This window comes from Eumetopias jubatus, unplaced genomic scaffold (genome assembly GCF_037043125.1).
Source record: "Eumetopias jubatus isolate StellerSeaLion01/CBP00866 unplaced genomic scaffold, mEumJub1_p1.0 scaffold_11, whole genome shotgun sequence".
Lineage (NCBI taxonomy): Eukaryota > Metazoa > Chordata > Mammalia > Carnivora > Otariidae > Eumetopias > Eumetopias jubatus.
In genome coordinates this window covers 117473786-117545874 of record NW_028274817.1, presented here as the reverse complement: position 1 = coordinate 117545874, position 72089 = coordinate 117473786, and the positions used below count along the sequence as shown (strand labels likewise).

The window sequence follows — 72089 nt, the reverse complement described above, 5'->3', positions numbered from 1 at the left end:
CTTTTCATGTTTGTATTGAAAAAGTAGCCAATCGCCCCAAAAGGTCAGTTGGGCTATTCGTTTTCTGGCTTCTTTAACACAATTCCTTGTTATTAGCTATGTGTTTTCAATCACCTGGCGTGCATTTAAGCGGATTATTCTAACATAAAAGGCATTTCACTTTTTGAAGATATTAGAAGGCACATTTGTCTCTTGGTGGTACTGTTGGTATTCAGGCTACTGTTTGCACTGTGGGCCACTGTTTTATGTGCTGTTTCATATTCATCTGCCTCTGAATGGTTGGCTGCTCGGGAGAGACTGAGAGTGTTGATCTCCATCATTCAGATCTCAGAACTTAAGGCTTTTCCGTTTTGTTTGGGTTTGAAATATTAAGGTGACCAAGCGAGAACATAAATGAAAAGCTTATTTAAAAAATAGTCTCCTTCGCTAAAAATACCCAGAATCTTTCCATGCTTTTAAAAAAATTTTTATGAGAGAGAGAGAGAGAGAGAGAGAGAGCGCCCGCGCGTGCATGAGGTTTGAAGGGGGGCGGGGCAGAGGCAGAGGGACAAGCAGACTCCCCACTGAGCAGGGAGCCCAAAGCCAGGCTCAGTCCCAGGACCCTGGGATCATGACCTGAGCCGACGGCAGACGCTTCACCGACTGAGCCCCCCAGGTGCCCCCATTCCATGCTTTGGTAACTCTTTAGTGAAGCTGTTTTGTATTTTTTAGCAGAAATGCAGAAGTATTAGCCAGGGCCTACCTAGTTCAGTGCCCTTGTAATTGCTGGCTGAGTTTTCTTAAGCAATAAAAGCAACCTAAATGGTCAATTTGTACATATTTCATTTTGCCTTAGTCTAAGAACTCATCTGTGCCCAAATAAATCTAGAAAGCCGAGCCAGAGAATAGGGTAGGCTAAGGGTTTTACTATTACCGTTCTGCAGGGTGAAAGCAGTACCTTTGTCCATCCTTGGACCTGAAAAAGGTTTTCGTGTTTTTTTTTTAAAGATTTTGTTTATTTATTTGAGAGAGAGGATGAGAGCCTGAGAGGGGGGAGGGTCAGAGGGAGAAGCAGACTCCCTGCTGAGCAGGGAGCCTGATGTGGGACTCGATCCTGGGACTCCGGGATCATGACCTGAGCCGAAGGCAGTCGCTTAACCAACTGAGCCACCCAGGCGCCCCTGAAAAAGGTTTTTTTGATCAGGGGTCCCCTTACCCCCGTGCTCAGTCCCCAGATCAGTGATGTGTTCACTGGATATTCGCTGCCTTCCGAGCTGGTGACAGGCTGGTCTGTTTGCTCCCGGCTTTCTCTTGGCTCCCCCTCCTCCCACGTAGTATGGCTACTTGTCAGGAAGGAAACACAGAGAGGACCCTAAAGACCTAAAGACCCTAAACTTACAGCGTTTTCCTTAAATGACTTTAATGCTGCTTATTTCACAATAAATTGAGAAGATCTCCCAGAAAGTTTACTGCTTCCTTTTGGAGGTATCAGCTCAGGCTTTTCCCTTGCATTTTCCAGAAAATTCCATCTTCAAAGAGTTGAACACCCTTGCCCCATCCGTATAACAGGTTCAGGTTCCGGGTCTGCCTGACCCCCTCTGGCTTTCGTGCTGCTTTTGATACTCAAATGACTTGTTCTACTGCAGGAAGACCTTCACTTACTGCCTCAAATTGGATTTGTAAGGGCTGTATTTATTGAAGAGGAGGAACTTGTCTGTTTTTCCCTTTTGCTCTGCCATGAAGCTAAGATTAATGGCCCCATATAAATTGCTGGTCTGCTCCTTTATCTGCAATACGTGAAAAGTTCTGACCCCATAATACAGGTAATGAAAGTCAGCGGTGGCAAATAAATCAGCTTCAAGTGGGTCAGTTCATTAGAATGGCTTGCTTTGTTGCGTTTGTCTTGAACCCCTGGAATCTCGGCTCCACCCCTTCTCGTTCGGAGACACCGCTGTCCCGGCCCCCACCTTCCTCAGGGCAAGCTGCTGTTCCTGGGGCGGGGGGCCGGTAAGCTCTTTTCCCGTTAGTGGCAGGCTTTTCCTTCGGCCTGCTCTCCTTCTCACAAGCCTCTCGGCCTGTCAGGGGAGACTCGTCTTCCTCTCGCTGCCCTGAGGCCTAGAGGAAGGGCTGACCCCTTTTTCTTGGGGCCACTCCTTCAGCCTCTATGCTGCTTTCCAACATGGCAGCCGCGAGCCACACTGTAGCTGCTGGGCACTTGAAATGTGGCCGCTCGGAGCTGAGATGTGCAGGAGGTGCAAAACTCACACCAAATTCCGAAGACTTCATACAAAATAAATAAGTAAATGAAAGAATATCAAAAACCTCAATAATTTTTACACATTATACATTGAAATGACAATATTTTGCATCTGTTGGCTTCAATAAAACGTATTATTAAAACTAACCTCGGGGCGCCTGGGTGGCTCAGTCGTTGAGCGTCTGCCTTCGGCTCGGGTCATGGTCCCGGGGTCCTGGGATCGAGCCCCGCATCGGGCTCCCTGCTCGGCGGGAAGCCTGCTTCTCCCTCTCCCGCTCCCCCTGCTTGTGTTCCCTCTCTCGCTGTGTCTCTCTCTGTCAAATAAATAAATAAAATCTTAAAAAAAAAAAAACTAACCTCGTGATCTTTTTACTTTTTTTTTTAACGTGGCCACCAGAAATGTAAAATTCCATACGTGGCTTGCATTTATGGTTCCTGTTCCATTCCCACTGGACCGTGCCGGCCCCCCCACTTGCTGTTTCTCTGCCTTTGCAGGTCACCCCGTGTGGCGCCATGGCCTCTTTCCACCTGTCGCGGCTCCCTGGACACTCCTCGGTCGTCCTCTGGGCTGGGATTCCCACTCTTCTCCATCCAACTCTTCTCATTCTAACTCTGGGCCAAGACAATTGTAACCGTAGCTACATGAAGCCAGCAAGTATTCGTTCGGCACTTACTGTTGTCAGGGGCTTTGAGGCTCTGGATCTATATATTTCCTTACAGGGTAAGAAACAGATTGCAAAGAACGTATCATCTATTGAGAGGGAAGGGATTATAAACCAACAGGACAAAATGAGAAGGGTTCTGGAACAGGTCTACGTATAAAGCACTATTGGAAGCAACAGGAGTGCGGTTAACTCCGCCTGTGGTTATCCAAGGGAGCCCCAGGAGGAGGCCACGGGGGAAGCACCCACGGGAGACAGAGGTGGAAAGTGCCTCGCAGGACCAGATGCCAGAGCTCCAAGAGGACAGGGTGGCAAGGCTGCAGAGGGGTGGGGAGCGGACGAGCCAGCGCTCTGGCCGGGGCACTGGGTGGTCAGGCTGCAGAAGAGCAGATGATGGTGAGAGAGGAGGCTGGGCTGATAGGGCCCCGGCAGGCGGGGTGGGGGGTGGGGGTGGGGGTGGGGTGGATACGGCTGCAGTCCTGCTGGCTCCAGAAGCCGGAGAGGAGGATTTGGGTGGCGAAGCTGGAGCAGGGCAGGACACGGCACAGAGGCCCTTACAGGACAGGGGCGGGGTGCTGAGCTGGATCAGTGCTGAACCCGGTCATGCGTCTTTGTGAGCGCCCACCGGGCACTGGCAGGGGGAAGGGGCCGGAGAACTCGCTCGTGGGTCCCGGCTTCTACAAAGGTCTGCAAGTCTGCCCTTTGACCCGAGAGCGGCTTTTGCGCTCAGAAGTTTAGCAGAAACAATGACCTTGTTCACCAGCCTCCAAGGGGGCCGGCTTGCCGAGGCAAAATGCCGGAGGTTTATTACAAGTGAAAACTCATTCTCCAGTAAACGCCTTACTTGTCAGAACCTTCTCTCCACCTCTCCGTGACAGGAAATCCAGGGTAATGAGCAGTTATGGAGCCCATGTATTTTCTTGGTTCTTGAAACCCAGAGACCACACGTTGGAGGACCCTCTCAGCTCAGGGATGTTGCAGACCTTTGCCGGCGGGCCCCCCAAGACTGGATTTCAGGCAGCAGGTAGCTCCGCGTCCGTGTGCCCAGGACTAACACACCCACGCCTGTTGGCTTTCACCGCTATGTGCGGACAGGGTGCTCGGAGGGGAGAAAGGCCTTGCTCCAAAAAAAAAAACCAAAAAACAAAAAGTCAACACCGGGGTGAAGTTTATTTTATAATGAAAATTAAGGCAGAATCTCTCCACCAAGCCAAGGCCAGAGCATTGCTTAGAGATTTTCAGCTCACAAGATTACCTGCGGACCTTAAAAAAACACCACCACAGCAAAGAGCTGCATCCCTGGAGAGTCTGACGTCATTGGCCTGATCTGGGCTTTTTTTTTTCTTTGAGCACTCCCAGGTGATTCCAATCTGCAGCCAAGGTTGAAAACCTGAAAACGACTGAGTTAGATTTTAGAAGTCTATCTTTTAAAATTTTATTTATTTATTTATTTTGCACTTTAGTTGGCTCTGATGTTCTGCCTGAAGTGGGAGGAGGGGAAATTGAGGTGGTTGATTCAAGGCTTAGGAAACCAAATGGACCAGTCCAAAGTGGCGGAGAAAGTCCAAGGTGTGTCTGGGTCGGAGAAATAAATCAGGACTGCCGCTGGAAACCTCACCTGGAGCGGGCTCCTCACTTACTGGACTTCTTTATTGCTCAGCAAAAGCCACGGCAGTTGTCCTGAAAGAGCCAGAAAGATGCAGTTGCAGATCAGCTTCTCTACGGCCGGTGGTGTTCCAGTAGATCACCCGGAGGGGCTCGAGAAAACACTGATCGCTGTATCCCACCCCCAGAATTGCAGGTTCTCTAGGTGGGGCGAAGCCAGAAAATCTGGATTTCCAACAAGATCCCAGGTGATGCAGCTGGTCCCCAGAAGGCAGGGAAAAAGAGAATTATTTCAAATGAAGATTCAGCAGAAATCGGCAGGCATTTGCACCGAGCGCCCACCGTGTGCTGGCAACTTGACTGTCCAGAGACAGAGACCCAGAGTCCCTGGAGAGGACTTCCAGTTTCTTCTTGGAGATGGACAGGGCTAGAAAAAGCATGGCTCACACCTTTGCAATATCGAAAACACAGACAAACTGCAAGTTCAAACTTTCCTTGAATCTCTCTGACATCTGAGGCTGCAGGCCAACCGACCAGCCCAGAATGGAAGAACAGACAGACACCCGCAACAAGAGACGGGACATAAGCCCTTACTTGCTTGGGGCAGATGCTATAAGAATTTGCTAGAATTTTTTTTTTAAGTTTGTTTTTAAAATTATTTTTTGTGGAGGTCCTCTGTGGGTTTTGGGCCACAGTTTGAAATTCATTTTGAGACAAGGTCCCCAGTTCTGCCACTTCTGGTTTCCCCAGCCAGGCCATAGGGTAGGAGTGACGGAGTAGGAAAAGCCCCCAAACCTTCCGTTGTATAGGGTCCTTCAAGCCAGGAATGAAACTGGATGAGTTTGAACAGTTGAAGGAAGCCCCTAGTTTGGGGTGCTTAGAAGAGCCAGCTGGAGGAAGCCCAGTCTACAAATGGTGTTTGTGCCGACAAGCTACGCAGGTATGGATCAACAAGGATTCTTTTTACTGGCAATGTCTACCGTCGGTGGGGCTTGCCCCTTTGCAGATGGGGTGGGCGGGACATCCCTAGAGCTTTTCGCTCCTGACAGTGTTTGCTTTCTAGCAACATTCCATGCATGGCCTCGAAGTAAATTCAACCTGCGTCCTTACAATGAAAGAAGTTGAGTAAGGGCAATCTCTTAAAAATTGCCAATTGCTGGGCAACTCCTGTAACTTTTTCTATATATAAAAGTTTTCGCCTTGGATGTCTGAGAGAAATCTGGAATGTTATTGGAAGCTCTGAAATCTGAAAATATTTTTACTGGACTTTCTGAATTCTTTAAAATAAAGCCCATGGAAGTATATCATTTTTCTTTCCTGGGGACTTTTGGATAACATAAAAGAATTTCATGGGAAAAAATGTTCCTCTTCCGGAAGGTGCTAGGAACCAAGATTTGCTGCTTCTCAACGAGAGGCCAATAGAAGTCGGACTAACTGGAGAAGGGAAGGGTAATTCTTCATCCCCTTTATGTTCCTTATTCATTGTATCTTATTCTTCATAGCTTTCAGGATTTCTCTGTCTCTCTGTAGCCCATACTCCCTGGAAAGATGCCCGATTCAGTTCTTCCTCTCGGAATTTGTGTGGACAATTTTTACTTCCTGTGAATCCTTTACTGCCTAAACCATCCTTTCCCCACCACACAGCTTGGCCCACATACCAGGAACCCGGGGTGGGGGGAGATGTAAGCCCTAAATTAAGAAATGTTCTCTCTTTAGTTGTCAACATAAAATGAACTTTCTAGAATTCCCAGGAATTCATCGGTAATCTATGGTGAATTCTTGGTATTTCCTGGAATCATTCACTTGCACTCATCCTCCCTTCAAGCTAATTCCATCATTTGGAGAGGAATCAAACCCATTTCCCAAATATCTGGAGTTGTGAGTCTTCTATATGCTATGCTCAAACGGAAATATTGACTAGCTGTCCCATACATGGTCCCTGGTCTCGCCAGCCTTGCTTCTGGATCTGCCAAAGGAGTCTCCCACCTAGAGTCTTTAAACTGGACAGTTGTGACCCTGATTCCCAGTTCCGTATTCTGGGCTCTACATAAACTGCCCGACATACAGATTCACATTTGATTTGAGAACTCTTTTGGAACTGGCCAACTTCTCCCCACCAGCAATTAACCCAGGTACAAATCGGATGTCCTGAGCTGGCATCGACCTCAAGTTAACCCTTTGCGTCTACTCTCACCTTAACTAGCTGGTACTGAGTTGGTACGCAAGATTGAGGTGCTGTGAAATAGGCCTGGGCCGAAAGCACCTGGAATAATTCCTCCCCCCAACATTTCCCTGGCAGTTGGCTTACCATTTGGGTTGAAGGAGATGATCTTTGTGAGTGACCAACCAAAGCTGAGCATGATATATGATTTCTTTCACTTGGACATTCACATGGATTTTCTAAAAGTCCTTAAATACCCCCAGAATGAAAAGCCTCATGTCCCAGGAGAATAAATATATCTACCCCCCCCCGCCCCGACACAATCACACACACTCACACTCACACAAGACACAGAAGAGTATCACCGCAAGGGAAAGGGATTACGTTAATGAAAGGCTAAACCAAGGATCGGTGTCCATTCGCTCATTCTTGTTAGGATTAAACTGAAAGCCGTTTATCTGCCACTAGTCACTCAGGGATAGATCTTGGCTTTACTTCTGAAAGAGATTCTTGGCACAGTTTCATTGTTAGGGATACAGGATCCAAGACAAAAAAAAGAAATTGTCCTGAAGGAGTACACAAGAGTTATGGTCCTCAGATCTTTATCTGTCTTGATGTTTGGAAACTTGCTTTGAGAGCAGTAACATGGGGCTGGAGTAGAAGGACGGGCAGGATGGGGAAGCCGAGAGAGCTGCCGGGAAGCCGAGAGAGCCGCCGGGAAGCTGGGGGCTAGCAGCTCCTCTCTTTTTCTGAGCAGGGGAATACAATTAGACAAGAGTTATAAATACACGAGTGTAAAACCACAGTGTGTCCGAGTAGAGTAGGGCAGTGCTGAGTCCCTATCACTTGTGTGTGAGGGACAATTGAAATTCGTTCATGGAAAGTTCATGAAGACGAATAAAGTTACTGCATTCAGCATGGCGTTGGTCCCTAACATGGGCTTCCCCAAGTTGTATCAGGTCTCCGTCTCCGTCGATTTCCACTGAACCAGGAGAGCGAATGCCAACTTCTCTTGATCTCTGCTTTTCAACATTCAGCCGAGGTGCGCTTCGTGGTGACGACAGCTCGGAACCAAAGGCCCCAAGGACAACCTTGCAGGCCTGAGTGGCGCATCCACCTGGATTCATCTTTATGTGGACTCAAAAGAGCCTTCAGGTCAATTTTTTCCACCACCCGATGCATAAAATGCTCAGATTGCATTAAAATCAGTTCGATCGTTTATCAAAATTATTGAGTCCATAATATATACCAGACACCATCGTGGGCACTGGGCACAATGCAGCAAATAAAATAGGACAGAGATCCCTGCTCGCCTGAAATTTATATTCCAGTGGTGATATAGGGAAAGATGAAAGAAGGGAGGAGGGTGGGGAATGCCAGTGGTCACGCAATAGGGCGATTTTATCGCGGTCGGTCCCCAGCGGCGATGTTTGCGGAGATGTTTGACAGAAGAGCTGAAGGAGAAGAAGGGAGACAAGTGGATGTGTGGGGCAGCAGATTGCTGAAAAAGGAAGTAGTGCGTGTGAAGGCCATGCAGTAGAAGGCTGCCTGGGGCACGGAGGCGGGGGTGGGGTGGGGTGGGGGCTGCAGGGAGTAAGGGAGGAGGCCAAGTAGCATGAGAAATAATAATTAATATTTCAAAAAAGTCTTCTTTCTCAATGTGATTCTTTTATTTTTTATTTTTTATTTTTATTTTTTTTAAAGATTTTATTTATTTATTTGAGAGAGAGAGAATGAGAGACAGAGAGCACGAGAGGGAAGAGGGTCGGAGGGAGAGCCGACTCCCTGCTGAGCAGGGAGCCCGATGCGGGACTCGATCCCGGGACTCCAGGATCATGACCTGAGCCGAAGGCAGTCGCTTAACCAACTGAGCCACCCAGGCACCCCTCTCAATGTGATTCTTAACCAAATTACTTTTCTGATTTTTCCTTGTCCATCCAGACAAGATAAATGACTTGAGGTGTCAGCTGTATTATCACTAGCAATATTAGAAATTATAATAAGGGTGTGCTATCTGATCTACCTTCCAGTATCACATTGATTATTATCTTAATCACGATAATCTCCACTGTGACCACCAGTAACGCAGTGGCTCCTAGGTTTACATCGTTCCATTTGACCCTGCAGTAATGCCTGGATAACTATTATTTCCCATTTTGCAGATAGAGAAGTTTTTCAGAAACATTAGGTGACTTGCCTAAAATCGCTCAGCTAGTAAATGCTGGCGGAGTGTGGACTAGAAATTCAGTATTATTTTTGCTCAGTACTACGTACTGCTTCAATACCCGCAGCCTTCAGTATATACCTGCTCAGGGTATCTTTACCCTCTTTAATTGTTCCTTTCAGGAGGAAAGGTTTGTAGCTGGAAAAGATTGGTTTACCAAATAAGGAAAAAGTAAACTAAACGACAACATTTATTTCAGTGTTCTATATCATAGTGAAAAATGAGAAACAACCTGAAAGTCCAATAATGAGAAATGGATAAGTATGGTAGGCCGAATAATGGCCACTCTAGGAGATCTGCGTCCTGATTCCGGACACCTGTGAATATGTCTCCTCACGCAGCAGAGGGGAGCAGGGCTGGGCTGGATTAAGGCCACAGGTGGAATTAAGATTACTAATGCAGGAGATTATTGAGCAGCCGCTGCAATCATGAGTGTCCTTAAAAGTAGAAGTGGAAGAAAGGCACAGAGAGAGGCCATGTTGTTGGCTTTGTAGATGGAGGAAGGGCCACAAGGTGAGGAATCCAGGTGGCTTTTAGAAGCTGCAGAGGGCAAGGAAATATTCTTTCTGGAACCTCCAGAAGGAACACAGCCTTGCAGACTCCTGGGCTTCAGCCTGGTGAGACCCATGTCAGACTGCTGAGTTGTCAGATAATAAATCCATGTGTTTTTTGGGGTTTTTTAAAAAAGATTTTATTTATTTACTTGAGAGAGAGAGAGAGCACGAGCAGGGGGGCAGAGGGCGAGGGAGAAGCAGACTCCCCGCTGAGCGGGGAGCCTGACACGGGGCTCGATCCCAGGACCCTGGGATCATGACCTGAGCCGAAGGCAGACGCTTAACCGACTGAGCCACCGAGGCGCCCCAAATCCATGTGGTTTAAGCTGTTCCATTTATGCTAATTTGTTACAGCAGGAGTAGAAAACTAATATAGTAAGTCAATAAGGACTGTGTACTTAAGGGTCTGCCATGCACCCATTTCAATATGTATGAGGTCCAGGTGGTAACACGGAAAATTTTTAGGATCTACATTTAAAAAGCATTACACAGACGTGTACACACAGGGTGGTTAAAATTATGCTTGAAAAACAAAGAGACAAAAACTAGTTCGGTGGATGTAAAATCTGGGAGAAAATTGGCAAAAATGTGAAAAATGGGTCTACCGTGAGTGGCGAAGTGATGCCGATTCAGTTTTCTTTCAAATTTTATATGTTTTTCAAATTTCCTTTACGGGCCTGTACAGAGAAAATACGAGAATGAAGTTTTAGGTTGATTTATGAAGTAAAAATCCCATTCAGAGAACTGTAATGATACACGTTGCCCAGACAGAACACTATCAATCATTACATCTGTGGGAAAATAGCAGTGTTCTTTCCTATTTTATCTAGGAAGCCATATGGAGAAACAGTTGTCGTTTTAGCAGCTGGTACCAGAATTTCTAGGTAGGGAGAGACCTGCCTTAATTGAGAAGTTGAAAAAAAGCTTTATCAAGGTCGTGGGCGAGAAGGCAGCCCTCAGGCCTGTGTGTCAGGCTAATGCTCGCGTTGCATAGTAGAGAGGGAGCTGGAGAAGCAGGGGACCGAGGCTGTTTGGGAATGGGGTCAGAAGAAGGTGGGGTTGGAAGAAGATCTTTGAAGGAAAACACACACTCGCAGCGTGTTTTCAAAGGAATTCAGTGTGTTGTAGATCAGGTAGCTCCTCGTCACCGCAAATCTTCAGCCAAACTGTAACTTATCCACATTGGATTGGATTTCAGGGGGAAACGCTAATAAGATGCATGTGGCCCATGTAGATGGGGAGAGAGAGCTGAGATCTGAATCACATGTCCCTTCAAAATTTGGTCGGACATCCGTTGGAGGTGTGCCTACCCAGTGCCTTCAACTTGGCTCAGTCACCAGTGCCCCTGAGGTGGATGTCCCCTGCCCTGCTCACCATCTCCCCTTCCTGGGGTAACTCCTGGGCCTCGCATCCTGCATGGTGCATGACAAAGTAGCAAATGTTTACGGAGCTATTTCACTACCTTGAGATGCATTTCCATCTTAGAAGCCAGACCTTGGATTCCCTGCGATTTGTGCCAGCTTGTTGCAAAGCAGCCTCTAACCAGATCCCCTAAGAGCCTATGGAAAGCTCCCCACTGCTGTTCCCCAGGCGCCCAGCAGCTCTTCATTCTCCAGCATGAGGTGGTTTCAGAGCCAGGAACCTGCAGTTATTCCGAGGAGTCATGGCACTTGGGCTGTCTTCAAAAGCCCGGAGGATGCTAGGAGGGGGAGGTTGTTAGAGAACCCATTGAGGGTGCTATAGCCCCCAGGGTACTCTTGAGAGCTGAACAAACTTAACTCCCCTAGGTACTCCAGAAACAGTTCGAAACTCCTGAGGTGCCCCTGATTGAAAACAAGGAGCCTTCCCTAGAGAGCCTTTGGGTCAAATCCATCTTTGTTCACAGTGGTCTCTCCAGAGTGGCAGTGGCTTCTTAGGTTTGCTCCAGTCCTGTTTGGAGGGCTCAATGCACCAGAACTGCCGTGAGATCAGATGGTATCCCAGAGGTCTAGTGTCTGCAGTGGGTGGCCAAATCTGTTGCCAAAAATGTGGGGAAGTACGAATGACGATACCAGTGTGTGCGTGCGTGCGTGTGTGTGTAGTCATGAGCACACACGTGTATACACTTATGCCCACTTATACATGTATACACATGTCTACACTTGTACCTACGGGCAGATAGGAGTGTATGTTACAAATTCAGGATTAAGTATGAAAAGTAAAATACATATTTAGAATAAGAAAAAAGATGACAACAAATGACAAATATAAAAAAAAAGCTCGCAAATACCAAAAGCATCACAAAATCTGGAAAAATAACATATGTTAATTAACTCCCTGGAACACCTGTATATTTTTTCCTATATTTTTTAGCTGCATTTTCTTTGATTAGCTCTTCAAATGACAAAGCATTTTTTTTTTTAAGATTTTATTTGAGAGAGAGAGCATGCACGTGCGCGCACACACACACACACACTCGTAGGGGAAAAGGGCAGAAGGAGAGGGAGAAGCAGATCCACTAAGCAGGGAGCCCAATGCGGGGCTTGATGTGGGGCTCGATCCCAGGACCCCGAGATCATGACCTGAGCTGAAGGTAGATGCTTAACCGACTGAGCCACCCAGGCGCCCCGTCAATGCTTTTGTAATGTTTTCTGTAACAGGACTTAAAAGGCTTTCCTCCATCTAGCATGATTGATTTTTTAAAAATTATCAATAGCACAGAAATTGATTTCAGCGTCCCCATTCATTTTCAAGTCGAAATGACATTCATTGCCAAAAATCTCACATAAATTTTTAGAATCTGTTGCCAAGCTTGGAAGGCCTATCAAATTTCTTGCATGTATGAGCTCTCAGATTTCAGGGCATTTCAAGTTTCCTCACACAGTAACTAACCTTAAACATTCTTTGAACTGATAACCCTCATTAAACGATGTGACACCACTGATAACCTCGTTTAGTGGTATACTCTTTTTGTGTTAATCATTGTCGGTATCAGTATTTCTTATCAAATTGGCAAGAAATTTAATTTTCTTCATCTGTGTTTATATGATTCACTTTTTTTCATGAACTGAATTAGCAAACAATCCAGGTGCCTATTCATTGCTCCTATTCAAAATTTATTTCTTCTTCTTCATGTATTATTGATTTTGTTATGATCTAAAAGGATCCTTTAATTGTAATTCCTTTCTCAGTATCAGTGTAATTTCTGTTGATTTCAAATATATATCATATGCATGGTATATCTTTCTATTGATTTCATATATATTTTACTTATGTAGTGAAAATATATATGAGATATATACTATATGTAGTGAAATCCATATCCTATGAAATTATATTTCATATATTTGAAAATACATGAAATTTGTTTCATATACACACATGATTTCACTGTATAACGAGTTTATAACTGTATACACACTGAGCTATCACAGTCTGCTCCCAATGGGAGAGAACTTCCATTCTAACTTGAGGTTACTGAAGAACTAAATCTTCTACTTATAATTCAACTCACCTCATGACTGGAAGGTTTTCCACAGACCAGCTTCTGGCTTTCTGTATTTCAAACTTGCTTTCTCCTCCACTACCCCATACTTCTGGTGTTTCTAGGCATGACAGCACACATTAATATTTTTTGCCTCTGGCCCTAAATGTCATGATTCCAGGTGAGTCATGCCGGGAGATGGAAGTATTCCTGAAAGCCATTCCTACATCAGGTTGACTAGAAATAACTTGGGTATAAAATACAAATATTTCCCACTAAACCCACTCTCTCTTAGTTAGATTTCAGAAATGCCATGGCTATCTCCAGTGCCACCCAATACAAGGACAGGGAGTCGTAGTGGAAAGAGATAGTAGACTTAACTAATTGTAGGTAAAACATACTACTTTTGCAAATTTTACAAAAACAGATGAGCATGTGGAGACATTGCCTTGGAGGGGGCCCAGGTGTGCTGTGGAGTCTTTAAGCTTCATTAGTTTCCTGATCAATCCACTTCGGGAAACAAGAGTAGGTAACTGGATGATGCATTCTACTAGAACCTTCTCTATCCTCTGGTGTTGAAGCCACCTATGGTTTTGCATATGCACATATTTTAATTATACACTCACACACCCCATATCTCTTTCACTCATTGTTTCAACATTTCCAGTGGAAACAGCTATGTTAGAACCAGAGTTTAAAGCAATCTATTACAGGGGCGCCACGGTGGCTTATTTGTTTAAGCAGCTGCCTTGGGCTCAGGTCATGATCCCAGGATTCTGGGATCAAGCCCCGCATCAGGCTCCCTGCTTCTTCCTCTCCTTCTGACCCTCCCTCCTGCTCATGTTCTCTTCTCTCTCTCTCTCCCCTAAATAAATAAAATCTTTTAAACAATGTTTAAAGCAATCTAATACAAACAGAAACAATTTTTAACAGTTATTTTTCCCAAATGAAGCAAGAATTGTACTTTCAAGTCGAGAAAGAAATTTTTTTTAAAAGATTTGTTTATTTGACAGAGAGGGAGCACACAAGCAGGTGGAGTAGCAGGTAGAGGGAGAGGGAGAAGCAGGCTCCCCGCTGAGCAAGGAGCCCGATAGATGCGGGGCTTGATCCCAGGACCCCGGGACCATGCCCTGAGCCAAAGGCAGTTGCTTAACCAACTGAGCCACCCAGGCGCCCTGAGAAAGGAATTTTTATGTGATGATTTCGATAAAGGTAATACTTCACCAGGAATATAGGAGACTTTAAAAAAAAATAAAATTATTTCTACGCTACCACAATGATAAAAGTTTCTGCCTATTATGAAAACAAAACTTCAAATAAAGAATAAAACAAGCCACCAGAAAGTTGTTTAAAAGGCTTTATTCTTTTGACTAACAATGCTTGCCATTTGAATAAGATTCATGTTTTCTTTCAAATCTCATCTACAAAGCTTTATAAAATGAATCTAGATTTATTAATCATCTCTATATCTTTCATCAGTAGCCGGAAAAACCTTAATAAAGACTCTACTGACATTAGAAGATCCATTGCAAGAAGAAAGACTCTTTGTGTAGGTTCATACGAGGGGGGGCAGTAAATCTGTGTCCTCCTGGTTCTTAGTGAATTCTTTCTGGTCTGTGCGTGTGCGCGCGCGCGCACGCGCGTGTGTGTGTGTCTTACACACAACCCAACCAAACACTTCCTTTTGCAAATATTATGATTATCATTATCTCTGTTGCACCAGGGGAATTTTCAGCATTCTAAAAATAATTTCAATTCTGTGGAGTCCGAATGTTTTTAGTTACTGCTGCACAAACAGTGGGGTTTCACATCAGATCCATTTTGAAATACTATTAAAGACTCAGAAAATGATAAAAATATGAACAATGCTTTGAAAATTAGGATAACTTAACTTGATTAAAATCAACTTCTACACTAGCCAAAGGATAAAATCCTAGTGTGAATGGTTGAGCTCCAAGGCCTGATAAAAACCTGTTTCCTTTCTCTCTTCCTCATCTTCTGTTTGCTTCCTTTCTCACTGTATTTTTTTCTCTGTACGACTTTAACAGCAGCTAGGACTGGTTTCAGCCCCACGCTTAACCCCTTGTTTGCCAGCCTTCATCAGAAATCCTCAACCTAGGAGTAAGGAGCCAGGAAAGCTCTAGGCAAAAGGTCTACCTTAAGGCAAGTGATTTCCTTCTTGTTTTCTTCCCGAGTCACCTGCTGTTGATTTTAGATTTTTGTACAACTGGATGAACATTTCCTCTCTCAGTTGTACACATTTCATGATAGAGATAAGCAATTTGTTTTATTATCACCTTCAGCCATGCAAAATTAACTTTTTCAGTTTGATTCCTTTTGCTTATAAATACCACAATGAAGACTAGTTACTGAAGTCGAAAAATTGCTCAATTCTTAGAAAAAGCTTGGTAGTAAAAATTACTATTTGTGGAGATTGCCCAAGGAAAGTAAAATCCATTGCTGACTCTAGATATTCATGGGCCCCAGGTTAAGGACCTTTGTGGTAACTGATAGTGTACATTAGTTATTGCTGCATAACAATAGTTCAGGAGCTTGCAACAATTACCTATTTTTTCGTGCATTGGTCTGTGGGTCAGCTACAGCTTGGTGGCACTCATCTGGGATTAGCAGGGCTTGGCTGCAGGCTGCAGGCTGGTTTTAGGCCCGCTCCACGTGTTTCTTCATTTTCCTTGAACCAGAGCTAGTTGAGGCCTATTTTTCTCATGGTGAATCACAGGGGCCTAAGAGGTCAAGCCCAACCGTACATGTACCCTTAAAGTTTTAAAGCTCTCGTCAAGTTTGCAAGCTTTCCACTGGCTACGCCCAAACCCAGGGGGCAGGGACACAGACTCAGCCTCCTCTATTGCAATGCTAGGTCATGTGGCACAGGGGAGAGGGAAGAATTAAAGACAATGACCACTGACTGTTTTTTTCCTCTCTGTGACTTGACTTTCCCATTTGTAAAATAAAACACAACAAAAATGAAAAACTCTACCTCCCAGAGTTGTAAGGATTAACGTACTTAGAACAGTGCCTGGCGCACACATTTAAAAAAACAAAAACTTGGGGCGCCTGGGTGGCTCAGTCATTAAGTGTCTGCCTTTGGCTCGGGTCATGATCCCAGGGTCCTGGGATTGAGCCCCGCATCGGGCTGCCTGCTCAGCTGGGAGCCTGCTTCTCCCTCTCCCGCTCCCCCTGCTTGTGTTCCCTCTCTCGCTGTGTCTCTCGCTGTCAAAAAAATAAATAAAATCTAAAAAAATAATAAGAATAAAAAAATTAAAAAACAAAAACTTAAAAAAAAGATTTATTTATTTATTTTAGAGAGGTTGGGGAGGAGGAGAGGGGCAGAGGGAGAGAAAGAGAGAGAGTCTTAAGCAGACTGCACCGCGCCCAGAGCGGAGCCTGACATGGGACTCGATCTCACAACCCTGAGATCACGACCTGAGCCAAAACCAAGAGTCGGATACTCAACTGACTGCATCATCCAGGTGCCCCACCCCCCAAAACGTGATAAAGTTGGTTACTGCTGTTGTCATGTCCCAGTTGTCCAATAGGAGGGAGAAGTTAATTCTTACGAATAGCCATACTTCTAAACATTATGCAGTCATCAAAAACAGCGATGAAGAGATGCAAGAATTTGGGGAAATGCTTCTTCTGTAATAGTAAGTGAAAAAAGTGGGATGTACAAAAATATGTGGATAATGTCATCCCAACAATGTACAAAATCTGTATGAATCAAAGATTTAAAGGAAATGCACCAATCATTAAATTTGCTGATTCTGGTGCTGATTGTTCTCTCCTTTTTAGTTTTCTATATTTCCCAATTTTCTTTTTTTTTTAGACTTTATTTATTTGACAGAAGAATAGAGCGAGCCAGAGAGCACAAGCAGCGGGGAATGGCAGAGGGAGAGGGAGAAGCAGGCTCCCCGCCGAGCAGGGAGCCCGATGCGGGGCTCGATCCCAGGACCAAGGGGTCATGACCTGAGCCGAAGGCAGATGCTTAACTGACTGAGCCACCCACGCGCCCTTATATCTCCCAATTTTCTATGATAGCATGTATTTTTCTCTAATAACAATAAGTTTGAAAAACATTGTTAAAAACAGAAAGAGGGGGTGCCTAGGTGGCTCAGTCAGTTAAGCTTCCAACTCTTGGTTTCAGCTCAGGTTGTGATCTCAGGGTCTTGAGATCAAACTCCACATGGGGCTCTGCGCTCGGCGAGTCTACTTGGGATTCTTTCCCTCTTCTTCTTCCTCCCCCTCTCCCTCTCCCCTTCCCACCATGCATGCTCTCTCTTTCGCAAGTAAATAAATAAAATCTTTAAAAATAAAATAAATAAAAACAAAGAGACCTAGGGTTTGAGCCATTATATGAGCATCTGATCCCAGCCATTAACTCTTTGTTTTGTGTTTTGGGGTAATTTTTGAGCTCTGTGCCTTTCATCTTTTCACTATGGACCAATACTATTAGCTTGATTGTTCAGTTTTTCAAATATCCAGCTCCTTTCCTTTTACAGCTGGCTTTGGATTGTTTCAAAGGTTAAATGAAGTACTTTCCATGATTGGAAAAATACACAGCAGAGGTTGGGGATGCTGTAAGCTTAGGAATGCAAGGAGATGACACTTCAGGTAATAACACAATTCATCAAAACACCTGACAAGTGCTGGGGGGATATCTATAAAAATTAATAGGTTATCTTTACATTATTTGTTTTAATTATTTGCCTTTTTCTTGAGTCTTCATGAATAATGGTACTGACTGTGAGCCTGACCCTTTTAGAAAAATGCTACACTACTGTAATTATATTTTAGAGATACAATATTATTTGAAAAGTCACCTTGATACTATTCAGACATATTATATTATGTCCGGGACTAAGATCTTCGACGAATGCAAACTTTCCTGACATTACTCATTACATTTGGTGTAGATAGGTTGGCTCTGTGCATATTTTTAGCTCCATTAGATAAATTACATTGGATTGTGTTTTTTATGTTTTTGGATTTCCAGACCTTCAGTATTTTCTGAAATCCAAACTCTGCTTATGTGTTAGCTTGAAAATATGTCTACAAATTCTTTGGTATTGCTTCCTGAAGAGGTTGAGTCTTAATTCCTCTCCCCTTGAGTGTGGGCTCTACTTATGACTCACTTCTAACAAATAGAATGTGACTAAAGTGATGGTATGTGACTTCCAAGACTAGGAGCTAGAAGTATGGCCTCTCCTTGCTCTTTCTTTGATCACTCATTCTCAGGGAAGCCAGCTGCCATGTTGTGAGAACACTCAAATAGCCCTACGGGGAGGCCCACTCAGCAAGGCACAGAGGCCTCCTGCCGTAGAGCCATGGAAGGAGATCCACTGGCCTCAGTCAAGCCTTCAGATGACTGCAGCCTTGCCGATGTCCTAACTACAAAATCTCGAGGGACTGTGAGTCGGAATCACCCAGGTAAGCTGCTCCCAAATTCCTATTCCACAGAAACTGTGAGGTGGTAAATGCCTATTGCTTTGAGACACTGTTTTGGAGTAATTTGTTAGCAGCAACAGATAAATAACACAGCTTACCACATAACTTTACGGCTGGAAAACTCTCCTGAGAGATTTTACATCCACACCGTGTAGTGCCTACCATAAGTAGGGTCTGAACTTCATGGTAGGTTCATAGTGGTGAGGAAAACTAACCCGGGGAATGCCTGGGTGGCTCAGTCGTTAAGCATCTGCCTTCGGCTCAGGTCATGATCCCAGGGTCCTGGGATCGAGTCCCGCATCGGGCTCCCTGCTCGGCGGGAAGTCTGCTTCTCCTTCTCCCACTCCCCCTGCTTGTGTTCCCTCTCTGGTTGTCTTTCTCTCTGTCAAATAAATAAATAAAATCTTAAAAAAATAAAAAGAAAAAAGCCCGGAATCTGCTATGGGGCAGCTTATCTTTGAATTCCACAAACATGGAGTAAAAAAGGAGCCAAACCTTTGTGACGTTGAGGAAGTTACTTCATATCACTTGCAGCATTGTCATTGCTAGTTTTGAAGAGTTAGTAACTTTACTAGGAAAAGCTCTCCACTGTCTTTCTCAAAATTGTTGGTTTGAAAACCTCACAGGGAAATGATGGTGCCATGGTTTAGATTTGACTCAGTACCTCTCATCAGCTGGTTGTAAATATATCTTCTCGCTACGAATCATTTCGAATAATGAATAAGCAAAGTTTTCGCTGTGACGTGCCAACGTACTAGATGCCATCAGCCATTTTGTTGAAAGGTAGAGGACTATTTCTCATGCTGGACCATGTGTGTGATATTTTATTCCAAAGCAATCCTTTCACCATTTAGATAAGTACTTATCCATCATCACATTATTTAATCCAAAATTGCACGGGTTCCTCCTTTCCTCGATTATATTGTAGCTTCAACTCCATCTCATCAATTATATCGATTTCTTAAGCTGTTGAGACAAGGGGATCTGACACATACTCACTTTATCCACCTCTGCTCTAATATTGTGGGAATTATCAAGAGAAAAAGCTCAGAACCTAAAGTTTAGGTCGACCATCAGCAATTTTAAGAACCCAAATCTAGATAATCGGTGCACAAGGTGAAAGAATTAGATGGCAATGAACAAGACTGTCGCTTCTGGCGGAAGGGCAGCTCTCCCTGGCTGCCAGGTCCTTATATGCATAATCGCAGCCCCTGGTTCCCTCTGTTGTTATGGCAACCACCGCTGTATATCACACTAAAACCTGGTATTGAAATGTACTAGAAGCACAAAGCATACATTTTTCCTATTTTTCCCAAGTTCTTTTTTCATGTAGCAATCCAACATGAAACACTTATTGGAGCTTTAAAAATCATAAATCCATCATCTCCCACTCTGAGATTTAGAACTAGCTTCTCTGACTGTAAGAGCAATTCCCCATCAAACGGATCGAATACATTTCAAACCATTAGACTTTCTTTTCAAAGAAACGGGGTGGGGGGAGGGGGGGAGGGATTGCCCTTGGCGATCTTTTGTGAAGCTCATCTACATCACTTGTTCCCTGATGTAAGCAGAATTAGTCTTCAGATTCCAAACTGCCGAGAGAGAGAGAGAGAGAGAGAGAGAGAGAGAGAGAGAGAGAGAGAGAGAGAGAGAGAAAATGAGTGACATTTTTGCTTCTTTTCCACTAGGAACAGGTCAATGTTGAAAATTTCGAGCTGCTCCATTTAATTCACACGGTAAAGTCAGAGGCTTCTTGAATGAAGAGAGCAGCCACTAGCTATGAGACGCACTGTTATTATCAGAATTGCTGGCATTCAAATAATGTGGAGAAAGCTATAGATTATAGTTAGATACAGAGCACTAAAACTGATTAAAAAAAAAAAAAGCTTTCAGTGACCTAATTCAGGAACTACCTAGGATGCCTCCTGGAAAGAATTTTGCATTAAGCATTCAGATCAAGAGAAAGACCCACATCCATTTATCTGACACATTTAATTCACAACATTATTCCTCTTTCTCTAGGGAAAAGATTATATAACCGAAAATATCATAACGAATGGAAGCAGGACACAGAAAAACCCTGTTTTCGAGTACATTGCTGACCTGATGTGCGTTCTTGCAAACATTTCTTAGATGCAAACTTAACAGCTGTTTTCAACATTAATATTATTATAATGCTCATTGCCAAGACTAGACTGTATTGCTAAGAATTTGTGAGGAACTCAAAGATTTGGAGTTTTAAATCTGCTTTTTCAATATTGGAGATAATCCGCTGGTTGCAACATCCTTGCCTTATAATTTTTTTCATGGAAAGGCCACTGCAATCATCTGGACAGTCTCGTCAGAATACAGCTTGAGAGGAAGGAAAGATTTTCTTTTAATAGCTAAACAACCCTAGGATCGCATTTATAAACTTTAGAAATGGAAATAAAAGTAAAGGTTGAATGAATTAAAATGTCCTTGAGCTAGAAAGTAAGATAGGATGGAGGGGAGAATGTCATCCGATTTATTTTGCTTCCACTCAAATACCGTAAGCAAACTCCAGCTACTCAGAGGCCTCATTAAGGCAGTATCCCCAACTAGAGGCGGTAGAGAACGGAACCAGGCCACAGCAATTCCCAGTCGGGCCACTGTCGAGGAAGCTGCTGACCTAGTGAGTTTCTGGAATGGGTATGCGGTGTCATCAGAGAAAATCGCCCTCTGCCTACACACCGGGCATCTGACTTTCCTCACGAGGAGTCACGTCAAGCAAGCTCTTGATTAAGCAGGCTCTGCATTCCTACTTGGTCTATTCAACCAAGGACTGTGCTCTTGGTACCAGGGCACCCAACCGTGATGCCAAATCACCACAGATCAAGGCACGCCCTGGACAGTGTCAACTAGGATATGTTCATCATAGCCAAAAGCTCTGTTCTAAATGCAGAGCAAGTGATAAAAATTAATCAAGATTAATGGGTTGGCTTTAGAAAGGTTTCTTGAGATAACATGCAAGCTTTGGATGCTTTAAATTATACGACATCTTACAAATGAAACATCGCATGTTTTGGTGGCTAAGGGAAAAATCAATAAAGAGATAAAGGCTGCATCTAATCACAGAACCTATGGAATATTTTTCAGATTTTTAAAAATTTCTTCAACAAAAATGCATGGCTCTTCCCCATAGCAGATACTGTGCTGGACATGCATTCAAAATCAAAGAGATATACATCCTAGCCTCATGATTTGCTCTAAAGAAGGTCAAACAACGAGATACGAATGAGCAATACGGGTGATCAGTACCACACAGGAGACCCTCCTCTGGGTGTGCAGAGGTTCTCTGGACCCCTTCGCAGTAAGGGGGCATTGACGCCCCAGCTGTTGGGAATGTTCCCTACTTACTGCTTTCAGCTGACGCCCTCCCCAGCAGGAGAGCGTGCTGGATTAGCCATGTTTTTGCATAGTAAATCTATCCAGGTATAAAAGGATTTCTTCCCTTCTCTGGGATCTCTCAGAATTTTCAGGAGACATAAGCCATTGGGCAGCCATAAGCACAAAGAGAAAATTCAAGGGAAGCAGTGATTAATGTTTAAGAGAGGGAGGTCATAGCAAAGCAGGTTTTCCTTATTTGATGTACCTGATTTTGTGACGTTTGGGGCTTGGGATTGCAAAGGAAACTGTTTAAAGACATGGTGAGTTCAGAAGGAAAATCCAGTGTTGGCCAGAAAGAGATTAAACGCTCAGCTGGGGCGGATAGAGCAAGGCACTCTTATCCCTGTGATGGAGAAAGGTCTTCCTTTCTTCTTCTTCTTCTTCTTTTTTAAGATTTTATTTATTTACTTGTCAGAGAGAGCACGCACAAGCAGGGGGAGTGGGAGAGGGAGAAGCAGGCTTCCCGCCGAGCAGGGAGCCCGATGTGGGGCTCCATCCCAGGACCCTGGGACCATGACCTGAGCCGAAGGCAGACGCTTAAACGACTGAGCCGCCCAGGCGCCCCTCTTTTGGTGTTTTACTGTATTATTGCTTATCCTAGAATTTTGAGATTGAATTTAAAGCTTTCTGGTTTGAGCCCGTTCTGCACTTAAATTCAGGAATGTCCTCTCCGCTTCTTTCTCCACCTCTATCGGCATGTGAAGAGTAAAACCCACAGATAACTCAGTCTTCTGACTGGAGGGAAAAATCATCCAGTTCCTTGCTGGTCGGAGTGTGGTCCTTGGACCAGCGACATCGGCAGTATATGGGGGCTTGTTGGAAATGCACGCTTTCACGCCATACTCTGCACTTGCAGAATCAGAAGGTGCACTGTAACAGGACGCCTGGGAGATTCGTGCACGTGATCAGGTCTGAGAAGCAGTGTTCTGATTCAGGGATCCTCAAAGTTGAATGTTCAGCAGAATCAGAAGAACGAAGGGTGACCTGTTGGACTGCAGATCGCAGGGAGCACCCCCAGACTTTCTGGTTGAGTAGGTCTGAGATGGGGCCCAAGAACGTGCGTGTGCAGCCCATTCCCAGGTGCTGCTGGTGCTGCTAACGAGGGGCCCGTCCTCCGACTAGCACGGCTGTAACTCATTCTCCTCACTGACTGGGGGGACCAGGGTTCCTCTGTGCCGCTCACCAGCTGCGTGACGCCAGGCGCTCTCCTGACCTCTCCAAGCGCAGGTTGCTTTTTGTGTTGCAGGGAGTGATGCTAACTTCATCATGAGAATGTGAAGACCTTTTGAAACACCAAGCACCTGACCCAAGCCCGGCCACAGAATACGCTCTTCAAATTGGGGTCCGCAGACCACCAGCAGCACCAGGGTCCCCTGGGAGCTTGGAAGACCTGCGGTGTCTGGCCCCACCCCAGACCTGTGGCAGCAGACTCTGCAGCGTCACAAGAGTCTCAGGTGAGAATTATGAGTGTTAAAGTCTGAGCGAAGTTCTACAAGCGCGTGGGTCCTCATTTCCCAGTTCCAGCCGAGGGTACTGAGGCTCAGAGAATGGGGGTTTCTAGCCCCAGACCAGGCATCAGAAGCTTGAACCCCCAAATCTCCCCCAGTGTTCCCACTCTGTCCGATTGCAGCCGCACCCCGAGGGTTTGATTCCCCATCTCAGGGGGGAACGCTCACCCTCACCCCGAGCACAGGTTTGCAGCACCCTGGGAGGCACCCAATGCACAGAACACGCATCCACAGCGAACTTGCCTCCTGACCTGGGGCTCCGCCAAGAAATAGATCGAGCCTGAGAGAAGAGAAGGGATTTCTGTACCTGAGGGTTTGCTCGTTGGACTTTTTGATTTTTTTTGTGTTGGATCTTCACACTGAGGTTCTGCTGGAATCCTCGTGGGCAGGAGAGGAATAGGAAAGAGAAGGGATAAAAGCAAAAGCCACGCAGGGTATGAGTCCCGCGGGGAAAGACAGACTCTAGGCTGCCAAGGAGAATGACTTGCTCACAGGGAGAAACTGGGTTCTGTTCGAACACATGGTGTAGCTGAGTTCCCACCACAGAAGTCAGCCCCCTCAGTGTTCTGGCGTGGGATTCTTTGCGAACAAAGTGCTGTTTGGGAATCATTACCATTTGTAGCTCTTTTATTGTATGAACCAAATGAATCCTTCCTGAACATTCTAATGAACACAACAATACAGAAGTGACTTTAGCAGAGTTAGCAAGGTAGCGTTGCTTTTTTTGCATACTGATGAGTACTGACATCTGAAAAGTAATCTGACAGGAAATATAAAATAACCAAATTTATTTGATAATGAATAAAATTCTGGACACTGTCCTTCCCCCGTAAGTGTATGGCTAATTTTGTCATCGAACTTTCTCTTCGACACCTCTTGCGTTGCGAATGAAGGAGTCTGCTTTCATTTCATTAGACCTCATGGACCTGAGGGAGGCTGGATGCACATAAACAAGCCGTCATCCCAAATACCATGGCTACAAGATTCACACTGCCCATTATAGTGGAAATCAATACAGCGGTACTCACTTTATAGCTAGTAGAAGTTCAGAGATGGGAAGTAATTTATCCAAAGTCGTGGCCAGTCCAGGTTGGGGATATGCTTAAAATTTAGATCCCTAGTCTGAAGCCTCTTCATATAAAGCATAGACATAAAAATGGTGAGCTCCAAGTAAGAGCTAGATTTTAAACTTTTGAGTCTTGGTTTCTTTGCCTAAGCTATATTTTCTCCTCCCTGGCCCTTAAGCATTGACATCTCCTGGATATAGCGCCAGGGTTATGTCCATGAAAACAGAAGCGACTTTGGGGAAAATGGATTTCAGCTCGGCCTTAATCAGAAGCCCCCTTGTGAAAATTGGGCCTCCAGTTCAAGACTGAGCAGAGCCCCTTTGGGTGAATCCACAACTCAACTCATTTAATGAATGAGGGTTCTCAGAAATTTGCCTCCTCTCCCTCCAATCCCCAAATACACTCCGGGATTCAGTGCGATGGGAAAATCAAACAGTGACTGCCTCTAAGCAGGAGAGGATAGTGATTTTTGGCCAGGAAGGAAGGAGCAAGGGGGAATTTTCTGGAGGGAAAGTAATGACCATTTTCACCGGGGTTTGGATTAGGTGGTACGGCGCGCATTTGTCCAAACTCACGGAACGATACACTGAAGACTTGTGTGTTTCGTTATATGTGAATTTTAGCTATCCTAAAACCTTGGGTAATGAAACAAACTCCCAGGGAAAATATTTGGGATGGTGACAGGGTTAAGAGCTGGAAGTGTTAAATTTGCATTTTTATCAGCTCTGTCATCATCCTCACCAACCACAAAATACAAAAGTCTTTAGACCACGTCTGTAGGGGGAGGGGTGGGTGGAAGTAAGAAGAAGCCAAAACCTGTATCTAAAGTACACGATGCATATTCCGGGGCAATTGTCCTTCTGCAGGCACTGCCAGGAAACCAGCCCTTTGCCCTGAACTGAGCAGGCTTCCTTTAGCAGCTACTCCTTAGGTAAAAATAATCACTAGGGTTGTTGGGGGGTGTGGAGGGCGGGGAAGCTGAAGGACGGGAACTCGGTTGTGAAGCCCCTGGTGGAGACCCCGCCTAGGGTGGTGGGAATTGGGCATCTCCGATTCTCTGATGTCTTCCCCTAAGTAAGCGTAGAAATGGGTCAAAAACTGGCAGGGAGCAGAGGCCCTGCTTTAGGATAAAATCCATTACATTATGGGTTTGGGAAAAATTAAAAAAGCATGTGGGTAAAGAATAAATGTTACTAAGATTGTATTGTTTGAGGGTCTTCCTGTTCGCACCTTGAGAATCACTCTATTTCCCCAGGTTACCAGTGTGGTGTGCTGCTTTTATTATCATGCAAATTTCAAGCCTAGAAAACACAGAGAATAATATAACAAAGAGTAGTATATCCACGATTCGGTCTCGGAGCACCCGGCTGGCTCAGTCCGTGGCACCTGTGACTCTCGAACTGGGGGTCGTGAGCTCGGGCCCCATGTTGGGCGTGGAGCCTACTTAAAAAAAAAGTATATTTCCATGATCCAGTCTTGTTGGATTACTGTTTTTTTCCTTTTTTAAGATTTTATTTTTAAGTAATCTCTACACCCACCGTGGGGCTCAAAGCTATCACCCCAGAGATCAAGGGTTACCTGCTTCACTGACTGAGCCAGCCAGGCGCCCTGGGATTACTTCTTTTTCGAGAATGCAAGGGTGTTTTACTTTGTGATCAGTGATTATTAATAACTAAAGAGTTCAAATGAATCAGAATTGTCCTTCTATGAACACTTATACCCTCTTGGCTTTTTCCTCCCCTTTACGCTACACGTACTTGGATATAGGCGTTTGGACATGATAACTGGTGATTGGTTGCTGTTCCTGTTTTCCTAAACAGGTACATATAGCTCTCTGAGTAACTGCTCTTAGCTTTTGCTATTTATAATTTATAGAGATTTTTTTATTTTTTTTTTTGCTTAAGGGACTTACTGTTAAAATAATTGAGGCATATCTGCTTTTCCAGCTCTACAGACTCTATAGTCTGGTTGCTTTATAATTATATTTTTTTCAGCTTCATGGAGATTTAATTGACATATAACACTGAGATTAAGGTGTACAACGTGATGATTTAATACACATATATATTGTGACATGATGACCACAGTAATGTTGGTAACACCTCCATGATTACTTTTACAGAAATTTGTTGTTTACTTTTTGTTGTTGTGATGAGAACACTTAAGATCTATTCTCTTAGCAACTTCCAAGTACATAATGCAGTATTCTTAACTAGAGTCGCCATGCTGTGCATGAGATCCTCAGGACTTACTCATCTTATTACTGGAAGTTTGTACCCTTTGACCACCATCTCCCCATTTTCTGTATCCCCTAGCCCCTGGCAACCACCAATGGTGGTACTCTCTTTTTCTTTAAGATTTTTAAAATTTACTTATTTGAAAGAGAGAGAGCACACACAAGCAGGGGGAGTGGGAGAGGGAGAAGCAGACTCCCTGCTGAACAGAGAGCCCAATGCGGGGCTCGATCCCAGGACCCTGGGATCATGACCTGAGCTGAAGGCAGATGCCTAACCAACTGAGCCACCCAGGTGCCCCACCAATCGACACTCTGTTTCTGAGTTCAGCTTTTTTAGATGCCACATATAAGTGAGATCATACAGTATTTGTTTTTCTCTGATATATCTCACTTAACATAATGACCTCAGGGTCCATCAATGTTGTTGCAAGTGGCAGGATTTCCTTCTTTCTCATGACTGAATAATATTCCATTGTGCATTTACTTATGTATATAATATAATAGCCATATAGAAACATCTTCTTTATCCATTCATCCATCCGGAGACACTTCAGTTGTTTCTGTACCTCGGCTATTGTGAATAATGCTGCAATGAACATAGAAGTTCAGATATCTCTTTGAGATCCTGATTTCATTTCCTTTGGATATGTACCCAGAAGTGGAATTGCTGCGTCGTAGGGTAGTTCTATTTTTAATTTTGTGAGAAACCACCATACTGTTTTCCACAGTGGCTGCACCAAGGGATACTCCCACCAACAGTGCATGAGGGTTCCCTTTTCTCCACATCCTCGCCAACTTGTGTTAGCTCTTGTCTTTTTGAGATGAGCCATTCTATCAGGCGTGAGGTGATAGCTCATTGTGGTTTTGATTTGCATTTCCCTGATGATGAGTGAGTGACGTTCAGCATCTTTTCATGCGTCTGTCGGCCGTCTGGATGTCTTCCTTGGAGACATGTCTATTCAGGTCCTCTCTTCATTTTTTTAAGTTGGATTGTTTGGTTTTTGCTATTGAGTTGTATGAGTTCCTTATATATTTTGAATATTAACCTCATGTTATAACACTATCAGCAATTTCAAAATTTTAAAATGGAGATCTTTATTTGTAATGTAAATCAGCCATTCTCCAACATTTAGTCTTAAGAATCTGAGGACTCCAGAGGGCTCATGTTTGTGTGGATTTTTATCAATTGGTGTTACCAGGTTAGAAATAAAAGTGGAGAAAAATTTCTAAATACTTATTTATTAATTTATTTAAAATCACAATAGCAAACCCAATATGTGTTAACATAACACATTTTCATGAAAACAACTATTTTCTTAAATAAAAAATTTATTGGGAAAATGGCATTGTTACACATCTTTGCAGTCTCGTTCATGTCTGCCTTAATAGAAGCTGGATTCTCATATTTGCTTCTGTATTCAGTAGATTTCTTTACAAGATTTTATTTATTTGAGAGAGAGAGAGAGAGAACGAGAGGCGGGGAGGGCCAGAGGGAGAAGCAGACTCCCCGCTGAGCAGGGAGCCCGATGTGGGACTCAGTCCTGGGACTCCGGGATCATGACCTGAGCCGAAGGCAGACACTTAACCAACTGAGCCACCCGGGCGCCCTTGTATTCAGTAGATTCTGAAACATTGTTTTGTTCAGAAAATATAGAGAAAACCCAGCCTCCCAAGGATAAGTATTTGGAAATAGGAGGAGTATACTAACAACTTTTTCAGGTAGTTGTAGATATTCTTCTATGGTACTACACCAAATTGTGACAAGTGGTAGTTTCTTGAAGAAAATATACATTATGAGATTTGAAACCATAGTAATGACGTTTTTGTACTCTGTTACATTAAAATTCATTGGCTTATCTTACATTTTGAATGAATATTTTACCCATGCATGATTTTGTAACATTGTGTGTTGGTCATGAGGGAAATATTGTTTCATTGAGTTATGTAGATCTTCCTTATACAGTATAAAATAAAATCACACTCATTAATACCACTGATCTCCTCAGAGAAGTCTTTAAATGATGGGAAGCTGTCAAGCCCATGGGGGCATATTCAAGTTTTCTAAAATTGTAATTGTCACTTGAAAGCTCAAGTTCAAACTCAAATTTTATTATTGGCAGCAAATACTGTCAATTGTTTTCCTCAAACTGACAAGCCCATTTTGTTCATTTTTGAGAAAATGTCTGCCTAGTCCTCAACTCTGTAAAAACCCCTGGTTGTCAGTTAGCCTTTCGAGTTAAAATGGTATCACGTGAAAACAACAGCTAGTTTACCTGGCAACTCAAATATTGGCACTTGAAACAGTCACTGAGTGCTTTTCTTTTCTTCTGAGATTTTATTTGAGAGAGAGAGCGAGTGAGTACGAGTGGGGTGAGGGGCAGAGGGAGAAGCAGACTCCCTGCTGAGCAGGGAGCCCGACTCGGGGCTCAATCCCAGGACCCCAGGATCATGACTTGAGCCCCCCAGGTGCCCCCAAACAGTCACTGAGGGCTTTTCCTTGAGACAATATATGAACATTGGTAGATGGCAGAAAGGATTTAGACATACTTCTCATTTTGTCACACAGAATTTATGAAGATGTGTACTCAAGAGTTGAAAGATAGTAAAAGTAATAATTTTACTGGCGTTTGTGTTTTCTGCAAGTGCATGGTGGTGGGAACACAATCCCTACTAGTACAGCGTGCACCAATGCCTTCATTCAAGTTCAGGTTCCAGCACCTTTACTCCCCACTGCTTTGTAACACTAGTGCAGATATCAGCATGGTGAGAAAGACAAGTAACATCTTTGAGGCATTAGGAGAATAGTTTTGACTTCACAGAACCCTTGAAAGGGTCTTGGGGACCCCCCAGGTATCTGGCAACCACACTTTGAGATCTAGTTGTAAAGGCTCTCAGTATTTTTTTATCTCCTTTAGGTAAATTTAGTGTCAGAATTTTACCTATTTAGCATTAACAGATGAATTTAGCGTTCTTTTAGTCAGGAATTCCATGTGTATATATACATGCCAGCAATACAATGTGAGCAAAAGCAAAAGTGTATATGCCAGCAATACAATGGTGAGCAAAAGCAAAGTCTCTGCCCATATGGAATTTCTATTCTACTGGGTGAGACAAACTGTAGTCCAATTATCGGGTAACTGTAAATGTAAAATTGTCATAAGTGCCATGAGAACCACAGTAGGGGCAGTTGGCTTAATCTGTGGGTGGGAGGTTAAGATACAGTGTTCCTGAGGACCTAATGTTTGCCTTAAAACCTCGAGGGTCAGTAGGTGTGAGCAGGTAGAGGAGGTGGTGATAGTGTTCCCAGGCAGCGGGACCAGCACGTGCAAAGGTCCTGAGGCAGGAGGGAGCTTGGCATGTGGCAGAAATGGGAAACAGCTCTGAAAAGGAGGGAGGCTGATGGGAGATAATGACAGAATGGGAAGAATAGATGAAAATATATTGTAGTCTCCACTAGCATTTTGGCTTTTATGCAGAGAACAAAGAGGGGCCATTGAAGTGTTTCTAGAAAGGGTGGCTTGATCGAATTGGCAGTATAAAAAGATCACCTGGGCAGCAGTGTTGAGAATCAATGGATGATGTTGGGGGGTTGGGCAGATGAATGCAGGGAACCATTTTTCAGATGGGGAGGCTCAGAAATGTTGATGTTTGCCAAGAATCACACCACTCCCAATCTTTAAAACTAGAATTTCCCACTGTTTTTATTTTTCAGCTCCATTGAGGTATAATCGACAATTAGAATTGTAATATATTTACGCTATTTTTTTCTTCAAGCAACTGAATGATATTTCTGATATAGAGGCTTCTAGGTTTGGGGGGTGGGCGGTCACGGACACCTCCTCTGGGATTCTACTGACAACTAATAACCTTCTCCCTAGCGAGGTTCACATTTGTACACACACACAATTGACACATTTCTAGAGGTTTTCTTTTGAAACCCATTCAGAGACTGCCCAAGACCATTTGAGACCCAAGGTTAACAAGACTTATTCTAGGGCCTTTCAAAGCTATCACTGGTGTTAAGTCTGGTCCCTGGTAGATTTTTTTAAAATAATCATTGAAAACACTAACCACTTTAGAGTTCCAGATTAAAAATGGGTTACTCTTCATAGAATTACCATGTAACCAGCAGTTCCACCCCTAGGTGTGTGTTCAAAAGAATTGAAAACAAGTGTTTAAACAAAAACTTGCACACACACGTCCATAGCAGCACTATTCACAATAGCCAAAAGGTGGAAACAACCCAAATGTCCGGGGCGCCTGGGTGGCTCAGTTGGTTGAGCGACTGCCTTCGGCTCAGGTCATGATCCTGGAGTCCCAGGATTGAGTCCCGCATCGGGCTCCCTGCTCAGCGGGGAGTCTGCTTCTCCCTCTGGCCCTCTTCCCTCTCGTGCTCTCTCTCTCTCATTCTCTCTCTCAAATAAGTAAATAAAATCTTTTAAAAAAATAAAAAAATAAAAAACAACCCAAATGTCCTTCAGTGGATGAATGGACAAATGAATTGTGGTCCTAGGCATACAATGAAAGTATTTGGCAGTAAAAGGGAATGAGGTCCTGCTGTGTGCCACAACATGGATGAACCTTGAAAAGACTATACTAAGTGGGAGAAGCCAGATACAAAAGGCCACACGTTGTATGATTCCATTGATATGACATGTCCAGAATAAGTAAATCCATAGACAGGCAGAAAGTAGATAGTGGGTGTCTGGGACTGGAGAGGGGACAAAGGGAATGGTTGCTTTGTGGGTACAGGGTTTTTGTGGTGATGAAAATGCTCTGGAATGAGATAGAGGTGATGCTTGCACAACATTGTAAATGCCACAAAGTAGACAGTAATAGATGGGCTTTTTAAAGACTTTAAACCCGAAGCACCATTCTTTGTATTTGTTCCTTTTGGCCTCTTTCCTGAGCTGCTCTGGGTCAGCTATTCCTCCCTTGTTGACTACAGCAGTGGTTCTCAAAGGTGGGGGCAGGGAAGGGGAGGTGGATGGTTGGGACTCCCAGGGGACATTCAGCAATGTCTGGAGACAGTTTGGTTGCCAAGACCTAATGCTATCTAGTAGCTAGAGACCAGGGATGTTAAATATCCTACGATGCACGAGACGGCCCTCATAGCAAAGAATTCTCTGACCCCAAATGTCAATAGTGCCAAGGCTGAGAAACTCAGGATTATAGTATTGTTACCGTATAATTGAAAATGCCAATACCTACTTATTATGGGCATTCTTATGGCGACAGCTCCCATTCTCTTGGTCTCTGGGGCTTGTGATGCCAAACGCTGAAAAAGCCCCAAGGAGAGGGTTCTGGAACCCTATAGGGAAATCAAAGACCTCAGCCTTGTTACTTGCGGATCCCACAAAGGCTATATCCCATAAGGTCCTAGGGACGGCATGGAACTAGAAAATGGAAGTTGACCCTTCCATGTCTGGCTGCATGGTATCTGCATGCTGGCCACCTGGCAAGGGTGAGCGGATAAAGAATAAGAATGTTCTTCACAGCATAAGAACCACATGATCTGTAAAGGAAGGAAATGAGCATAGTACCATTTTTCTTTATCTTTTCAATTATTCTAAGAATTGCATTGTCAGTAATTTCATTCTGAACCAAGGTTTATTTATTGATTTTTTTTTTATTAATCTACTTATAGAAGGTTGGTCCTTTTATCTTACAAGGGAAACACTGGATATATGGATCAGTTTCATTCTCTTTAATATTATTTGAATATTGGTAAAAACAAATGCTTTTAAAACAGGCATGATCTTGAATGAAAATCAGATCCTCCATTTTAAAAACCTTGTCACTGCCTTTCTTGAAGGGAGCAAGCCCCTAGTGCATAAAATGGCAACAGATTCTTAAATATTCTCCTTATTATTCTGCAGAGAGATGACATGTTCAGAACACCCTTAACTACACTTACATTACTTTAGAAAATACCTTAGGGAAAACCTTCAGTAATTATTTGCTTGCTGGAAGATTTACTCTCTGAAAAATTATGCTTGGTCTTTCCCTAGCTGCTGAAAAATGTCAGAACTAGGACATATCATGCTGAACACATTGTTTGACGATTTGGCGGTCACACGGGGGAGGGGCTTCATTGTAGTTCCTCTCTAATGGGTTTGGCAAATGCATCTGTACCTGCCCCTGCAGTGGTAAACTCCCCAGCAGTGACCATCCAGAATAAATGGCAAAATCATGTTCGAGGACAGGGAGCAGTTGCTTAAGTGGATTCACTCATACTGAAAATGCCAGGAAGTCAAATTCACATTTTTCTTCATCTAGGGGTCTGGCTAACCCTTTCTAATAACAGTGCACACTTCTATGAGGCCACTGAGGCCAGGACGTCATGTGTTTGTGATTGGAAGACTATTGCTACAAAAGGAAGTGATGTATTTGAAAGAAATTAACAGATACACACGAAGGTGGGTGTGAGTTTCTCAGCTTGGAAACGGATTCTGTCCTCAAATGGTTGCATGGAAACATCTGTTTCAAACCATTCTGAACTAGGAAGAATGTGGGGACCAACTACGGTTTGCCTGGAAAACGCTTACCTCACCCTCTTGACCTAAGGGATGGTGTCTGGACAAGGGAGGAAACAGAAGTGGCCTTGGAATCACATCCTTTTAAAAACAAAACAAAACAAAACAAAACAAAAACCATGTCCTTGTGCTTTTTTGAAGGGTTTCTTCACAGCATAAAGTTCCCCAAATATCCTCTTTGTGTTTATTTTTTTTAACCCCTTACACAGTTTCCCCACAGTTAGTATCTTTCATGACTGTGGCATATTTGTCAAAATGAAGAAACTAAAATTGGTGTAATTTAACCAAGCCCCAGACTTTATTTGAATTTCACGTTTTTCCATACTGTCCTCTTTCTGTTCCAGGATCTCATTCAGGACACTACACTGCGTTTAGTCATCATTTCTCCTACTCTTCCTTCTTGGCTTTTGATGACCCTCTCTTCTTTGCCTGACTATAAGCTTCAATGGGCTCTTAAGAAGCCCTTCTAAACATACCAGGGCCATCTTTTCAATTGTGTCTGTTGTAAGGGAGAGGAAAAAAAAACAAAACTTTTCCTCTACCTTCTCAGTTCTGCAGTTGGGTCCCTGGAAATTAAACTGACAAAAGACAGGTTAACAAGAGAAAAACTGAGTTTATTAACATGAGCTGAGTGTATGTATATATATATGGAAGAAATTCAGTGATAACTTAAAGTGGTGGTTAGAACTTAAGCTGTTATGGCATCTTAACAAGAGTAAGAGATTTGCAGAGAGGTGACAAGACAAAAGGAAAACAGGCTTAGGCTTTTAGGGGTGACAAGCCACAGTAAAGTAAATATATGTGGGGAAACTAATGGAAGATAATGGTTAGCTAGTGAAGTTCGTTATGGGTAGATTCCTCTCATCTCCAGGCTAATAAGAGGCTATGGTTGTCCCTGGTGCTTAGGAGTCTAAGAATTGTCCTCCTCTTCCCGGTATGAGAGAGGGACACCTTTACAAATGGAATTTTATGTTCTGCTTTGAGGCAAATGGGGAGAAGGCAGAGAGCTATTTTTGGCATCTGCTGTTTCTCAGTTTTCTTCAGCTCAAAATCTTATGCCAAAGTAGTTTATTTGGAGCTATCATATTCTGATCCCCTGCACTATAATTCAAAAAACTAATAAACCAAAAACGAACAACAACAAACAATTTTAAAAACCAATCAGAAAAACTTGGGAAAATTTAAAAATTCAGTGAAAAGGCTCTCCTGGTTGCCATTTTACCTACATAAAATCAGTCATCATCCATTTAATGAATTTATTTTCTACGATTTTAGTGCCTGTTCTGGCATAACTCAACATACAGCTGGATCTATTTCATGGGTCAGAACAAGAGGTCATCAGGCAATAGGAAGGACTAGACTAGGCAAGCAAGATATTAGAAACTAGACTTCCGGGCTGGGAAAGGACAGAAATTTGGACCAGACCATGCCTAACTATATGAGGGCAAGTTCAGAGAGCGGGACCATAGAACATCTGGGAGACCCCAGACAGGTAGCGTCAGAAATTGAAGCAAATAGGGGCGCCTGGGTGGCTCAGTTGGTTAAGCGTCTGCCTTCGGCTCAGGTCATGATCCCAGGGTCCTGGGATCGAGCCCTGTGTTGGGCTCCCTGCTCAGTGGGGAGCCTGCTTCTCCCTCTCTCTCTGCCTGCCGCTCTGCCTACTTGTGTTCTCTCTCTCTGTCAAATAAATAAATAAAACCTTAAAAAAAAAAATTGAAGCAAATAGTAGGAGCATGGGGACAAGGGGTTGGGAAAGGTGGACGGGCAGATGGACTGGCAGTGAGTGCCAGACAGGGTTAGGTGATGTGCAGGAGCCAGTCAGCCATGAGCAGGAGGTTGGCCAGAAAGAGCAGAAAGGACATCAGCCTGCCCTCATGCTGCCTGTGAATCAGAGGCCGGATCTTGGTTTGAGATCTCAGAGCTTAGGTTCTGAGTTGTATCTCTGGCAGGGGTTGACCATGCAGGGACTACCCAGAAGCAAGATACCCGGGATACCAAGGTAGAAAGGTGAGCACAGGAACCCCAGCATTAGAATTAGGGCAAGGTAAGAGCAAGGTCAGAACCCAGGTTAACCTGAGATTATATTAACTTCCCTACCAAACAAAAGATACTAAATTCCCCCTGAATAGGAAAAAAAGTTACCGCTAACCCTAACTCAGAGTTTCAGCCTTGGCACCAGTGAGATTTGGGACTGGATAGCTCTTTGATGCCAGGGCTGTCCTGTGACATCACAGAATGTTTAGCAGCATCCCTAGCCTTGACACACTAGATGCCTATGGCACCTCCATCCCCTGCCAAGGTGACAATCAAAAATGTCTCTAAATATTGCCAAACACCCCCTGGGGACAAAATCACTCCTGTTGAGAACTACTGCTCTAAAATGAGGCTGACCCAGTAAGAGGCATTAAATGGCCTCAGTTTTAGTAGAAAAATGCCTGGGGGAAGAAAACCAGGCCAGTTATTACAACCCAGAATAGGAATCAAGGGAAGTGATGCACCTAGTAAGGCAGTGTGGATGCAATGGCTCCTTCATAGAGAGCCACTGCATAGGCAGGTGTTAGAAAATGTTGGTCTTCGGTGGAGGGAGTCCGGGACCATAAATTGCCTTGCTCCATATCCACAATATATATGGTAGAAGTGGGTATGTATTCACTGATTTAGTGGGTCAAATGAAATTGACTTGTGCTTAAAGCAATGTTGGACACACAAAGCCAGAAGAAATGAAAACTGTCTTTGTGTTTTCATACCATGAAAGCCATCCGAGCCTTAAAATGCCTTTGCCCAACGTGGGACATATTTTACTGAATAATGCCCTTTTGTACTCTTACGTTTTTTTCAGTTGAGTCTTATAAAGGCATTGTGTAGAACTTTTTTTATCCCAGAAAATAGTGGTCATTGAAGCATTTTGGTGGACTTGTTACCATTTACATACAGTTCTAGCGTAGATTTCTCTGATTTCCTGTGTGGTATTGATGTTTGGGAATAAACTGCAAAGAGCAATGATTTCCATATACTTTGCTGCTTAAATCCACGTGAATTTCTTAATTTCATGTCACGTTGCACCATTACACTGTGGTTGGCAACTTCCAAAATGGCCCCCACGATCCCCACTTCCTGGTAATTGATGTGGGAAACAAAGGCAGAAGAAAAATCATTACAAAAATTTCCTTACTACCTACAGCTCAGTGACAAGTCCTTGAAACAGGCAGAGTGACATTCCTCTAAGGACTCAGCTGCCTTGCTGTTAATACTTTGCAAAGGGCAAAAAGGCAATCTTAGCTCGACCCCCAGGATTCTGTAAGTCTACTCTAACATACAAAAATTCCTTTGGAAACTTCCTTTATCTCCACCCACCAAGATGCATGTTGACATTCATCCCCCAAGCATATGACCCACTGATACACATCTGAAGGGTCTCATGACTGAGTACTTCCTAAACAGTAATGAATGACCTTTCCCCAACAATAGCTAGCCCCCTCAGGATCCTGGAAATCTTGTTTCCAAAATACCTGGGAGGCTTGTGCTATCCCAAACCCCCACCCAACCTGAAAGTATATAATGAGCCACTGCTCATGACCCCAGGGCAGCTCTTTTCTGCCCACGGGTCCCGTCCCCGGGCTTTAATAAAACCACCTTGTTGCACCAAAGACGTCTCAAGAATTCTTTCTTGGCCATGGGCTTTGAACCCTAACGTCTCTCCAACATCAGTAGTCACACCTTGTGTAGTCCCCTCCCTTTGCGTGATGGCCGGACCTAGTGACTTGCTGTTGGCAAATACAATATGGTGCAAGTGATAGGATATGGCTTCCAAGATCAAGTTCTAAAGATCATCACTTCAGCTTTGCCTTTTCTCTGGCTCCTCTTGCTTGCTGTCTCCTATGGAGAGACCTATGAGACAAAGAACAAAGAAAGACCTCTGGCCAAGGGCACCAGGGTGGCTCAGTCATTAAGCGTCTGCCTTCGGCTCAGGTCATGGTCCCGGGGTCCTGGGATCGAGCCCCGCATCGGGCTCCCTGCTCGGCGGGAAGCCTGCTTCTCCCTCTCCCACTCTCCCTGCTTGTGTTCCCTCTCTTGCTGTCTCTCTCTCTGTTAAAAAAAAAATAATAAAAAATCTTTAAAAAAAAAAAAAAAAAGACCTCCGGCCAAAAGCCAGCAAGGAATTGAGGCCTTCAGTCTCACAGTATGGAAGGAACTGAATCCTGCCCACAAGCACTTGAGCCTTCAAATGACTATAGCTCCTGGCCAGCACCTTGACCACAGCCTGCGAGAGACCCAGCTGAGCCACTCCCAGATTCTTGACCTGCAGAAAGTGTAAAATCATAACTATTGTTATTTTTTCCCCTTTTTATTGTTATGTTAATCACCATACATTACATCATTAGTTTTGGATGTAGTGTTCCATGATTCATTGTTTGTGCATAACACCCAGTGCTCCACGCAGAACGTGCCCTCTTTAATACCCATCACCAGGCCATAACTATTGTTATTTTAACTTGTTACATTTTAGGGTGATTTGCTAGGCAGCCGTAGATGACTAATGCATACACGAAGCTCATTCTGCACTTAGATCGGTGGCCTATTCTCGGATCGTCCAGTGAGGCAACAGAGAGTTATGGAGACAAAACAATGAAACTTGAACTCCAGCTCCTGCTGGGTAGAGAGGGGCCCTGGGGTAGGAGGACAGCTGCTGACCGTGACGCACAGATTTTAAGGCTGCTGAGAAATGAAAGAGAATCTACCTGCAACGTGGAAACAGGAAGTCCACCATTTGTAGCCCTAAGACCGAAAGACCCGAGTGTGTCTAATCTGCCCAACGGGGGGGAAGTGGGAGGAGAGAGCAAAGCGGAGAGCAGCAGCATGAACACCAGGCGCAGCCTGCGCTGCACAGTGGGGAAGGGGCGCATCCGGGCTTTGAGGAGCACCAAGGGGTCCCGGAAGAAAATGACGATGGTGGTTTCAGGGGAAATGTGAAACATGCTTAAAAAGAGATTTCTAAAATGTGATGCTTGATAGGAAGTCAAACATCTCTAACAACCACAACCACAACCCCCACAGAAGAAGAAGCCTCAGCCGCCCAGCCCTCTAGGTGACTAAACTATACTGGGTTTTCCGGACAATTCCATAGGCCCAACAGACAGGAAAGAGCGAGAGAGTCAGGGATGTGAGAGTCCATTCTTTGTAACTGGACAAAAACACTTAAAGACAATAAGAGTACTACTGATCACGGCACGAAGCAGTTTATGGTTTCTTGAAACTTCATGTTTTGCCCCTGAGGAAGCTAAGCCCTCACAACCAAGGTGTGTGACTGGTGGAGCCAGCAGAAACCCAGGTCACTTGATTCCGAAGCGCGACCTTTACCCACGGGTGCTGTTGGCAGCTGTAACAACCGTGCAGCCCAAGGTACGAGCAATCCGAACAGGATGGCCCTTGAGCTGAGCCAGCCTGGGGACCCTTGCTGGGCCATGCTGGCTGGATCGCGGGAGGCTAGCGCAGTGACCAGGGAAGGAGGGGACCCCACGGTTGCTCAGGTCACTGTCGATTGAGTATATGTTTATATACTAACAGGTCCTGCGGGCCTGTCCTTTGGTACTTAAGCATCCCATCAGATGTACCGGTGCAGGTGGGCGGAGAGCAGCTCTGTTCCCAGCCAGTCTGGTCCCGGGCCTCCTTTCTCTAGGGTCCTGTCTCCACTTGTCACACAAAGCCTGGACGTTTATTTCCAGCACAAACTGACTAAAAGTGAGGGAGAAACCAGACTGTCTGTTCCCTCGAGCATTTGTAGACAGACAACTTTTAAATAGAAGCACCCACATGGGATTCTAAAAGCTGTGCTGGCATGGTGAGCTCTGGTCGGAGATCCCTCTAGAAAGAGAAAACTCGAGTGACCGTCTTGTCTCGTGAAAAGGGGTGGGGGGTGGGATTTGGCTGTTTAGGGAAAAGCTGGTCTCTTCATCTCATGTAAAATCACAAGACCATGGTGTAAATTTAAAGTAGTCACAGAGTCGCCCCCCTCCAGCCTGGTTGGTTCATTTATGCTGAGTGCAGATTTGAGGAAGAAAGCCGTATATTTGGCCTTAGGCTGGGGGATGCCACTGACCGTGGAATATAAAGAAGTGCTTCTCTACCCTAGAGTCACCCTCCAAGGATTTTGGTGATCGATCTGCGGTGTGGCCTGGCAACGAGATTAAAATCTCCCCCGATGATTGCCACGTGCAGCCCAGGGTGGGGATCACTGGTCCAGAAGGATGGCAGGACGTTTGCAGGCACCACAGTTTGGATGGAGTTTTGCCACTTACGAGTTGGATCGAGTAAATGACCAGATTAGCCCGGTTCGTTTTCCCAATAAGCCACCCAGGTGTTGGCCCAGCTTTTCCCCTCTGGTGCGTGGAGGGAACTGTGGTCTGGTCTTTGCGACTTGCCTCTCTGTTTTGTTTCCCCTGTTTGCACTTGAAGGGAGAATTAACGCTTTAACAACTTCTTTGTGCTTCTGTTTTATCATCCTCAAAGTAAGAATACTACTCAGGGATCGGTAGCCGCTATTTTTGTCGCGGTCCTGCAGGGACATAGCTAATGAACCAGCCGGGGCGCTGGTGGAGCAGCATTTGGTGGCAAAAACTTGCAGAACCAGGGACAGTAGCAAGGGCGTGAAGCCCATTGCCTGGGGCACTCTAGCATGGCTGTGCCGGACACGGGAGAGAGACCCACACCCTGGGCTAAGCGAGAGGGTTAGGGAAGCCCAGTCCCCTCCGTGTATGAAGGTTCCTAGAGAACTGTAACATGACAGAGCAAAAACCTTCCTGGTTGTAACTGAGCAGACATATGCAAGAACACTTCAACTGTTACAACACTATACAAGGGAAGATGGAGTTATTGTAAGTCTCCTATGTTTTCATGCATACCATAGTCCTACACATCCTTATCATTGTTCCATGTTGGGATTTTCTGGGGCCATTTTCCAGATAGTGCAGTATACCATTTCTCAAACTTTAATGTGCATGCCAACCACCCAGGGCTCCTCTTAAAATGTAGTTTCTGATTCAGTGATCTGGATGGGGCCTGAGATTCTGCATTTCTGTATTTTCAGCATCTCAGTGATGCTGAAGCTCCTTTTATAAAGAAGGTACCGGGCATTGTTCTAGTTGCTCTGTCTCAAGGCACACATTATGGCCATCAAACATTGCCCATTGCCATCTTTCTCTGGTGTATTGGCCTCCGTTTAGAGGGGCCAGACGAAACATGTATGTCCCAAACATACTTAGGTAAAAGTTTACTTCTCGCTTGTCTGAAATTCAAACGTAACGGGGCTTCCAGCTAAATCTGGCTACGCTAAACCCCACTAGCCTCTTCCCACTTGTAATCTGCTGCCTCTAATCTGTTGGGGCAGCAGGAGTCGAAAACAGAGCTTGAAATGAGAGCTGCCAAGTGTAAGAAGCCCTCAATTTTTTCCCCCCGTTTACACTTGCTTCCCCATCGCGTCACACTATCTCCATTCTGACCAAATCTGTTTCCCCAACTCCTCACTCCCGAGTTCTGAGACTCTGACACCCAGTTGCCTCCTCACCATCTCTGCCAGACTGTCTAGTGAGATTTCAAAACTAACATGCTCAAAGCAGGACTTCTTGACCCAGCCCCTCCCCGGCTCTCCCCGGGTTCTACCAGTTTCTCCTCCCATAGCCTGCTTCCCCGTTTGTGGCACCAAGGGCCAGCAACCTAAGAGCCATTTGGGGTGATCTTTTCCACACACACCCCTTTCCAGTCCATCGACGTGGCCCTGGTGGCTCTCTCAGAACATTTCTCCAATCCATCTGTCCCTCTGCTAAAAAATGAAATTTCAGCTGAGTAAATTTCAAAGATCCTATTGACTTTATTCACTGATAGTCACGACTCATTGAATAAGCAGCATCTGTTCCAGCAAATAGAATGGATCTCCGAGAGCTGTGCGGTATGAAAGACGTTTGTAGGCCGAAGGGGGCAGGACAGGGAACTTCCTGGGGAGGAATGGATTGTTTCAGGCAGTCACCTGCCTTTGGTGGCTGGCAGGGGTCCATCAGGCCAGTTACTTCACTAGTGCTGACCAGGTTATTCTAGATTGACTGGCTTAAGATCCCACTCCCGGGACAGGCTGAAACTGTAAGTAAGCCAAGTGATACGTCTCGGTTTGGTGATGTGGGCTTCACACAAGTGACTCCATTTTGGGCCTGTGGCTCCCTTTGGCCACCTGTCATTCCCACTGCTAAAATCCCTGTCTAGGCAGTCACGCCCTCTTGCTTGGACTAGTGCATGGACTTACCTGGTCTAGAATCTCTTCTTGTCCCCTTGCCTCCCACTCCCCACAGAGCAGCAATCAGATATACCCTTCGCCTCCTCCCTCGTCAGCTGGCACACCCAAAACCCCATAGCAGTTCCCAGTTGGGATTATTGACTAGAAGCTGGTCAAGTCTGCAAGAGATTCCGAACTGGGGGTGATTTTGCACCCCCCACCCCGGGGCAATGTTTGGAGACACTCTGGGCTGTTATCACTAGGGGCATCCCTGGTCCCTAGTGGGTGGAGACCAGGGACGCTGCTGGGACAGCCCACGCACGGACGCCAAAGAACGTCCAGTCCCAAATGTCAGTCATGGAGAGGTGGAGAAACGGTGGCCTGAGGTGAGTGGGGTCCCAGTGCTGAAGATGAAAGAATGAAGGACAGTTTCATGCTGACACACAGTGCTGCATTAATGAACACCTTCCTTCTCCAGCTTCCTGCAGCTGCCCCAAGGGGGACCGCTCCTGGCTGGACAGATGCAGCAAAAGACATCAAGACACTGTGCTGAGAGCCTAGTGAGCTCCCACCAGGTAAGCAAGCATTAAGTGGGATGCTTAGAGTTGATATAACATTGAACAAATGAAACCCTAGTAAAGCGTAAAACAACTGAAAACCAGAGCCACGTGTGCTGAAGGGCTGTATTTCCAGAGCTCCCAGGGGATGGCTGATGAAGGCCTTGCGCCAACGGGCCATACCGGCTGCCCAGAGAATTTGCAGAGAGCAAAGGCCTCTGATTTGTTCCCCCAACTGTTAGCTTTAAGTGAATCAACGGTAAGAAAGTTGCCTTTGGTGTCTCTTGACGATTAAAGGATGATGTAGGGAAAAGTGTTTTGATCTCTCACAAAAACCATGAAATTTTTTTTCTTCCATTGAAACATCTTTCCAGTAACATTTCAACAAATTAACAAGGGCAACTTCAAAATGTGTATTTCTTCCACCTTAAAAAAAACGTGACAGCAACTGTTGTTCTTTTCTACTTCATTAAGCTAAACAGACTTGAGATAAGGCCGGCCTTTCCTGCTGCTGAGTAATCCCATGGAGTATGAATAAAGCCACCGAAGAACTAATAGCTGCTAACGATCTCCCTCCACTAGCTTTCCTGTTAGCCATTTTTTCCTCTTAGCCATGTTCCCCCCTGCTGGGCAGGAAGCAGTCTGTGGCGCGGTTTACCAGAGAAGCCCCTCTAATCCCCTGTCACTTGATAGGCAAAACCCAAACCTGTACTTTGTCCAACAGGTCTCAGGAGCCCCACAGTGACAAATAGACGAAGTAACATGGCGGCGGTCCACGGGGATGGGGGGGGTGCAGAGGACTCCCATGAGAGACACAAAATGGTTGCCTTTAGGAATCAGATATTTAGGGGTTTAGGATGGTGAAGGAGTTCTCAACTCTGGCTTTGTGTTAGAATCACCTGGAAAGTTTTTAAAAGTTCCGATGCCTGGGCTGGGCCCCACTCTCAGAGTTGCAGATGCAGTTGGCCTGGGGAAGGCCCAGGGCATTGAGATACTTTGAAAGTTTCCCAAGTGAGTCTAGTGGACACGGAGGGTTGAGAAGTACTGCCCTAGCCCAGGATTTCTCCACCATAGTGCTGGTGGTATTTGGGGCCAGATTGTTCTGTGCTGTGGGGGAGGCTGTCCTGTGTGCTGTGCGGTGTTTAGGAGCATCTCTGGGCTCTACCGATGGGAGGCCAGTAACATCCCCTCCTGCTGTTGTGACAACCAAAAATGTCTCCAGATATTGCCAAATGTCAAATGTCCCCTGAGGGACAAACTTGGCCCCCCCCCCCCACCTCGCCCCAATCCCCTGCATTGAGAATCACTGTCTTGGCCATCGTGTGCAGAACGTAGTTCACTGGTGACCACACCGATGGTATGGTTGGGGGAGTGGGGGTGGAAGTTCAGCTCTCCGAAATAAAGATCTAAGGAATGAAAGAACTGTTCACGGTCCCACCCTCAGCCTCAAGGTGGGATCAGTGGTGCCTTCCATAACTCTACACTGAAATACCTTTCCTCTCGATTACAGACATACACAGACTACATTGGCTCTGTAATAAGTTATGGTCTATATATTGAATATACAAATCCATAGTCAAAATTGTCTGTGTGACATTAAAGATCTATCTCTGAGAGAAAAAGAAGACAATGCATTCCCTCTCTAATCGAGTTGTGTGTTCCCCTAGGTGGCCACCTCCCCTCCATTCCCTGCTGCTCCCGGGATAACTTTCCCGCTTTGGGGACTCCAGCATCGCTGTCACCAGCCACCAGTCACATGTGGCTTGGTAGCTTTCAGCTTCAATTAATGTAAGGGAGATAAAAGTAGAAAGTCAGTTTCTTGGGCACACGAGCCACATTCCAGTTGCTCAGTAGTCAGGCATGGCTAGTGGCTACAGTATTTTAATGCTGCTAGAGAACATTCTCATCATGGCAGGGAGTTCTGTCGGACAGCCCCTGTTTAACCGTAGAGCTTCTGGTGACACTTTCACGCTTACATGTCCCTGCTAGTGCCCCACTGCTTCTTGGACCAGATTAGCTTGGCACTGAGGATGGTTCACGACATAACCGCAGCTGTCCCTTCTAGAGCCCCCTCTGCTCCTCTGTCTCCCGTGTACAGCTCACCACCTGATAGCAGAGACCACCACACTCTTCCACCTCCACAGCTCTCCCTGTGCTGTTTCCTTTGCTGCGAATGCTATTTCTCTAACTTCTTCACTAGGAAAACTCACTTTTGAGCCTCAGATTCAGCTCAAAGTCATCTGCGTACGTGTCTCTTATGCATAAGGCAGAGCTCCTCAAGGTCGAGGAGGGGCTCCCGTCCTCTTTGCATCACCGAAGGCTAGCACTGTGTGGGCACCCACATCTCAGGCAAAAGAATTAATCAACTAGCTAATGAACGAAGGCGGCATGATAGACACATTGAACACCACAGAAATCCAAGAACCCACACTTGGATGAAACTGATGGTGCCTCCTTGGGAGAAGAACATCTGCCTTTTATTTTCCGAGCAGAATGAGCAGATCTGGTGACTCCGGGCTCTTGGCTGGGATAGAAGATAAATGCACTTAAAGCTTGTATCTGATGGGTTGATAGTCTCGGAGAGTAAGAAAGCAAAAAAAAAGGGGAAATTTAGCGCTCTCCTATGAGGATTTCAACTCTTCTATCAGTGAAACAGAAATACCTCAAGAGAAAGAACATTTAAATAGTAAAAAACCAAACCAAAACAAAGGCAACAACAACAGAGAGGGCCAGCTTAACATTACAGCTGCACAGTGCTTCTGCCCTGGACTATTCTTAACTCTCCCTAAAGGATAGTTTGTCTCTAGTGCAGACCCCAGTGTTGTATCTCACACTTCCTTTCTTTTTCCCTCAGCACCTAACACGGTGTCCAGCACACAGCTGCACCTCCTCCAGGAAGCCTTCCTTGACTTCCCCTGACTACCCCTCTTCTGTGAACCGGAAACACCACGTATACTGCTTCATCATGTACTAACTTGTTTTACGTACTGTCTCTTTAATGTCACTATGTTTTTCCTCAGGTCAGAGACTATCTCTTACTCTTCTTTGAGTTTTCATGGCTATTAAGAGTGTCTGACACTGCAATAAATCTTTGATAAATGAATAAACCTTGGCAGTGGACAATCCAGGTTTTAAAGGAGAACGACAGTATTTCTTTGCAATAGTTAACAGTATTAGTAGGAATTTTTAGAATTTGAAAGGAGGAGTGGGGGAAATTTTATGATTGTGAATTTTTTTGGATTTAAAAAAACCTTTGGGTGGCTTAGTCGCTTAAGTGTCCGACTCTTGATCTCAGCTTGGGTCTTGGTCTCAGGGTTGTGAGTTCAGGCCCTGCATTGGGTTCCACGCTGGGCATGGAGCCTACTTAAAAAAATAAGTAAATTTGTTTAAAAAAACAAACAAACAAACCTTTGGCGTTACTTGGTCTGGATAAAGACACAACGATCATTAAATAATTCTAGCAAATAGAGACAATTCTAGAAAAAGAATCCATGCAAGATTCCTTTTAAACCTGTGGATTTCAATCCAATGAATAAATATTGAAGACTTGGGATGAGCAAATAACTCTGCCAAGAGAGAAAAAAGAAAATGCTTCTGCCACTTAACATTTCATAATTCTGTGACCTTATTATTCTGAACGCCTACGGAAGGTATTTTTAAACCTTGGCAGTCACATGGGGTAGATTTACATGAAGAACCAGGCATGATGGAGTCAGACCTTGCTCTCATCAAAGTTTCACTACGAACTGGTGCCAACGGGTCATTTTCAGATTCAGGCCATCGGTTTATGGCTTCACCCCAGAGTGGGCTAGACAATCACATGCCACTTGGCAGTTTTCAAGGTGCACGTTCTTGCTGTTTAATGTTCTGTCCCTTCCTCCGGCAGCCAGATGGTTAATCGCCCTTCCTTAAGCACACGCACATGCACAGAAAAGGTGTGAGGAAGGGCCCTGGGAAGGGGAGCCTCTCACACAGCCCTGCCGAGTCATGGGCTTGTCGACCCAACGATGGTGCCTGAAAGCCTTTTCAGCCACACAAAACCCTGGGTTTCTTCATTAGCATATCAGAGGTGGTGCAGTGGTGGGAAATGCCACGGGCAACAAAGGACACAGCTCAGTGGCATTTTGTCATTGGTGCTTACAGAAGCAGAAAAAATGATCTTCGGGCCAGGGCTGCTGTGATGGACAGATGTTGACATATTTTCTTGGGTGACCAATGTCTGCCCAGCACCCCGCCCTCCACTTGATCTGTACTCAAGGTTGCCCATCCCCCTCCAAGAGCACAGTTCCTGGACCAGTACATGAGGAAGAGCCGTGTCCCGGTCAAAACCTTCCTCTAGCTAAAATGAAGACACAGTTTCAGTTTTAACTTCATTGTGACTGGAAGGGACTTGCCCTTTTTTTCCAGACTTGAGAGACTTAGCGGATACATGATGTGACGATAAATAGGAGAATCCGTTGCCAGTAGCTAATACCGTCACAGAGACTGAATCACTGTTTATGTCACCGAAACTCTTGTCAGGAACCTGCCATCTTATCATTTCATCCTGAAAGGGAGGAAAGGCGTTTAGTGACAAAGTAATTTCACATTCTCAATGTTAAGTGATTTCCGTTCTGTGATCTATACTTTCTAGCCGTGGTTCTCAACCGGGGGGGATTCTGCCCCAAGTGGACACTGGGCAGTGTCTGGAGACATTTCTGGTTGTCACAAATTAGGGCTGTGTGTGCTACTGGCATCTAGTGGGTCAAGGCGAGGGATGCTGCTCGGCATCCAACAATCCACAGGACGGCCCCGCGTGACAAAGACTTCTTTGGTTCAAAATGTCAGTAGTGCAGAGGCTGAGAAGCTCTGCTCTGTGGCCTTCTTTGTGAATATAATTTACAAATTCCCATCAAGACAAATTGCTACTGATGAATGGGCACCTCGAGGGACTTAGGTTCCCATGTTCACTATATTAATTTGGAATATGGAACCGTTTTTGACAAAGAAACAGGACCTACAGGATAATTTCTCATCTTTGGCTGTATCATTGGAAGATTTGATCTAAGCAGTGGGTGTAAAATTTTAGAAAATTGTATATTGAGCACAGAGGGGTGAAAATTTTCCTACGCGCAGTAATTCTGCTTGCTTACAGCCAACAACATGTCTTTACTTCACGCTCGGCTGAGTCTTAAATATACTCCAAATGGCATGAAATGTGATTAAAGAATTCTTCCTCCTCACTTGGAAATATTTATAACCTCTTAGAACATGACACATTGGGGTAAAATATACATTGTTCAAATATGCATGCATTATATATATTTTTATATATATACACACACACATATATAATTAAATCTGTATCTAAAATCACATGTTGTAGTAGGTTTATGTTATTTAATATCATGTTTTCGCAAATCAAAATTTTTTCAGTTCGATATTTAGAAATCAGAATATCAGTAATCTCATATATACACATATACATCCACATATATAAATAGATACAGATGTGTAGAAAATCATAGACAGCTGACCCTTGAACAATGTGGCTATTAGGGGTGTTCACCCCCTGTGCAGTCAAAACTCTGTATATAATTTTTGACTCTCCCAAAACTTTACTACTAATAGCCTACGGTTGACCAGAAGCCTTGTTGATACCATAAACAGTTGATTAACACTTTTTTTGTATAGGTATCATATACCATATTCCTGCAAGAACGTAAGCTAGAGGAAAGAAAGAATGATTAAGAAAATCATAAGGATGAGAAAATACACTTACAGTAGTGTACTGTATTTACTGAGAAAAAAAATCCGCATATAAGTAGACTCATGCAGTTTGAACCTGTGTTGGTCAAGGGCCAACTGTGTTGTTTTCCTTAGATACCAGTTGTTCTACCCAAGTAGCTAAACCACTCCAGATCCCAAACTCTAAGGACTATTGATCAGTAGTTATTATATACATTGCTTTATAAGTTAGCTAAGTACCTTCTTTGTAGTGTCAAGTAGATGTTAGATGCCAGGGGAAAAAAAATGATAGACGATTATAATGAACTTTATAAAGAGAAACATAAAATAGAGACCAAAGTGAATTGCCTTAATCCATCTTCAGTTATCTTATAGTCTGTAGAATATGTGTTTTTTTTCTTCAACGTTTCAAATTAAAATTATTCTATTGTTTAAAAATCACTCAGGCCTGAGACACTGCCCAAATCAGAGTATGTGCTCTGGTGAAGATATTTCATATTTCACCATTTGAAAAAATAGTTTTACTTTCTGTAAAACGCGGTGGTTCATATTAGAATCAATTGAACCTTAAAAGCATACTCAGTTCTTAGGCTTCACTCAGACTGATCGGATTAGAATAACTGAGGATGACATTAAAACAAAATAATACACACACACACACACACACACACACACACACACACACACACACACAAGGCCATTCTACCGTGCCTCCATAGTGGGAAGGCTGGCTGGAAACCCAGTTCTAAAGCACAGACTACCAGAGACCACCAAATTGGCAGGTAAACGGGGCAAATATTGCCCCATAGAGATGGTAACGACATTTCTCTGTCTTAGTCTAGTGGAGGCAGGGAGTGGAAATCGCCCAGGAGAATACATTTGGTATGTTAACAACTTAGCGATGATTCATTCCTTTTTTTTTTTTTTTAAGATTTTATTTATTCATTTGAGAGAGAGCACAAGCAGGGGGAGCAGCAGAGGGAGAGGGAAAAGCAGACTCCCCACTGAGTAGGGCTCGATCCCAGGACCCTGGGATCATGACCTGAGCCGAAGGCAGAGGCTGAATCAACTGAGCCACCCAAGCGCCTGTGATGATTCATTCTTTAAATTGCCATCTTGAATGAGAAGAGCACCTCGGTATAAAGTAAAGAATGCTTGGGGTGCCTGGCTGGCTCAGTTGGTAGAGCGTGCGATTCTTGATCTTGGGTTTGTGGGTTCCAGCCCCATGCGGGGTGTACAGATTGCTTGAAAATAAACAAATAAACAAAAAAGGATTGCTAGAATCCAGGCAGTGTTCTTAAATCTGGCTCTTTCTCCGACTAAGCTATGGGTGAGCTCTGTCAAGTACCTTCATTCTGCCTAGCCTCAGTTTACTCACCTATAGAATGAGAGGGCTTCGTTATGTGATTTCTACTGTTTCATTTAATTTAGAAAGAAAAATAACTATGAGTGCTACTTACGAATTTAGAAAAAAATTAACCAATTTAACATTTTATATTTTTTATAAATTTATAAGGCATTATATGACAAAATAATATACAATTTATCAAGGAATTTGGGGCAATCTGTCAGAAATATATTTCATCCTATCATGAAAATGGGCCTAGTGTTTTGGTTATATGATATTTCTATAGCTCGCTATCTTAGACTGGTGATCAGCAAATTTTTCTGTAAAGGAGCAGATAGTCAATATCTTAGGCTTTGAGGAGCAGGCTCCAGAAAATTTCTGTCGCGTAATCTTTTCTTTTTAGTCATTTAAACATGTGAAAAACAGGTGATGGGCAGGATTTGCTGACCCTTGTTTTAAACAATAAAATTTACATTTGCGTAAAACCCACATTGCTTGCTTTATGACAACAACAACCAACCTACTAGAAGCTCTTGTTACACGTTGTTACATGGAAGCTGAATTTAGACAAAAAAGAAGCGGCTGAAGTTGATCCCTAATGCCTCCTGGGGCCAACCAGCCATCTGCCGGCTGACCGGCTTATCCAGTTTTAGCCCTGAAGTCCCAAGTCCCAGGAACCTGGCATGGTTGGTCACCATCCACATAAAACTCTTGGACAGGTTTATTTCATGGGAAATCTAGGACCAAATTAAAAGGTAAAAAGCTTGAAATGGAAATGCTTTCAGGAGCTTTGATACATAAACAGCAGGCCAAGACCCCAGCTGGAAGACTTTAAAAGGAAAATTACAAGAGACTATTTTGTAGTCCTTTTTTGGATCAAGCTTGATTGAGCCTAAATCTGCCTTCCAGTTACAAGTCCCAACCCAACAGGCTGCAGATGAGGAAAAGGCTTATTCACAGGCGTGGCAGGTGGTTTCGAGTACAAGTTTATACATCCCCTGGAGATGATAAATGCTAGATGTTAGGATGAAACACAGCCCAACCTTATTGCTCAAAGGTGACAGAGTTTATAATTACTTTCTGGGTTAGTCTGAGAAAGACACATGGCATGGACCTAGCTGTAAGCCTAACTATGAATACGAAAAATTACTAGTTGGGATTGCTTTGGAAACAGCCAGGAATAAAAGAGAGAACAATATTGTCAACATGCTTTTATGTGCATTATTATCATTAATTTGAATCTTTAAGACTGCAAACTCGAAACTCAAGGCTATTTTTCTCTTAGGAACTTGCCTTGAAATTAGGTACGCTGACCCTAGGGGAGCTTTGTTGCGACCACATGGCTCTCCATTTGTACTTTATAAAAACATTTTGTTAAGACATAAATATTGAAAAGCAGATCTGAGAGCTTAAAAGAGGACGTCATTGAGTAAAACAAAATCCAGGAGATAATTTAGAATCTTTTGCAATATTTTTTTCATTGTCATCAGTTTGGTCCAGTTCTGATCCTAGTTTGGAGCTGTAGTGGTGTCTTTACGACTCATCCTATTTGGGTCATAAAAGCATCTTTTTTTTTTTTTTCTTGGCATCAAAACCTCTTGCATCTTTTGAAGCTACGGCTATGGGTAGTTCTCTTTAGAATCTACTTTAGCAGAATCAGTGATGCTGGAAAATAATCACACGTTTCTCTTAAATGGATCTTCCTGCCCCTTCCATGGTATTAAATCCAGGGGAAAGAGGGGAGACCCACTTAGGTAGTGACTTGATATCTTGATTCTACAAGAAACCCAGCAATGAGTCTTTCCCTAAGTGGAAACTTTGCTTCGTTGTAAGGAGAGAGGGGTGGGGCGTTAGGGCCACAAACTAGGGAGGTTCAGAGTGGTGCAAGGGATCATGGGGGAGCAAACAAAGAGACCAGGGACCACTTGGGCACACTGAGCGTGGCCATGCAGGGTCTGAGAGGTGGAATTTGAGGGAAGTATTAAAGTAGTACTTCACCAGGGCACCTGGCTGGCTCAGTGGGTGAAGTGTCCAACTCTTGATTTCGGCTCAGGTCATGATCTCAGGGTCGTGGGGTTGAGCCCCTTGTTGAGCCTCTCATGTGGCTCTACACTCAGCGGGGAGTCTGCTTGAGATTCTCTCCCTCTCCCTCTGCCCAACCCCCACCCCACCCCCATGCTCGTTCGCTCGCTCTCTCTCTCAAATAATAATGAATAAATCTTTAAAGTAGTGCTTCACCAACTCTCTGCCAAGGCACGTAAATGCGTATTACAGTACAAAATGTGATACGTGTGTCATAGATTCTGTTACTCACCCACTGCCATTCACTCAACTCCAGAAAACAAGTGGATAGCCACTTCCTATTTTACCTGGTGACAAAGCAGGAAGCTCTTCATCATGTTTCATTGCATTTTAGTATCTAACTTCCAACACCACTGGATGAATGCAAGTTAAGTGTTTCAAGATTAGTTTCTGAGCTACACCTAAGTACAGGAACTGCTTTTTCTCAGTGGCCTACGTAAATAGATGAGGACTTAACCCTGCTCCCTTACAAACTCCTCCACTGAACGATGGCTGACATTGAGCCCCATCCAAACCCAACTTTGAGGCCTGAGCCAAATGCCCCAACTCTCCCTGGCTCCCTGTGCCTTCCACTGACCCCCCCAACCCCCGACTCTAGTCCCTGGCTTCAATATTGTTCACAGGAGAGTCCATTCCCTGGCTCCCTGCTACTCTCTCTCCGGTCAATCCCGCTGCCCTTTGCTCCGAGATCTCCCCAGGCCACGGGCCCCTCTTTTGTGTATTTTCTCCTTAGACTAGTTATTAAACCATAGTCTCTCAGCTCAGGCCCTGCCTTCTGTACTCTGCCCTCTGATGCTGGGGCTGGAACTCTGCAAACCTCATGGCCCCTTTGCCATCTGTCTCCCTGTTCGGCTGTGCCAGGAAGGGTGCTAGCTGGGGAGAGAAGCACGAGGGACAGAGGACGTGACTTCTTCCCATTTGCTTGCTGGTCCTGCCAGGGTCCCCCTGGCCATGCTTCCTTGCCCTGTAGCTGTTGCTTCCAGGAATAGTTGGTTCCAATTTCCAGAATTATTCTCCATCCCCTTAAAGGTACCAACACCAGCCAACTAGCAGCTGCTTCCTCAGAGGTCTGGAGCCTGGCTCTACAGGCCTCTGCTGATAGATTTGGGGTTCTGATAGCCCCAACTTCTCTTTGCGCCTGTAGGCCTGGGAGTGACCATTGCTTCCAGGAGCAGTGACTACTTCTATGTCACTACAGTCTTCCCTCCATGACTTCTCAGTCCTCTAATACCTATTTCACTAAACTCTCTTTTAAAATAGCTGGTGTGTTTCCTCCTTGTTTAATTGCTTCTCTCTTTCTCTCTCTTTTTCCTAAGTTTATTTATTTATTTATTTTTAGTAATCTCTACACCCAGTGTGGGGCTTGAACTCATGACCGTGAGATTAAGAGTCGCGTGTTCTTCTGACTGAGTCATCTTGGCACCCCTTTTCGTTGCTTCTTGACAGAGACTCTTCTCTGTAGGCTTCTAAGGTTCAGATTCCTCAAACATGGCGCGTATCAATAGGAGGGAGCCTAGAGACATCCCTTCCAACTTATCCAGCATTGACTGTCCCCTCACTGGGGTCTATGTGCTTATATAACGTGGTCCTCAAAGGGGGCTCCTCCTTCTCAGATCCACACACCCCACATACACATGCCTGCTGCATGGATTGGCCACACGCCAATGGTTCTGCCCAAAGGTTCTCTTCCATCTTTACTCAGAAAAAAATCAACCTGCCTGCTAGGGAACCACAACAAATAGCCTGGATTCCAGAACTTTCCTATCATTGATTCTATCCGTAGCAGCATAACCTGTATCTTATTCAGGGTCAGTCTGCTTCCCATTCTGACTATCTGGGAGAGTTGGCCCCTCCCCAGAAGGCCACACACTAGGTGATCAGAGGGCTTCTAGACCAGCCCTAAGACTCCTCATTTTAGGTCCTTGAGTCCCTTCTTAGATACACTTACAGTCTATAAAATGGACCTTAATTATCTATCATCTGTTCCAACCTTTCATTTTAAGGAGGACCTACACATTCTATATTTTTTTTTAAATGACAGTTTTGGGCAAAAAAAAAAAAAAAATTGTCCAAATAGGTAATTCACAGAACACTAATATTCCCTTTGCCCGATGCTGTAAAGCAGCCAAGGTATTCAGAGGAAATCTTATAAAACACATTTAGATCATGCACATCTTTAAGCCATGGGGTTACAATCTCAACAAATGCCGGGTTTGGGAACATGTAGATTTTATGGAAGAGCACTAAAGCAATTTTCCTATGATTATTCAGCAGCTGCCACTCCTGAAAATTGTAATTGCAGAGAAATAGAATGTTCTTACATCATGATGAGGGGAGGCAATGTTCTGTGATCTGGAGCATGCAATCCTAGTGAGGAGTACAGCATATAATCTGAATATCTTGAATATAAAATGAAAATATTGCTAGGGCATATGAGGCCAGCCTTCTTCAGTTAGTCAAAATAGTTGACAATGTTTTGGTCCTTCGAACATCAGTGGTCACATGCTGATGTGATCCCATGTAATCCTCTGTGTGTTCTAGTTTTGATATTTGATTATGACATTCCCACCACTATTAAACAACCATGCTTATGTACATTTAAAAAGCACTTTAAACAATGAACTCTTTCTTTTCCTCATAAATGTACAGTAGCAGCCCAAGTTGAAAAACAGGGATGGGTCTCCGCAGTAATGTTTAAATGTCTTCGTTCCATTCATGACGTTAGCGCTATGGTTATCTGTTCGTTTTGTATACGAACATAACAAACTCCCCCAAATCATAGTTTAAACCAGCAAACATCTGTTATCTCACCACGTCTGTGAATCAGGAAGTCAAGAGCACCTTAGCTGGGTGATGGCTCTTGGACGCTCATGAGGTTGCGGTCAGGCTGTTGACCAGGGCTGCAGTCCCCCGAACAGTGGGCTGGGGCTGGAGGATCAGCTTGCAGGCTCCCCCATGTGGTTATCGGCTCGCCTCAGTTCCAGGGGGCTGTTGGCCAGAAGCTTCAGGTCCTCCGTGGGCCCGATCAAAACAGAACAGTCTGTTTCCCTCAGAACACGTAATCTTTGAGACCTTGCTTGCAATTCTCTTAGATATACACCCGGTAGTGGAATTACTGGATCATGTAGTAGTTCTAGATTTAATTTTCGGAGGACTTGTCCTACCCTTTCGTACTGCTTGCACCATTTTACCGTCTTGTCAGCAGGGCACAAGGGTTTCAATTACTCCACATCCTCACTAGTATTTGTTTTTTTTTTTTTTTTTAAAGCCATCATAATGGGTGTGAGGTGGTATCTCCTTATGGTGTTGATGTGCATTTCTCTAATGGGTGAGTGATGTTGAGCATCTTGTCATGTGCTTGTTAGTGATTTGGAGAAATGTCCAAGTCTTTTGGCCATTTTTAAATCACGGTATTCATTTGTTGTTATTCTTACTGAGTTGAAGTCCTATGTTCTAATTATTCACCCCTTTATCAGATAGATAATTTGCAAAGATTTTCTCCCATAGGTTGCCTTTTCACTTTGTTGATTATGCCCTTGGATAGACCAGCTTTGTTCTGTTGGTTGGTTGGCTTGTTGATGTCTGATCTTCTTGATTTGTCACTCTTAGAAAATCCTTTTTGACCAGACTCGGACTTGGAGGTAGAAGCTCTCGGAGAGGACAGCCCCCACCTCTTGGCAATCTGTTCCTGGCGTTTTCCTTTGTCCTCCTTCATTCTCTTAGCCAAAAGTGTGGCATATTCTGCAGCCTCTTCCTTATTTTTCTTAGTGCGCTGTTTCTTCAGAGCGATACACCGTCATTTGCGTTGGTGGACACGTGGAATAACAAGACGCTGAATCTTGGTCACTTTGGTTCTAGGTTTCTTACTGTCTTTGTTTAGGGGCTTTCTCACAACATACTGGTGGACATCACCTGTAGAGAGATCGAAAAGTCTGTGGATTCTGCTGGCTCTTTTGGGCCCTGGGTGATGGGACACAGTAGAATCAGTGAGTCCAGGAATATCCTTGTCGTCTTTTTTCACAATGACCAAGCTGAGAACATTGAGATTGATATCCACAGTGCCACCCTGAGCAGATTTGTGCTTTCTTCCTCCAGTCCTCCTTGGTCTGTAGCGTGAATGCCCCTACTCAGGCACAGGTGGACATGGCCGTGGGTCAAGACACCCCGCTTCCTGGGGAAGCTTTGTTTCTCATTGCCACCACTGATTTGGAGCACGTAACCCTTCTATTCTTCACCCAGAGCAGCAGCAGCAACTTCTGTAGCCATATCCTTCTTCTTTTTTTTAAATTTTTTAAAATTTAAGTTCAGTTAGCCGACATATAGTAGTACATCATTAGTTTTTGATGTAGTGTTCAATGATTCATTAGTTGCGTAACACCCAGCGCTCATCTGCTTCTCATAAAAGGTACGAAGTTTGCATTCATTATTCACTTTACTGAGTTTCTGGCAGCCAGTATCTGGGAAAGAGATGTTCATCTTTATCCTAAAGCTGCCTACTGCCTCCAAGGCACCACAAAAAAAGAGTGATACACAAACACTCTTAAGTTTGGTAGAGTCTCGTTTGTCTATTATTGCTTTTGTTTTCAGTACTTTTGGTGTCATTTCCAAGAAATCATTGTCAAATCCGAAGTCACGAGGTTCTTAGCTTTATGCTTTTGTCAGGGAGGAAGACCGTGTCCTCTGCCATTCAAGGTCCTTCGGCTAAGAGTAGAACTCAGAATCAAATTGACATGAGACAGATTAACAGGAGAAAATCAAATTTAATAGCATAGATACAGGGAATCCACACAACGTGAGATTCTGAATACCATGAGGTGATGCGAAGCTTATATGAGCTAAGGAAAAGTGTTGGGGTCTGCTGACACAAAGGGGAGAAAGCTCATTAGCAAGAAGGTGAAAGGAGATGTTTGGAAAAACAAGATTGTTCTATTATGCAGATGAGTTCCTTCCATAAAAGGGGCCTCTGTTCATACTTCCCTTCTGTTGCAGGCTCTCCTTTCCAATGTAAATGTAGGCAGCCATGGGGAGGCAGAGCACCTTTCCTGCACCCTGCATCCGCTGGCTTTTTATTACTTTTAACTTAAAATGATCTTTATGTCAAAATGGCACATTTTGGGGTGTCTCATCCTGTACCCTTTTATTTTCTTCTGGGAGTTTTACAGTTTTGAGTCTTAAGTTCAGGTCTTTAATCTACTTTTAGTTAATTTTTTTTATATGGTATAAGAGAAAGGTTCAGCTTCACTCTTTTGCATGTGGCTATCCAGTTTTCCCAGCATTTTGGTTGAAAAGAATACCCTTTCCCCATCAAATGGTTTTGGCGCCTATGTTGAAGACCATTTGACCACCTATCTGAGGGTTTATTTGGGGGCTTTCTATCCTATTGCATTGGCTTACAGGTCTGTCTTTATGCCAGTACCACACTCTTTTGATTACTATAGCTTTCAAATATGTTTTGAAATCACAAGGTGTGAGACCTCCAACTTTTTCAAGATTGTTTTGACTGATTGCGGTCCCTTGAGATTTCACATGAATTTTAGGATGGATTTTTTTTTTTTTTTTGGTCTGCAAAAAGTGCAATTGGGATTTCGATAGGGCTTGCACTGAATTTTCAGATTGCTTTGGATAGTATTAACACATTAATACTAAGTTTTTCAATCCATGAACACAGATGTCTTTCCATTTACTTATGTCTTTAATTTCTTACAGCAATGTTTTATAGTTTTCCATGTGTAAGTCTTTCACCTCCTTGGTTAAGTTTATTCCTAAGTATTTTGTTATTTTCAATGCTATTGTAAATATTTTTAGATTTTCTTTTCAGATTGTTAACTGTCAGTGCATCGAAACACAATTGGTTTTAGCGCATTCACTTTGTATCTTGCAACTTTGCTAAATCATTTATTATTTCTAACACTTCTTTGTGGGGTTCTTCAGTGTTTTCCCACATAAGCTCAGGTCCTGCAAACAAAGATAATTTTACTTCTTCCTGTCCAATTTGAATGCCTTTTCTTTCTTTTTCTTACCTAATTTCTCTGGCTGGGACTTCCAATACTATGTTGAGTAAAAGTGGCAAAAGAGAGCGTTCTTATCTTGTTCATGATCTTAGAGGAAATTTTTTCTTTTACTACTGCGTATGGTGTTAGCAATGGAGTTTTCATATGGGGTTTTTATTATGTGGAGGAAGTTTCCTTCTACTCCTGGTATGCTGAGTGTTTTTTTTTTTATCATGAAAGGGCTTTGGGTCTTGTCAAATGCTTTTCCTGCATCGATTGAAATGATCATGTGGTTTTTGTCCCGTATTCTATCAATGTGTTATATTACATTGATGAATTCTCATATGCTGAACCACTCTTATATTCCAGGAATAAATCCCGCTTGGTCATGGTGGGCTCTTGAGTTGGGTTTGCTGGTATTTTGTTGAACATTTTTGAGTATGACACCATCTTAACTAATTACATCTACAAAGATCTTATTTCTAAATAAGGTCACATTTTGAATTACTGTGAGCTGGGACTTCAACATCTCAAACCCCTACAATTTCCACCCAAAATGCCCACATGCTTTATTTATTTTGAGTTCTGCAGTTCCAGAGAATTGCTTTTCATTGTTTACAGAGGCCCTTTGAATGCAAACCATTTGTATCATTCCCTTGATTTCCCTTCCCTCCCCGCCCCCTTGGTGTGGAAACCAGCCACTTTTGTACAGTGAACTCATTTTTAATTCAGGAAAAAAAGAAAATAAATGATTGGTATGTAGGTCAGTTCCTAGTTCTGTCTCAGAAAACAAAGGACCAGGGCTCAACTAGCATAGCATTCAATTATTCCTTCATATGGCCTTTGTACATATGCTCATGTGCATTTCACCTCACTCTTTCCTGTGACCCAGAGATAGTAAATTTCCAAAGATCTGGTCAGGTTAGGTAAAAAGTCCAAATTTATCATATTGTGGATGAATCTTATTTGATGCTTTTGAGACTCTTCTGACCTCACCAAAGCAGATTGCTTTCTCTATAGAGATGTGGATTGTTAAAAATGAACTTCATACGTTTGTTTGTTTTTATGAAATGTGTTTTTCTGCCAGCCGGATGATTACTGTAAGATTTTAAGCATATTGTTGAGACTTTAGTACAAGACCTCTCAAAACACTCAAGGAATACATAGGGTCTTTGGTTGCTTTTGGGTATCTTTCTTTTTAGGAAGTCTCCCTGGTGTCCTGACCTCCTTCCCATGCCACCCTGGAGCTCTGAGCAATTTCCTCCAGCTTCAAGACCATTCTCCTGCACCTCACCAACTGAGAGCCTTCTACTCAAAGCCGCAGCATGTTGGAAATAAATTTTCCACTGTGGGAACATTTTCATTTTTCAGATTAAAATTGCAACACAGTGCTATGGTTAGAAGAGTGGCATTTCTAATTAAGGTGACACGAAGTCACACACATGATACAGATGAATCACTTTATGGTGTTTGCCACACTTGACAGACAGAGCAAGATGCTTCTGAAAAATTAGGCATTGGCTTGTAGCATCTGTCCATGTTAAACTATTCTTAAAAATGCGCATATCCAACCTTCTCTTGGGAGATTAAGGAAGTAAGAGAATGACTTTTATAAAATCGAATATCAGATTTTCTTATGAATCAAGAAGAAGGTTATGCTGTTTCTTTAGAAAGGACTTCTTATATAGAGCATTTTGTCGAGTTGGGTACTGGAGCCAGCTCACACTGGCCCATAAGGTCTAATTCTTAAAAATGCAGGAATTTTGTGAGTTGATTGACATCATGTTGGTAGCTTGAAATCGGCCATGGTGGAAGTATTTACACCATGGAAATCAGCAAATGCTACAAACTAGGGCTTTTGCCAGCACACCATTGATTTTGCCCCATCTTTTTAAATACAAGCAATGAACACTATGCATGAAATGCCTGCCATGTCCTTTTTAAGATGGTGGACCCACCGAAAAACCCAATATATATATATATATATGTATGTGTGTGTATATATGTATTTTAATGGAATGCATAACCTATTTGAGAAAAGAAAACAAAGAGGAAACATTATCCATGGGGATAAATAAAAGGAGTCCAAAGAAGGGAGAGAAAGCGGTGGGCGCACATATGGCAGAAATTTCACAAACATGTCATACTTTGAGCTAGGTCTCGAAGTATAGGTAGGAATGGAAAGTGAGCAGTCAAGCAGAGAGAAGGTCATGAAAAAGAATCAGTAAGCAGACAGAAGGAATCAAATCTGAGTAAGAACAGCAAGCGTGGAAGGAGTGTGCAGTGATATGGGGAGCTCGCAACTGTGTGCGTCACGAAACAGTCTGTAAAGCCTTTCTTACACATCGTCTTGTTCTTTTCTTCAAGCTTGAGAGATGAGGGCAACCGAAGCTCAAAGAATCAATGGGACCCAGCTGGATGAGCCCACGTTTGGAACAAAACAGGAGTCTTCTATCCCTTGCTCAGCTCTCTTCCCACTGTCCCGTGTTGATTCTGCTCATCTACGTCACAAGGCATGTAACACAGAGAAGCAGCCACGAGAAAGGATTCTAGACAAGTAATAACTGCAGTACACCCTGGTTTGCTTTAAATGTGCAGCTATGATGTTCTGGGTGGCTTTGAATGTTAGTAAGGTCTAAGTTCTTCTTTTTCTTTCTTTTTTTTTTTAAGATTTTATTTATTTATTTGTGAGAGAGAGAGCGAGAGAGCACAGAGGGAGCATGAGAGGGAGAAGCAGACTCCCCGCTGAGCAGAGAGCCCAACGTGGGTCTTGATCCCGGGACTCTGGGATCATGACCTGAGCCGAAGGCGGACACTTAACGACTGAACCACCCAGGTGCCCCAGTGAGGTCTAAGTTCTAAGTATAACTGCTTTCAAGAGTTCAGATACAATTTCTGTGCAAGGCATCCAGTATAGCCCATAGCTTCATTGTACTCAACGCTAACTCTGGACAGGAAACAGAATGATAATCAGGGCTCAATTTCTAAGAAAAAGCACAGAACAAGTAAAAAATAGTACTGTCTAAACTATGAGGGTTGGATTCTTGGGTCCCCTGAGAGTCAATTTTTCTAAAAGAAATATTTTTGTTCTTTTCCCCATACCATACACTAACCTTCAAAAGGGATAAACAAGAATTAAACTTTGGAGTTTAAAATTTTCCAGTAAAACCCGAATCCCACAAACAGTGTTGAGCGAAAGAAACCAGACACAAATGTGATACTTGACGATTTCCTTTCTATAAAGTATGAAAAAACAGGAAAAACTAATCTGTGCTGTTAGAGGTCAACCTTGTGATTACTGTTGGTGGGGCGGTGGGGGGGGGCCCAGGGCCAGGAAGGGGTCACAGGATAGCTCCTGGGGTATTGGTGATGTTCAGTTTCTCCCTCTGGGTGCGGTTTACACAGGTATGTTCACTTGGCAAAAATTCATCAAGCTTCCACGTATAACGTGTTCATTTTTCCTTATGTATGTTATACTTTAATAAAAAGGTACTTAAATATTTCCTGCAAAAAATATTAAGTAGGATAGAGCCAGGATTATAATACTTTGAGAGACAAATAATGTTTGATGCTGGAAAAATGCTCAGTGATAAGAGAGTAAAGTACTGTAAGTCTTGCTCCAGCAGATGTTGGGGTAGGGCAGTGTAAGGAGGTTCTGTGGGAAGAGGGCCATGTAAACAGGAGTGATGGGACATTCCAGCCTTCCAGAGGGGCGCCAGAATGTAGCTGAAGGATGCTCGAGAGGATTACAGAAGCAGTAGGAGGCCCAAGATGACATGTGATGTATGATATTGAAATATAACCGATAACATCAGGATCTGGCCCACTCTGGGGCCATTTTCCCATTACTCAGCTGATTGGTTGCCCTTTCATACCTTAATTCAGGAGGAAATTATTTCAGATAAAGATGGCAAAGGCCATACTCACACAGGCAAAGGAAAATGTTCAAGTTTTAGTCACTCAGTGAATAGGATACAATTTAAAAAGCAGGGCGTAGGGCCCCTTGAATCTCACTCTCTGATTGCTCTTCATAACTTGAGCAAATACTCAAGATCGTGGGATTTTTTTTTTTTTTTTTTTTTTTTTTAGCAGAAAGGTTTACGATTTAAGAGACAAACTATCTTATCTCCCTTTTAGATTTTCCAAGCCTATACTTGGCTCAAGTTAGATCATCAGAAAGTTCTATAGCATGTTAGGTTAGTATCTTACCTCTTTGGAGCAGGCGTCTGATTTTTTTTTCTGTGCTTCAGAGCCCATTGGTGGTCTGGTGAAGCCCATAGGACCTTGCCCAGAGTGAGCATTTAAATGCATAAACAAAATGCCAAAGTGCATGGAGTTACAAAGAAAACCACTTACACTAAAATTCAGTTAGCAAAATATTTCGATACAGCAACATATATGCTTCTTAATTAAAGCATTAGAAACAAGAGCTGCCTGAATTCTTTTTTTTTTTTTTAAGATTTCTATTTATTTATTTTAGAGAGAGGGAGAGCACATGTGAGCAGGGGGGAGGGGCAGAGGGAGAGAGAAAATCTCAAGCAGACTCTGAGCAGAGCTCAGAGCCTGATGCAGGGCTCTATCTTTGGACCCTGAGATCATGACCTGACCCAAAACCGAGAGTCAGACGCTTAATGCACTGAGCCATCCAAGAGATGCCTGAGTTCTAATAGCAATTGTACTTTCAATGTGGGAATGAGAACATGAACTTCTGAGATACTGGCAATAACTGTATCATTGATAAGAAAATATCTGTGATAGGGGCGCCTGGGTGGCTCAGATGGTTAAGCGTCTGCCTTCAGCTCAGGTCATGATCCCGGGTCCTGGGATTGAGCCCTGCATCAGGCGCCCTGCCAAGGGATTCTTCTCCCTCTCCCTCTACTGTTTCTCCTGCTTATGCTCTCTCGCCCTGTCAGGTAAATAAATAAAATCTTAAAAAAAAAAATATCTGTGATATTGGTTAACAATCTCCATTTTAGAACCTGTTCTTGGCCTATATTTGTGCTAAATAGCCATTTGACCACAACGTTCTTGATTTTTTTTGTAAAACTATTTAAATCATTGCATAATGTGTAATTCAAGGTCTCACGAATAAAGGATCTAGATTTTAGCAGTAAGAGCAATCGCCTCTGTAAACTAAGAAGCTTCATGTGTAACTGACCTGCTTACATTTTTGCCCAGGTTAAAATTTTCCATTTATTGACAGTACAAGTATTAACCTATGTGGCTTGCATATTCAGCTTCTCTGCCTCTTTACAATTTTCATTTTCTGCTGCTATTGTACGCACCCAACTTTATGTGTGTTTTTACTGGAAGCTATTGTGTATGTGTGTGTGTGTTTAGAAGTGTGGCATAAATACAAAAGTAAGAGTCATTGTTCCATCACACCCAGGGCCACCGAGCCTCTGTGAGGATCTGCGTCTTGGTCTCCAGACCCTGTGATCTTTCCTAGCCCTCAGTACCTGCTTACCACTTCATTGTTTGCTGACAAAACTAACCAACACATCTGATATTTAAGCCTGGAAAAACAAGGGTAAAAGGTTTTGTTTCTGGCGACAAATGAAAATGACATATTTTCAGGAAGGAGGTTCAGAGCTAAAAGCACATGGGAGCAGGCAGGCAGAAGGAATAGAATCTGCTAAGGATAACGTGTACATCAAACCTCACATCACTTAGGTGTGGAAAAAAGTTTCATTTCTGCTCTCCTTACTAAAGAAAGGGTGAAATGGTCTTCAGGTACAGCAGTTTGGCTTTTTATTTAATCTGTCCATCAGATGAGGGTTTGAAGGTACCCTGTGACAATTCAGACGCATTAGAAAGGTGGCCAGTTCAGGAAAAGACTAACCCCCCCCACCCCCTCACAACAGAGCACCAGGGAGTTTCTCTATTCTCTCTAGAACATTCTTGAGATTTAAAATTTCATGTGGAGGATTGGAAGAACAAATATTGTGAAAATGTCTATGCTACCTAGAGCAATCTACACATTTAATGCAATCCCTATCAAAATACCATCAACTTTTTTTTCAAAGAAATGGAACAAATAATCCTAAAACTTGTATGGAACCAGAAAAGACCCCGAATAGCCAGAAGAATGTTGAAAAAGAAAAGCAAAGCTGGTAGCATCACAATTCCAGACTTCAAGTTCTATTACAAAGCTGTCATCATCAAGACAGTATGGTACTGGCACAAAAACAGACACATACATCAATGGAACAGAATCGAGAACCCAGAAATGGCCCCCCAACTCTATGGTCAACTCATCTTCAACAAAGCAGGAAAGAATGTCCAATGGAAAAAAGACAGTCTCTTCAACAAATGGTGTTGGGAAAATTGGACAGCCACATGCAGGAGAATGAAACTGGACCATTTCCTTACACCACACACAAAGATAGACTCAAAATGGATGAAGGACTTAAATGTGAGACAGGAATCCATCAAAATCCTTGAGGAGAACACAGGCAGCAACCTCTTCGACCTCAGCCGCAGCAACTTCTTCCTAGAAACATCGCCAAAGGCAAGGGAAGCAAGGGCAAACATGAACTATTGGGACTTCACCAAGATAAAAAGCTTTTTGCACAGCAAAGGAAACAGTCAACAAAACCAAAAGACAACTGACAGAATGGGAGAAGATATTTGCAAATGACATATCAGATAAAGGGCTAGTATCCAAAATCTATAAAGAACTTGTCAAACTCAACACCCAAAGAACAAATAATCCAAGGAAGAAATGGGCAGAGACATGAAGAGACATTTCTGAAAAGAAGACATCCAAATGGCCAACAGACACATGAAGAAGTGTTCAGCATCGCTCGGCATCAGGGAAATCCAAATCAAAACCTCAATGAGATACCACCTCACAACAGTCAGAACGGCTAAAATTAACAAGTCAGGAAACGACAGATGTTGGAGAGGATGCGGAGAAAGGGGACCGACCCCTCCTACACTGTTGGTGGGAATGCAAACTGGTGCAACCACTCTGGAAAACAGTATGGAAGTTCTTCAAAAAGTTGAAAATAGAGCTACCATACGATCCAGCAATTGCACTGCTGGGTATTTACCCCAAAGATACAAATGTAGTGATCTGAAGGGTGCATGCACCCCAATGTTTATAGCAGCAATGTCCACAATAGCAAAGCTATGGAAAGAGCCAAGACGTCCATCAACAGATGAATGGATAAAGAAGATGTGGTGTATATATACACAATGGAATATTATGCAGCCATCAAAAAAATCTTACCATTTGCAATGACGTGGATGGAACTGGAGGGTATTATGCTAAGCGAAATAAGTCAATCAGAGAAAGACAAGTATCATATGATCTCACTGATGTGAGGAATTTGAGAAAGAAGATGGAGGATCATAGGGGAAGGGAGGAAAAAATGAAACAAGATGAAACCAGAGAGGGAGACAGACCATAAGAGACTCTTAATCTCAGGAAACAAACTGAGGGTTGCTGGAGTGGTGGGGGGTGGGAGGGATGGGGGGGCTGGGTGATGGACATTGGGGAGGGTATGTGCTTTGGTGAGCGCTGTGAATTGGGTAAGACTGATGAATCACAGACCTGTACCTCTGAAACAAATAATACATTGTATGTTAAAAAAAAAAAAAGATAGTAGGAAGGGAAAAATGAAGGGGGGAAACCGGAGGGGGAGACGAACCATGAAAGACTATGGACTCTGAGAAACAAACTGAGGGTTCTAGAGGGGAGGGGCGTGGGGGGATGGGTTAGCCCGGTGACGGGTATTAAGGAGGGCACGTTCTGCGTGGAGCACTGGGTGTTATACGCAAACAATGAATCATGGAACACTACATCAAAAACTAATGTTGTAATGTATGTGACTAACAACATAATAAAATAGAATTAATAAAAAAATAAAATTTCATGTGGATAATTCTATCCTTGATCCCAGTTTGTTTTCTTCTACCAGTTCCACTTCCTTCAAATACGCACACATCCATACCACAAATTGGATTATTCCGGGATCTGAACATTTTGAAATGAATTCATGATCAGGAACAAGAGTTTACCTTGAGGTTGGAGGAAAGACAACAACAACAACACAGCACAAGCTCTTTGTCAATGTCATATATCCAAATATTTGAAAACCTTGGTAAATAACAACCATAAGATTTAGAACGAATTTGCAGTGTAGTTGAATGTGGATTTGTTGTTACGTGAGAGAGAGTGGTTTCCAGCAGACAGGAATTGCCTTTGAAAAACTATTCCAGCACAGAATAGCACTGGGTATGCTGGAGGACCCCAAGCCCACATCCTGTCGTTGAAGGGCATAGCAGAGGGTCAACCAGAGCGCATCTCTGGCTGTGGTATAATTTCCTCTCATGTTCTAATCTTTCCACCCCCATTTAAATGTAATTTTTTTTTTCTCTTGTATTGATTTCAATTTTAAAATTCTAGGCTCAGGGAAAAAATTAGAAGAGTGATATATTCATTCTTTTTAAAGATGTTAAAGTGACAGAAAAAGTCTTAGCATTCCGATTTACGAAGTTCAAGGTACCGCCTGCGTGATAGATAACAAATCTATTTGCTGGGTTGGAAAGGGGCCGCGCATGACAGCCAGAGAGAGTAGATGAATTGCATGATAATTTTCTTTGTCCTTATTTAGCAAATGCTGTGGGCATAATTTTCTTCTCCGTTCAGCTTAAGAGTGACCATGACAATGGATGACACCAATTTAGAAGCAAGACCATCCTTAAATATGTTCTCCATATGTCTGCCTCTATGAAAGTGACAGTGACAGTACATGACCCCTCCCTAGAGGTGGGACCATTCTTAATTGTTCCCTTTATTCTTCCACCTGCACACTCCAGCAGGAGCCTGGGTCGTGCCACGTGGGCATTTTTGGATAACCATCACAGTTAGCTCCTAAAAACTTTTAAATCTGCATGTCCATTCTATCCAGCCAGCAAGGGTACAGGATGACCTTCACTTTAAAAATGGTCTTCCCTGGGGCTCCTGGGTGGCTCAGTCAGTTGAGCGTCTGCCTTTGGCTCAGGTCATGATCTCAGGTGTCCTGGGACTGAGCCCCACCTCAGGCTCCTCGCTCAGAGGGGAGCCTGCTTCTCCCTCTCCCTCTTCCCCTCCCCTGCTCGTGCTCTCTTTATCTGTCTCTGTCTGTCTCTCAAATAAATAAATAAAATCTTAAAAAAATAAATAAATAAAATGGTCTTCCCTTGTGGCCAAGGATTAAGAAACCTGTCAGAGTCCCCTGGAGAAGTTCATGACTCGAGGGTAGACATTTTAACAGTTTTGTCAATGAACAGACCAAAAATTTTCTCCCTACCATTTCCCCTACCTGTCGTATTTAAGGCTTCCTGGGTTAATGCCCCTCTCTATTGTAGTCTGTACTCCATGCATCCCACAAGTCTCTGGGCTCTCCTGAGATTTGTGCACATGTAATTGGCACATTTTCAAACCAACAGAATTAACTATATAGACACAAACCCACTCTACTGTCCTTTGTTTCTGTACAAGACAGAGTTTTTACAGGACTTTCTCTTCTTCATTTGAGAGTGAAGCCTGGTATAAAAGCATGCAGGCGATTTGATCATTTAGACAAGTGATTTCCCCATTTTTTTCAGATCTCGCTCAAAATTCTTTAACACCTCTCCACTGCCTATGAGGGAAAACCTAACCTTTTAGCCTGGACTTAGCAGCTTCTGTGCTCTGGCTTCTGAATCATTTCCCCCAACCTGTCCCTTTACATGTTACAAGCCAGCCATACTCATTGAGAGTCATACCCTCAAAATGCAGTGCTTTCTCCCTTCTTTGCACCTTCACACATACCATTTCCCAAAGTGACTTCCCAGATTTGTGTGCCTGGGAGAGCAATAACTTTCCTCACTGTTTTTCAGTCATGGATGAATTCTTTAGAAAATAACTCTAGTGCTTAGTTCAAATTGAATTATTTTAATATTCTTATGAACAAGTTTGATTTTTTAAAAAGATGTTATTTATCTGAGAGAGAGAGAGCACGAGTGGGGAGGGGCAGAGGGAGAGGGAGAAGCAGGCTCCCCGCTGAGTGGGGAGCCGGATGCGGAGCTCGATCCCAGGACCCTGAGATCATGACCTGAGCCAAAGGCAGACGGAGCTCGATCCCAGGACCCTGAGATCATGACCTGAGCCAAAGGCAGACGCTTAACCGACTAAGCCACCCAGGCGCCCCTGAGCAAGTTTAATTTTTGTATTTCTGAATATATCTGTCTTTTGCAAACCACATCCCATCACTTTTAGAGAAGGAAGAGGGCTATCATTCCAAAATTGCTGCTGTTTGGTGTGATTTGACATATCTCACTCATTTAGCACAATCAGAAAAAAAAATTAAAAAGAAAATTAGCAAGCTAGTTTCTTTCAAAAACAATCACCATCCCCAATGGGGACATCATGTGTACGTGCCTAGCAGGCACCTGCTCTGTGCTGTGTGCTCAGTGATGGTGGTGGTTATTATGTGCTTCCTCTTTTAGGAAAGGCTGCCTTATTAACTCACCTCACACAAAGGCATCTGGAGATGACACTACAAGAGGAAATAAGATGGCTTGCCAAATGCTTCCCTCCATTTAAGTACAGTCCATGAGATTTCCTGACCATCATAAACAAAGAGGTGTTTGCAGCTTTAGGAACTCAGAGGATATGCTACTGTCGGGGAGGAAGAATTTCCTCTGCTCTTCTAGGTCCTTCTTCCTAGACTAAGAATCAAATTGACATGAGACAGATCAACAGGAGAAATTTAATTTTATGCTTACAAGGAATGCACACAGCCGTGAAATTCCAAAGACAGACGGAATGAAGTATGTATGTCATCCTGAATTAAGGAGAAGGAAGTAGGCATCTGGGACTTCAAGGGGAAGGAATGCAGTTTACAGGATGAAGAGTAAATGTTTGATAAGCAAATGTTTGCTGGGCCACTCAGAAACAATGGGACATAGAGAACTTTGATCAAAAAGGTCTTGCTAGCTTCATCCCTATCGTGCGTAGTTCATATCACAGTGTAGTTATGGCAACGGCTGTCTTCCTGGAGCAGGTCCTCTATCTCAACTCTTTTCAGGCAGTTGAGAGGGAGGTAAAGAGCTCTTCCTGAATCTGCTTGCATTTAACTCAAAATAACCTTCATGCCAAAGTGGCCCATGTTGGGGCAGCTTGCCCTTGGCCCCTACACCACCCATGAGACACAGACCAAAAAAGACATAGTTCTGTCCCACCTTTGCTCACTCCATCTGGTATTGCTATGTAATGGCTGCTTCTCTACTTCTCTTTTTTTCCATAAAACGCAGGCTCTACACGTACCCCAAAAGCCTTCAGATTGACTGTTCCAGGACTAGCCAGCTAATTTGCAGGTTTAATCACACAACTGCACTCCTACGCTGCCCCTTCTCTCCTGGGTGCTGTGAGTCCCCACCCCCAGCTGAATCACTCAGCCACAATCCCGTTAATTGCCTCCACCTGGCTGATTTTCTTGGGGCAGGCTGCCTTTGTCAAGCAGTAGGCGACGTGTATTTCTGCCATAGCATTTGAGTATCCATGGTACAAATCAACTCTTCCGATTTTTCAGGCATGAATTAAAGTAACAGCTTTCTGCATTATAATAACAGCAAAACCCGAATTAACTGCAAATCTCAATAAACAAGTGTTGGAAGCCAACCTCCGTGCTTCAGAACCAAAATATAATACGAAGATGGAGTCTGGGATAAAGAGGAACAATCGCTTTGTTGCTTTGCCAGGCAAAGGAGGCTGCAGCAGGCAGTGGCCTTCAAAAACTGCGAGCCTTCCAGGAGGAAGGGGCTGGGGTGTTTTACAGGGAAATACGGGGTCTAGCCGGTTTCGACAGGGATTGTATATGTGTTGCCAGCCTCCTTAGTTGTTTTCAGGGTGGTACCTGAAACAGAAGGCTAAGAAGGGAGGAGGGGAGGTTTGTGGAAGTGAAGAAAAAGGTTACTTTAAAAACTGAGCTTCACTGAAGCATTAGTGCAGCCATTTTGATTTTTGGTCCACTGTATGCTTTGAAGCAGTTTCACAAGTATATTTTTATTTAATTTTTATCCAGCTCAGGATGAACTTAAGAAAATCATTCTGTTTTCAATCTTTAGTTTTCATGCTTTTGTAAGCACCATACATTCATTCAACTAGGTGTTTGTTTTGGCAATTAAGTCTTGTAGTACAGGTTCATAATTATTATTTTTTATTTTTTTATTTTTTTAGATTTTATTTATTTGACAGAGAGAGCACAAGTAGGCAGAGCAACAGACAGAGGGAGAGGGAGAAGCAGGCTCCCTGCCGAGCGGGGAGCCCAACGCGGGGCTCGATCCCAGGACCCTGGGATCATGACCTGAGCCGAAGGTAGACACTTGATGCCTGAACCATCTAGGTGCCGCTGGGTTCATAATTATGATCACAGCTATTCACAGACTAGACCTCCAGGAGTTGATAAAGGGGACACAGAAAATCGGACCTTCTTGGTGTAGATTGGCTGGCTGTTGAACAAACCCCTGTCTTCTGCCTCTTGAGCACCCACATTTCCCAGCTGCCCTTTGAAGTTTGGTGTGGCCATGTGACTATATCCTAACCAATGAAATGCATACAGAAGTGAAGTGGATGAATTCCAAGCCTGGTCTGTTACAATCCTCCAAGTACCATCCTTTGAATTCTTTCCTATTACCCATGACCTTGGAGGCCATATGTTGAAAATGGCAGAGCCACAAGTTAGAAGAAAACAAGGTAACCAGAATTGGCACTTGGAGGAATGTCACCCACCTGTCAGAAACACCCCTTTTGGACCTTGCATGAAAGAGAAAGAAATTTCCAGTTTTTCTAAGCCACTGAGATTTGAGATGTATATGTTGTAGCATAGTTTTACCTCAAGTAGTAAAGATTTATCCTGTGCATTTAAAAATAAAGTGTTATGTTTCCCCCTAATAACGGTAATATATTTTCATTGTCTACTATTGGAGAATACTCCGCACTGACCCATTATGGTACCTGAAAGATGCATTTATTTATTTATTTATTTATTTTTTAATCTTCAAATGCAAGTTTAATAAATCAGATGATTTATTTATGGGATTTCTACATCAGGTTATGGTTTAACAGAAGCTATATATGTGTGATATGAAGAGAATGATGTACAATCAATATGAATCTTGTTAAATCTCTCTTCCGTGGACTTTCTCCATCTTCCTGCTTAGCAATACAAGGCATTTTTAGGTTTATATAAACATTCTTTACAATTGCCCTCTTAACAAAAAATTAGTATATAAATAGCACTAGGCATTTAGTAAATAAGTCACAGGCCAGTAAGTTCAATTGTGCAGTTGTGAAATGTAATGTGAATGAGTTTGAAACCTTAAGACGGGGTGATCTGCAGTGTTTCCAACATGTCTTCGACTGCCTTAAGAGAATATTTGGTTTCTTTCTTACTTTGACCTGCAAACTGATAAGCTCTGTTTATTTGACTACCAGCCCAACTAGCATATTTCATGTTGTCCTTTTTTGTTTTTGCACTTGCTTTTGGATTAGAAGCAATATGACTTGCCGACATGTAAAGCCCAAACAAAACTCTCATATTTCTGTTGTTCAGTTTCAGTGCCTGAGCAAAATACTTTCTTGAAAGTTCGAGGTTTCCAAGTCCACCTTGGGTATATTTAACTTCAGCATACTGCTAACAGTATAAGTGGTTGTGTGGGTTAGTCATCATTAGCTCCTCTAAAAAGGCTGCTTTAGCATAGTCATGTTCACTGATACAAAGTTCTGCAAGTTCATGCCAAGCTTCTTGGTCCCCAACAAATTGTTCCAGATACTCATTCACTTCCTGAATGACCTCCACATTTTCCCCCTGGGCTTTTCGAACGGCAACCTTACACTTTCTTGCAGCAGTGTTAGTTGGATCTTCTTATAAAATTCTATCATATAGTTGTATAGCATCATCATATCTTTCCATGGCTTCAAGTCTCATGCCAGTTAGTCTCTGGACTCTGTGACTGCCAGGGAACTGTCTTCTCAACTCCTGAAGACGAAACAATGCCAAGTCATCTCGACCATAGTCTAGGGCTGCAATCATCACTTGCTCATATATGATCTAAATATCATCTCCAAGCTTAGAAGCATATTCATTAATTAATTCCTCTCCAACTTCCACAATTTGCTCAGTGTTTTGTGAGTTTTCTTCTCTCCATTTTCTCATTTTATCTCACATTTCTTCCCAAGTGACATCGTAAAGCCCTGAGATCTTCGCCATCTTCTCAGAACCTGGAGGCAGAGCTGAAAGATGGTTTTAGAAATAAATCTCTGATAATAATTCTGTTAGTCGGTCATAACATCCTTTCTTTTTCCTGAACATGGAAGGTAAAAACAAAAAAAACCAAACCCCTCCCCCAAAAAGACCCCCTCAATTAAGATGCATTATTCTAGTTAATGTTTTAGCAATGAGTGATAAAGTTTATTCTAATAAATAAACTAACTCACGGTGAATTAAGCAATCTTGGGAATAGTAACTTTCTCAGGCCCCCAAGACATGATGCAGGATTTCAGTGACATTTCCACTTTACAACTAAGATACAACTTAGGCTCTGCTCGAAATTCTCTCGACGTACGTCAGTACATGCAGAAATGGAAACTCTCATGCCGTTGAGACTGGATGCATTAAATTCTTGTTTCTAGGACACAAATATATGGAATGTCCATGCAATGCTATGCCCAGCTTTCCATTCAGTGTCACACTCTGTCAGACAACTTGAGGTGTGTGGTCAGCTGCACTGTGCCTTCTCTCCCTCAGCAAATGTTCATGAAGCACTGACCGCCAATGGTCTAAGCGCTTGGGGCACAACACCAAGTGAGCAACAGTCTTGGTAATCAAGGAGCTTAGAGGTTTGGGCAGAGGGCAGCTAATTCCTGTGAGGAAGGGGCTGAGAAAATCTTCAAAGACAAGAGTCTGATAGAAATCGGGAAAGGTTGGGCAAGAGTATAAGGATAAACGAAGGAGAGGCATCGTAAGTTGAGA

At 43.6% G+C, this 72089-nt stretch overlaps 1 long non-coding RNA gene and 1 pseudogene across 1 annotated transcript; one reads left to right on the top strand and one right to left on the bottom strand.

The window, feature by feature from the left end:
• Positions 1-23022: 23022 nt before the first annotated feature.
• LOC114218087 (uncharacterized) lies at positions 23023-59613 on the top strand. The gene is made up of 3 exons (XR_003611108.1): positions 23023-23227; positions 41859-41955; positions 59452-59613. It is a non-coding gene; the product is annotated as an uncharacterized LOC114218087 (long non-coding RNA).
• Positions 59614-70435: 10822 nt separating this feature from the next.
• Positions 70436-71327, bottom strand: LOC114218086 (ER membrane protein complex subunit 2 pseudogene; annotated as a pseudogene).
• Positions 71328-72089: the final 762 nt, after the last annotated feature.